The sequence below is a fragment of the Dromiciops gliroides genome, chromosome 5 (assembly GCF_019393635.1).
Source record: "Dromiciops gliroides isolate mDroGli1 chromosome 5, mDroGli1.pri, whole genome shotgun sequence".
In the NCBI taxonomy this organism is placed as follows: Eukaryota; Metazoa; Chordata; class Mammalia; order Microbiotheria; family Microbiotheriidae; genus Dromiciops; species Dromiciops gliroides.
In genome coordinates this window covers 40212522-40273469 of record NC_057865.1, presented here as the reverse complement: position 1 = coordinate 40273469, position 60948 = coordinate 40212522, and the positions used below count along the sequence as shown (strand labels likewise).

Here is a 60948-nt window from a genome sequence, read left to right as displayed (position 1 = left end):
GACAGACACTGTGGATGTTGTCTTATCCTATTCAACAGTATAGTATGGATCAGGTGCTCTATGTCAAACATTATATCAAATATGATTATCAAACTGCTTAAGTACCACCTATCACTGGAAGGAACTCTGGGTTAACTGTCAACTCTCACACTTAGAGAGCTGACTGTCCTTCTCCCTAAGGAAAGGATAGAAGACTTTCTTCTCTTTTTGCCCCCTTTTGGCTTGTTAATACTTATCTCCTTAGTCTAAGGCAATGGTGTCAAACTCAAATAGAAAGGGGGGATAGGCAATTAAACCAAACATAAGGATCCCTGCAGGTGAGTATTAATTTTGAAAACAACATGTTAACATTATCTATGTTTTATCATATTTTTATTTTGTTAAGCATTTTCTATATTTTAATCTGGTTCCAGGTGTGGTAAGATTATTGGAATTTGGCTGACTGATTGGGATGAGCCACACCTGGCCTGCCCTGAGTGATGTGTGCTGCTGATGTCAGCAGGAGAAACCACTCTCCACAGGCAGTTTTGAAGGGTCTCCCCTTTTGGGGGGAAGAAGAGTAAACGTTCTCTGAAGGGAGCTCAGTCTCTTCCAGAGTGACTTTCTTTCCGGTGGTGTGAGCTGCAGCAGGGAAGAGAAAGAGGTTCTTTCTTAGCAGTTTTTGTCCTGTGGGCCCTGGCCATTTTTCATTGAAGCTACGGATCCCAGGTGGTGAGTTAACATAGGAGCCCTGCTCTTTTGAATTAGCTGAACTGGAAGTGAGTTTGGGGATTGTATAGACTTAGATTAGAGTTAGGGGGATTATCAGTAGTTCTTTTTCCCTATTCCCTTGTCTTTGATTTTATTAATTTCACCTTTGCTGTTTATTTCATTCCCATTAATAAAACCGGATTCGTTTGTGGAAAAGAGGCTGTTAGGTTCCTTTCTTATTGGCCTGGGAGAAATATCTAAAAAGGCAGTTTGGAGGGGAGGGAGCTTTGGACCTAGAGGTCCCTCATTATTTCCAGGACCCCAATATTATGGTGAGCCACTCAATTAACTCTCCATATATTAAATTTGGCCCTCACACAAGGGCACTCTGAAATATTCTTCAGCGATTAGGCAGGCAGTGCTAGTCCTCTGGGAAGGTAAAGCAAGGAGAAGGCTAGTGGCCAGCAAGGACTTTTAGAATAGATTCCCATGTTTAAGCCTATGTAGTATTCTGAGGAAACACATCTCTCACTCAGCAGAAAACACACATATATACACATAATAAAAGAAACGTATCATTTTATTTCTTCAGTTCTGTAAACTAAAAGTGGCATTTTACATGTAACAAAATATTTTATTTAACAAAGTTTGTTTCTTTCCAAAAAGCAAACTCTGTCACAGACACTTTGATTCCATAGCACAAACACTTATTTATTCGGAGAGGCAGCAAGATGGGACTTGGAGTCAGGACGATCTGCCTCTGATACTAATGACATGGGGGTTGGGACATATTGAAGAATTAAGGGACTATTAAAGTTTAAACTGGTCAACTAGCTATCAGGACAGACACACCTAAGAAGCTAGGGGAGATTGAATTCTATAGCAGGAAAGTCAGTTGGGTGTGGCTACTACCTGAGCTAGGAGACAGAGTAACTCCAGAGGTCTGGACCATCATTCCAAAAGAAACATTCCACCCCTCACTCAAGCTTTCCCCACCCCCAAAGGGAACTTTCCATTGTCAGGTGGTCGCCCCATCCATCCCCCTCCCCCTCCTGTATAAAAGCTTTGGCCTCCCTTCAGGTTGGGGAGAAAGATGTCTCTAAGCCATCTCCTCCCCTCAAGGTGAAGTTTTTGACTTCCCTCTTGGTCACTTTCTCTAAGTGTCCAAATAAAAGACAATTTTCTTCTAATTGTATAGTGTGTGAGAGTTGTAATTCTTTAAAGAGGAATACCTAAGGACCCCCACCACCTATTTTCCCATGACACTTACTAGGCGCAGGACCCCAGAAAAGTCACTCACTCTCTCTGTGTCTCAGTTTCATCACCAGTAAAATGGAGACAGTAGCACCTGTCTCCCAAGGTAGTTGTGAGAATCAAAAATGAGATAGCATATGTAAATAACTTTGCAAACCTTAAATTGCTAAATATATTTAAGCTATTATTATTATTATTATTATTATTACTATGACTATGACTACGACTACGACTATTACTACTACTTGGAAACTTCCCTAAACAAAGAACAGAAGCAAAGCTGAGACTAGGAAAAAAAGACAAAGAGAGAACAGAAAGCTTGGAGATATGGGAATTGTTTTGTTTGACAATTTGTATTTGCTATGAATGTTTTCTTTTTTTCCAGTGGAGGGGAGAAATGAAGGAGAAAAAATACATGACAATTGAAAAAAACTTGTTTTTTTTTTTTTAGGAGAGGAAAGAAACAAGCATTTATTAAGCCCCTATGTTAAGAGCTTTTAAAAATATGTTCTCATTTGATCCTCAAGGCAAACCTGAGAGGTAGGTGTTTTTATTATCCGCATTTGACAGTTGAAAAAACTGAGACAGAGTGACCTGTTCTGTTTAGGGTCACATAGCTTGAAAGTGTCTGAAGCTGGATCTGAACTCAGGTCTATCCTGACTTTAGGTCCAGTGCTCCATCTACTGCACCACCTAGCTCCCTCTAAGAGAGAGAAGATGGAAGGTGCTAGCAAAAAGGGGAAGAAATGTAGGCTGTGTTAGAGCTAGAGTTCTGTGGGGCATGATAAGGTGTGAGAAAATTCTTTCTTAGGACACTGGAAATGTCCTAGTGCCCCCGAGGAAGCAACTGGTTCTTTCCCATCAGTAATCATTAGGTCTTGAATAGCATCCTTTCAGACTAGTTATCTAATGTACCCACTTAGTTCTTTTTCTCCCCAAGAGGACCCTAACATTTCTGCTTCAGGCAGTGTAGCCCCATATGTGGCCCCTGGCTTCTCCTTCACACTCTGGGTTCTAATATTATTCAATCACCTCTCTGGACTGCCCATAAAATGGGTAATTTTGCTTGCTGAAGTTCTGAGGATCCCATTCTAAGTAGTGTTTACTATGGTGGCAGAGATAGAAGACCAAGATCCCAAGAACTTTATCATCTTGGCCGCATCTGCAAAAAGTCATTTTATGAGTGCAGCCAATTTAGATAATCTGAGAGGACATCTTGAAGCCATGTGATCTGTTTGCCTTCAGACAAATGGTACAGCATGCATTTGTGCTCTCTGATTTCTTGTTATGGACCATTCGTCACCACTGGTTTTTCATTCTGCCATGAAATGTAAAAATAAGCATAGTTTTTGTCAGCATAGTAGCAACCAGGCAACGACTCAGGGCAGACCTAATTTTCATCTCTGGGAAACTAAATTGGATTGGGGTAGGAGTGGGGGGGATGGTAGATGGAATTTCTTTTTATTGTTGAAATAAGAGAGTTGAGAAAAAGAGGTCACCTCTCCCAAACTCCCAGTATCTACTCCAGCATTCTTTCATTTGATCCTCACAATAACCCTGGGAGGTAGGTGCTATTGTTATGTTCATTTTGCAGGGGAAGGAACTGAAATAGAAATTAAGTGACTTGCCCAAGGTCACTCGGGGTGTGTGTGTGTGTGTGTGTGTGTGTGTGTCTGTGGGGGGGTTTGTGGTGGTCCTTAGGTATTCCTCAATAAAGAATTACACTGTCACACACAGTCCAATTAGAATTAAAGTGGTCTTTTATTTGGCACTAGGGAAAGTGAGTGGGAAGTCAAAGACTTCACCCCTCGAAGAGGAGGGCTTAGAAATATTCTCCTCTTTGAACAGAAGGAAGACAAAAACTTTTTTAGGGATATATGGGGTGTCCACTTGAAAACTGCAAAGTTCCCTTTTGGGGTTGGGTGCAGGGGGAAAGCTTGGGTGCTTGTTATAAGCTGAGGAATTTGAGTACTTTCCTCTTGGGGTTTTGAAAATATTCTAGATAGAAGTGTGTTGCACAACTTACTATTTTTTCCTGACTTGAGTGTTCCTTTTTAAATGTGAATTTTTATTTCTTTTAATTATTTTAAAATATTTAAACCTTTTTCTTGATCTTAAAGATCGTGTAGATTGGGGTTGGGAGGGATGAGGGATGAGTGAGTTTGAGAATAATGAAATAATCAGTGACTGAAACCATTTTCCCATCATTCTTTGTTCTGAGCATGTTCTGTACACTTCTAAAATACCCACCTCTCTTTTTTTTTTCCTTTTTAAACCCCAATGTTTTTACTTGAAAGAGTCTATTGTGTAAAAAGTTCCACAGGTCAATAAATTTCGAGGGAAATGAGTATTTGGTCCCAAAAGGAAAAATAATCAAGATTTTAGGGCTTTTATTTTTTCTTTTGTAATTGTGTAAAAAATTTAAAAAAAAACATAAAAAGCAGAATTTTAATGTGAAGACTTTTTTTTTTTGCTATAATCATTAGTTTTAGAGGCATTGTTAGCTTAGAGTGTGTGCAAAGACCATTTCCCACATCTTTCCTCAAGTATCTTCTATTTTTATCATGAATTCCCTTTTAATCAACTGTAGGTTATTTAAAATAAATTCCTACAACTTAAAAAAAAAAAGATCATTTACAATCTCTTATTGGTCCTTATTTCTTGAAAACTCTCCTTTGACGTGGGTCTTCGACCTTTCCTCTTTATCTAGCTTCCTTTAACTTTACTCTCTGTCCAGCCACAAAATTTCTGCACTCTTTTGGGGGAAAAGATGATCTAAAGTTGGTTTCCTATTGTGCCCTACACTGACCACTCTGATCTCTTGGTGAGATGGCATAATAAGGTTACCCGTATGAGACATAACAATCCATTGTCAGGGAGCCACCTCCCTACCTAGCCAGATAAAATTGTCAGTCTCAATTCATGGCTCTGAGGTGACCAATGAATCCTAAGTATGTATGCCTTTAGGTGTCAATCTGGCAGCAGTTATTGAACTGCTGTGATTTCATTCCAAGCTCTAAACAGAATTGAACAGATTAGTCTAGACAGAAATCTCCCCACTCGAGGAATGCCATTTCTTTGACAGTTGCATCACAAAGAGATATGTCATACCAGGAATCTTGGATGACTCCTCTGTTCTTGCTTTTAAATAGACTCATAGGGGTTCCTCTTTCTGCAGGGTCCAAAATGGAAGAGGAGGAACAGCAACACCACCAAAACACCAGATGATAGGCACAAGGCAGTCAGGGCTATCCTTAGAGCTTAGAAAAATAGAAAAAAGGTAGATGTAAGCAGTTTTTATTAAGAAGATCCTGGAGCTATGCAACAGTGTTGGTTTTCTGCTCTCCCTTTGACTTTCAGATGCCTTGGAATGAATAGTTAGCCTTGAAAGCGACAATAACCCATGAATCCTAAGCATGAAAGAAATCATGAAGGGCCAGCCACAGACATGAGCCCCCAAATAAATGGAATCTATCCCATTTCTTCTGTCCATCTCTTTGGGTTGGGCGGGGCTTCAGGAGGTGGTCTTCATTTTTATGAGAATTTGTATTTCTGGAGAAACTCTTAATCCTCCTTATTATACAAAGGTAAGCAATTCCAGCCAAGTTGTATTTTATTTCTAATCTGTCCTCTCATTTCCACCTAGTCCATTGATAGCTGGGAAATCAAGAAATAGACATTAAGTAAGGGAACATCTTTCTTAACTGGTAATTACATTTTTTTTTTTGCCTATAAACCTTACAAAAATAAAGAAAAACACACATATAACTATTTATTCCTTTTCTAAATAGACATTCTTTTGGAGATAGAGGAGAATCATTTGTTATATGAAGAGTTTTAGACTCATAGCTCTGTCAAGTCTGGGTAATGTACTGGATCTGATATCAGAAGACCCGGGCTGGAGTCCTGTCTCTTCCTTGGTGACCTTAGACAGAGAAGGCAAGGCTTAACTGCAAAATGAGAGGTTGGGTTTCGATGGCCTGTAAAATCTTTTTCAGTTCTAATGCAGGAGTCTCCATCCTACTACCCTGGTATCTTACTAGGCCTTGGCTATCTCAACTGTGAAATAAGGAGGTTGTACTCTAAGAGGATCTCTCAGGTTTCTTTCAGTTCTATATCCCATGGTCCTAGAGAGAATCCAGTCCTCTCATAGTGCAGACAAGGAAACTGAGGCCAGGAAGGAAGAAATGGTTCTCTGTGGTCTCAGAATGAGTTAGTGATGGAACTAGGACCTACAAGCAGGTTTCCTTTAACTAGGCCAGAGTTTCATCCATTTTACTGTGCTGGCTCTGAGATACCATCTTAAGGTGAACAGTGGAATTATGGGAGAGGAAAACTGAAGGACAGTTGGCAATGGAAGATGCAGGGTGACCTAATTAAAATTTGGAAGCCTATACAGAATGGGGGGGGGAGGTAATAACTTTTAAAATCTATTTTAGTGTCTGGTTTATGATTTTTTTTGAATTTAGTTTCATTAGATATGTTTTTATGGTTGTTAAATGGAGTAATATAGGTATTAGTAAGATGAGACACATATTGCCACCACCATTAATGCTCCAACTAAAGGTTCAAGTTATAGCAACAGTCAAATTAGAATACTGTGTATAGATAGTCCATTTTGTAGACTATCAGTTTATGTCTTCCCCATTCCTGCCCAGCTAGGTGCCAGGCTTATGCATGAGAACTTCAGGGCTAGGCACTAAAGGACTATGAGAGCATTTGTCTTATTCATATGTCCAATGAGACATGAACTTGAACAGACTTTGGGAGATACTGGAGGACAGAAAGATATATTGTGCTATGGTCCATGGGTTCACAAAGATTTGCACACCGTTGAATGAATGAAAAACAACATGTCCAGTGGGCCTATAGTTTTTGTTGTTGTTTTTTTTTTGTAGGGCAATGAGGGTTAAGTGACTTGCCTAGGGTCACACAGCTAGTAAGTGTCAATTGTCTGAGGCCGGATTTGAACTCAGGTCCTCCTGAATCCAGGGCTGGTGCTTTATCTACTGTGCCACCTAGTTGCCCCAGGCCTATAGTTTTAGAACATGGCAAGCAAAAAATCTTCATGCAAACAGTAGATCCTCAAATTTGGAATAATTCAGGAACAAGAAGGAGGATAATGGGGAATACTACCAGAATTGGTGAAAAATTTGAATTATAGAATATTTTTAAAGGAATCAAGCTTTAGTGTTGTCAAATATTATGTCAATAAAATAGGCTTGCCATTTTATTCCCTGCTTTAATAAAAAAGATAAGAGCAGTTCATAATAAAAATACTAACCTAAAGTAGTATTAACTTATGCTTAGATGGCAGTTAGATTAAATATGTTGTATATTTAAAATACTTCAAAATAATTTGTCCTTGAGTAGTCTACATTTCCTTTCTAATATTACTTATACCATGCATTTGCCTAGCAAGTCTCTTCCCCTGCCTGTTTCCTTTTTTTTTTTTTGTAGATGATGCTAAAGTCAATTTAAACTCAGACCCTGTCAGAATGATCACAAATTATTAGTGAAATCCACATTAAATGCCTTTTCCTGGTAAAATGGGTCTTTTATTTTATTTTTAGTCAGTAGTATTTTATTTTTTCCAATTACATGTAAAGATAGTTTTCAACATTCATTTTTGTAATATTTTGAGTTCCTCCCCTTGTCATATTTGCTGTTTATCTGATAAGAGAGGGCTGAAGAGGTGTCATTTGGGAGGGGCTGTCCACTTCTCCTCATATCAAGCCATCTTAATTTGAAGAAGTTCTACTTGTGACTTCCCCTTCCAGGTGGAACCATCCCTTAGAATTCTCTCCCTTTTGCCTTCAGCAAATTTGTCTGCAGAATGATAGCCCCTAGGCATTTTTGCATCATTCACATGTCAAATCCACATCAGCTTTTATTCTTTGACTCCTGTGGGTAGACACTCACTCACTGGAACATCAATTTCTGTAGTTACTTCTTAGGTGCAAAAATCTGCCCACAGCAGCCATCTCCTCATTTCCCACCTGGCCTCTCCCCTAAACTTCATCAAGGTTTCCAGAAATTCATCCTGTGAGATCACATCTACTCCGAAACTCATACCTCCTCAGTCCCCGTGTCCCTGGGGCCTCTGCCTCCCATTGACCGGAAAGGTGGGGAGGGGTGGTGGATATCGGAAACTTTTCTCACCTCCATTTAAGCAGGGGGCTTAGAATAGCCATCTCTTCATTTCCCACCTGACTGCTCTCCTAGACTTCATCATGGTATCTGAATTAGGAGACACATGCAGGCAGTTCGGTCCCTATGATCTAGATTTCACAGCAGCCTGAGAAGTCACTGTTTATACTCCAAGGAGCTTTTATTTGGCGTATCCTTGGAAGGTTTTATCTTTCCTAACTTCCTCAAGTTCACCAGGTGTGATCATGCCTCATGGCATGATCTTTTTACATCCCTCAGGTCGGGGACTTTTAGAAAGAGTACTTGTGTTTCTCATCTCTTTCGTGCATATTTCCTGTGCCAGCACACAGGTTCCCACTTTCCTCACTTGACATCTCCTCTATAATGATCTGTCTGTCTATCCATCTATCTATACATATGACACACACACAATGTACTCTGACTTCTCAGGATCAACAAGAGAGAGAGGTTGCTTTTTCACTGGTTTTCAGGAGCCAAAGGGATCAAGGAAGTTTTTATTTTTTCAATTCTGCTAATCGGGATTAAAAAACAACAACCCACAAACCCACAACCAAATTCAAAACAAGACACAACCTGCTTCCCAGGATAGGACAACCCAAGTGAAGATTTAGTTTCGTCTCCCAGTTCTACTTCTGTTTGGTCAGCCCCATCCTTGCCTTTATGCTGCTCTTAGCCACTGTCCTTATATGAAGATTGCCCCTATCTGACTCACTTATTTCCTCAACTCTTCCTCGCCAAAACTACCGTCTTGGCCTTTTCTAGCATCTTGGCATTCTAGGGGTGGGCCACTATAGTACTCCTGCCTATTATTGTCAGGTTCTGTTTATTAGAAATCTATTCCATCACTGGCACCTGATCATTCATTCCCCTAGGACCCTTGGGGATTGCATTGAAGACATTCTTCTTCCTGATGTTTAAAGGGGTATCCACATCTAGTGCCATTAATCTGAATGCAAGGTGTTCTCAGAAAGTATGAAGACTGGTGAGGCCAATCAAGTACACACATGGCTTAGATGAACCCGATGAAACTAGGAAAACCTGTAACTTTCTTCCCAGTTTTATCCCCAATTAGATTTGGAACCTGCCTGACAGACATTATATCACCCTTGTATACAAGCTAAGGCAAGTTTGTTGTGAGTGAAGGTAGTAGTAGATGGAGAAGTCTAGGCTTCACAAGAGTGGGAGTTCCCTGAAACACATCACCAAAATCCATTTTCCTCTAGCCACTGAGAGTGAGGGCTAAGGCATGATCCCAAAGCTGTGAATGATTCCTAGGCCTTCTTGTTCTTGCTTCTTGAGTAGAAATTAGCTTCCTCCATATGTTTGATTAACTTCCTCAGTACCTTGGTCTTCAGTAAGCCTGAAACACTCCTTTGACCAGTCTTCTGTCATCACAGGGGAGACCAGCTCAACAAACTGCTTCAGCGGACAGCTGGGTGTGCAGCCTGGTAGAGTGAGGGGATGAGGATCCTGCTGTGTGTCATTCCGATAGTACATTTCAACGTTGTATTGCCTGGTTTGTGGGACATAAGAGAGAGCAATTTTAGTTCCTGTATAGCTCAAGTTTCTTTAAATCCCTCCCTAGATGGACTACAACACAGGAAGTGAAAGATGAGCATGTCTGAGGAAGCTTTGCCTACCTTGGTGTTGAGGGATAGGAGAAATCTGGGTTGGGGCCTTGATGGGAAGGACAGACCCAGGGAGAAAAGTGTTATAGGGAATGGGTGGAAGATATTGGCCATTAGTGGAGTGGGGAGGAATTAGGAATATTTCAATGGAATAAAAGTCTGTCCTTTGCAGGGGAGTGGGACAGGAGGGAGGAGTGATTGCTGGAGAGTCCTCATGATAGGAGGGGGAATCAGATCAAGGTTCTGGGAGCTGAATGTCAGGGTACAGAGGGTGAGGAGCTGGCCTTTCCCTATCCTCAGCCTCACATTTCACTCACTCCTTGTGACTTGTCCAAGGTCACATACCTAGCAGAGCTAGGATTTGCCCAGTTTCTCTGGCTCCAAATCTAGTTTTCTTTCCATTATACAACGCTGCTTCTTCGAAGTTGCTGTTAACCCCTAGGACTGAATGTAGACAGCAGTCCCTTACTTGTTTGCCTGCATATGTGTTGGACTGTGGTCCTCAGCATATGTGAACTAGAGCAAGACACTTAACCTCTGTGGATGCCAGCTTCTTCATTTATCACATGAGGAGGGTTAGACTTGATCGCTGTGGTCTCTTCCAGCTCGAAATGTATGAGCCTGTGACCAAATCACCTTGTTTCTGCTGTTTAATTCCCGGGATGTTTCTCCCTTCCCCTTCCTCTTTTCTGTTCCTTGGTTTTCTTTCCCTCCCTTAGATGTCTTTTTTCTTTTATCTGTCGCTTATATAGAACTTCACCAGAGTCCTAGGCTTCTGAGTTCTGGAAAGCTATTATTAGTTTAGGCTGGAGAGAGGATGACCTTCCTTCCCTCTCCCCTTTCCTTCTCTCTGGATCAAGGCATCCTGTGGTAGGCCATTTACTTACTTTGAACATGATGCTTCCCTCCAGGCCTGGGAGGCATTAACCTCTGTTTTAAATGATCATTTCTTAAGCCAATGTGATAAAACTTTTGATCATGAGCAGCGGGCACACACACATATACGCACAGATACGTATATTCATGTTAATAAGTAGAGAAACAGAGAGAGTACCACAAGAGTTGGTTCAGGTTGGCTTGCGAGATAATTTACAGCAGTGGGACAAAGCCAAGAGCCATACTGATTGTGGATTTGGGATTCAGATACTTCTATATCGGGAGCTGGTGAGGACAGCGAGCCGCTAGGGAGCAAGATGAGGACATCCACCCCTTCAATTCCTTTTGCATTTTCCTGGTCTGATTAGTTGTCCTTCTAGGCTTTGAAAAGCTAGATACATTTTGTGAAGGAAGGAATAATGAATTGCTGGGAAAGGGGAAACAAGCTGCATGAGATTTCTCAATAAGCTTGTGGGCTTCTGGGAGATGGCTGGCTTGGCAGCACCGGCTGCCTACCTCTGCTTAAAAAGATTTGTCATATATGTTACAGGTGCTCATGCTTAATATACACACAGATATGTGAATATATAATACGTGCAAATGATATGTTAATAGGGTCATAGCTGAGGGATGGGAAGGACCTTAGAGGCCTTCTAGAACAGCCTTGTCATTTTACAGATGAGGAAACTGAGGCTCCAAAGAGTTAAGTGACTTGCTCAAAGTCATGCAGGGAGCAGCGGTAAAACTAGGATTTGAACCTATGACCCTGGCTGTAATTCAGAACTTTCCCCACTCTAGTATATTGCTTTTGTCTCTTGTTCTTATGTCTGAGGTAGAAGAATTTAACTTCTTATGTTGATTTTCCTTTAACCCAAAACAAGCATAACAAAAAAAAAGTTTTTTCTCATGTTTGTGGTCCTTGGTTAACATTTTCCTTCAAGTCATTCTTTTTTTTTTTTCTTTTGTGGGGCAATGAGGGTTATAAATGACTTGCCCAGGGTCACACAGCTAGTAAGTGTCAAGTGTCTGAGCTCGGATTTGAACCCAGGTCCTCCTGAATCCAGGGCCAGTGCTTTATCCACTGGGCTACCTAGCTGCCCCCCCCCCCCGTCATTGCTTTTTAGTAGAAAAATGTTCCCTGTCCCTGGTTTTACCATTTATTCAGGGTATGGGAAGGGGAAAGGGAGGCAGCATGTCCCTGGAGAGTGGGAGTAAGGAGCAGAATGGGAAGGACGCTGAGACTGAGTCTTCAGTAGGCCGCAGTGAAGGGAAGGCCTTCTTGAATTCTCACTCCTAGTCTAAACTGGACACTCTGATTGCTCAGACCACCTCTAGTCCAACCCCTGATTTTAGAGATGAGGAACCTGATGCATAGAGGGGGGAAGAGAGTTGTCCAAGGTTCCATGACTGGGATTTGAAACCAAGCCTTCTCATGGAAAAATCCAATGTTCTTTCCAGTGCGTCCGTATGTAGAATGCCGTGTCACCATAACCCCCCATGTTGATGTAATCCAGTTCAACATTTATTAGTCCCCTGCTGTGTGAGATGTGCTTGAGTATTATCAGGCATCTCTGGGAATTTCACAGGCTTATAGAAATGGAAGGAGCCTCAGTGATTATAATAACTAATAACACCTAACATTTTTTTTTTTTAGTGAGGCAAATGGGGTTAAGTGACTTGCCCAGGGTCACACAGCTAGTAAGTGTTATGTGTCTGAGGCCGGATTTGAACTCAGGTCCTCCTGACTCCAGGGCCGGTGCTCTTATCCACTGTGCCACCTAGCTTCCCCAACACCTAACATTTATGGAGTTCCTACTATGTGCCAGGATTTGTACTAAATGCTTTACAATTATTATCTCATTTCATTCTTACAAGAGCCCTGGGAGGTAGGGGCTGTTATTCCCATTTTACAGATAATAATAATAGCTAGCATTTATATAGCATATACTATGTGCCATGCATTATGCTAAGCACTTTACAAATATTATCCCATTTGATCCTCACAACATCCCTGAGGGGCAGGTGCTATTATTATCCCTACTTTATGGATGAGGAAGCTGAGGCAAATAGAGGTTAAGGGACTTGCCCAGGATCACACAACCAGCAAATGTCTGAGTTCGGATTTGAACTCAGGTCTTCTGACTCCAAACCCAGTGCTTTATTTACTATACCACCTAGCCGAAGGGTCAGACTAGTTTGAGGAAAAGAGAATTGGCTTATGCCCATTAATTTTTTTTTGTTTGTTTTGTTTGTTTGTTTTTTGTGGGGCAGTGGTGGTTAAGTGACTTGCCCAGGGCCACACAGCCAGTAAGTATCAAGTGTCTGAGGCTGGATTTGAACTCAGGTCCTCCTGAATTCAGGGCCGGTGCTTTATCCACTGCGCCACCTAGCTGCCCCCTAATTTTTCTGAACCATTAGAAAACCAAAACAAAACATAACAAATACTAATAGTCCTGCAAAACAAATCCCCACATTGGCTATTTTCAAAAATGCATGTTGCATCTTACATTTTAAGTTCATTATCTCTCTGGCAGGAGGTGGGTGGGATGTTACCTCTTCAGTCCGACCCTTTCATTTTCCCTATGGAAAAATCGTGGCCTAAAGAGGTCAGACCACTTGAGAGACAGTGCTCTTTTTCTCTTTCAGCATATTGCCTCCTTTTCTATCAGACTTTTGTCTCTCACTCAGATAGAGTTTTCTTTTAGGATATTCAGAGGGAGCAGGATATTTAGGGATCAGAGAAGATGCTCATCTTTTGGGGAATGGCTGAACAAGTTGTAGTACATGAAGATAATGGAATATCACTGTGGTTTACGAAACACTGAATATTACAAATACGGAGAAGCATGGAAAGACTTCCATGAACTGATGCAGAGTGAAGTCAACAGAGCCAAGAAAATGATAAACACAGTGACTACAACAATGTAAGTGGAAAACACAACAATGATAAAAGAACTGAAAAGGAATGTTGTAAAATTACAAAGAAAAAGCATGACCCCAAAGAAGAGGTAGGAAAAGATATCTCCCCTCACTCATTTTTAGAGGTGAAGGTCCCCTGGTGTGTAACGCTGCATATGTTTTCAGACTTTTTTGATGTAGTGCTCAGTTTTGCTGTTTTTTCTCTTCTTTTTAATTTTTCTTTAAAAATATTCTTTGTTATATGGGATAGCTTTTAAGGTCGGGAGGAAGAGGGGTTCTGGGAAACATGTAAATGACATTAAAAAAATTTCAATAGGAATTTATTTTTGAAGAGATTTCCGGGGCCAGCTCTACATACTGAGTTATGTGCCAGTTTTGTACCGAATTGTATTTGCCTAGGGTTGCCATTGACTTTGTGACCTTATCACATGACTTCTCTGTCAAATGGGGTAGAAGATATTAAAGGTCCCTTCAGGTCCTAAGATTCTTTGATTTCATTGATAGTGTTTTATGCCTATTTATTTCTCATCCCATCTGGAAGAGTGCTTTACCCATGGTAGTTGAATAATTAATATTGATTAATTGATTTCTTGAACACTGGTGGGTACCATCCTTCCTGGATTGTTACTGACTGGCTACCTGCTTGATCAGGAGCAGGGGAACATCAAGGCTGGAGATGAGCTCCCTCCCTGGCCACCAGGTCCTCTTCACCCCAGTGGAAAATACCTAGTCAGAAGCACGTAGCTATGGTAGTATTATGAGAATGCTCAGGAATAAGGTGCTTCTTATTGCCCAGATACTTTTAGGGTTGACAAGGCAGATGTCTCACACAAATGACCTAACTTCCTTCTTTATGAAATGAGTTGGTTCTTCTTCTCTTTCTCGTCTTCCATCAATCCTATCTGTTATCCTTGGATCTCAGGAGATATCAAACCCCTGACTACATGACTGAATGTCTTTAGTATTGCTAAATGCACTGCCCCTTTTCTTCCATGATGAAGCCTAGCACCCTCCTGAGTGAGAGGCAGCTCCTGGAATGATCTTGGTGTCACTAGTGGGTTCAAGGTGCAGTTGGCAAAGCCTGAGAATGGCATCATAGCATCTCAGAAACCACTTGATCTTATATCCACTGGACTATCTCCTTTCTATGACATGTTTGACAAATGATTACCCAGCCAATGATTTGAAGGCTTCCAGTGAGGACAAACCAATCATCTCCCATGGTAGCATATTCTACTCTTGGACAGTTCTGTTATTATATTAAGAAAAAATATGCTTCTATTTACCCCTTGTTTCTAGTTCTGCTCTCAAGATCCAAACAGAATAAATTGAATCCTTCTACATGGCCATCCTTAAAATACTTGATATGTTTGGTCTCCAGACTCTTTTTTGATGCCCAGTCTCCAAATGCATCACGGCTGCATCAGCATCCTATTTTTTCTCCTATAATCTATAATCTGTAATCAGTCTGGTTGTTAATATGTTTCCTAGATGCCTAGAACTGAACACAGTACTGATTCCTAGTCACATGGGGTCTGACTAAGGCATAGGGTAACAGTGGAGGGTCAGACTAGTTTGAAGAAAGGGGAATTGGTTTGTATCTATTAATTTTTTTGAACAATTAAAAAAGTCTCCAAATAAAACTCCCATATATGCACAGTCCAGCAAAACAAATTCCCACATTGCCTATTTGCAAAAGTGTATGTTATAACATCCAGAATTATAAGTGCATTATCTCTCTGGCACGTTTTATCTTCAGTCTTCTGGACATGTGATTTATCATTTCTTTGATCAGAGTTCTAAAGTATTGTCTTTTGCTGTGTTGTTGTCTATCCGTTGTTCTCCTAGTTCTCCACACTTCACTCTGCCTTTCTTCCTCCAAAACTTTTTATTTTGTCATTTCTTATGGCACAATAGTATTCAAGTTACATTCCAATATTCCATACCACAGTTTCTTTAGCCAGTCCCTAATAGGGGACACTTCCTTAGTTTCCTGTTTTTGGACACTACAAAAAGAGTTGCTGAAAATATTCTTCTTTCTTTGATCTCTTTAGGCTATAAATCCAGTAGTGTTATAACCGAGTTAAAGAGCATGTTTGAATAGTACAGTAACTTTTTGGACACAGTTGAAATTTACTTTCCAAAATCATTGGACCAGTTCACAACTCCATCAATAGTGTATCAATATGCCTGTTTTCCTTTGGCTCTTCCAACTCTTGTTGTTTTCCTGTTTTGCAACTTTGCCAATCTGATGGATGCATAATAGAACTTCAGAGTTGCTTTAATTTTCATTTTTCTAATTATTAGTGATTTGGAGCATTTTTTTCACATGTTGTTGCCAGCTTGGATTTCTTCTTTTGAAAACTTCCTCTTCATATCCTTTGGCCATTTATTTATTTGGGAATGGCTCTTAGTCTTATGAATTTGAATCAGTTTCTTATATATTTTTGATATGAGATCTCTATCAGAAAAATTTTCTGCAAATACTTCCCCTCCAATTATAGGTTTCCTTTCCAATTTTTTCTGTGTTAGATTTGTGCAAAAAGTTTTCATTTATTTAATGAAAACTATTCACTTTATCATTTGTCACCCTCTCTATTGCTTCTCTAGGCATGAACTCTTTCCCGATTTTCTAGTTTTTCCAAGTGAGTTCTTGTGAAAGAGTGAGCCTATCAGTTTTCCAAGGTTTTTTCCAGCCCAACATTATATTCATCTCTGATTATCATCTTTGTTCCATTCTTTCTTCCCAAATGGTTAATGGGATCAAGTCATCATTTTCTAGATCACTACATAGGAGTGCTTTAAGAATCATGGCTGGTGGAAGCCATGGTTTCATACAGACTCCTCTTTTTGTTTTATACAGTATGTATGGAAATTCTCTCTCTCTCTCTCTCTCTCTCTCTCTCTGGCTTTTAAGTTCAGAACAAAAACAAAAAAAAATTTTAAAGGGTATGTATGGGCTAGTATGCCATTTTTTTCTTCTATAATCTTAGGTTACCATTGATTTTAGAAAATTATATATATATGTATGTGTATATATATGCATACATATATACACATATTCCAATTACATATAAAAATATTTAACATTCTTTTTTAAAATTTTGAGTTCTAAATTCTCTTCCTCCTTTCCTTCCCCCCCTCCTCCTTGAGAAGGCAAGCAATTTGCTATACATCATGATTTTGACTTTGAAAAGGATTCAGAAATACTCACCCATTTTCAAGGTACAGTTCCATTATGTTGCAGGCAGCATAAGGGGGGAATTTTCCATTAAAAACATCAAGTGCTGTCTGCAGGGCAGTAATAGTAGTGTCATGCTGAAAATAAGAAAAGAGACTTTCCAGGCTTACCTGTGATTTACCCTTTTTCATTAGCTTAATGAACAGTCATAAAGATTTGGGGCACCCATTGAAAGAGTAATGACAAAAATTTTGAATCATTTTGTGTCACCTGAGGCACGAATTTGGAGATAAAATTTCTTGAGAAATTTGGGGATAAAATTCCATGAGAATTAGAGAGGGTTACATACATAACTATGAAAGAGAAGAAGTATATTTCAGAGTGCTTAGAAGTTATCAGTTTGGCTTCATACGCTGCTGGGATTTAGGACAATATCCTATTTACTTTTTGAATGAACAAATGGAGAAACAGAGTGGGTGAGTGACCTAGTAAAGATCACACAGAAAAGTAGATTACATATTATAACCCCAAAGACCTAGTTTTATATTCCTGTGCTCACTGTCTTGTCATAACCTGATATTACCCCTTTCCCTGACTCCTTTTGGTCCATTGATTTCATTAGTATAGGGAACTCTGGGTGTGGAATCTCCCTCTACTCTTACAAATCTGGTAGCTCATCTTAGAAAGTTGCCTGGGTTACTTGAGAAGAAAAATGACTTTTCCATAATCGCACAATGTAAGAGATGGGACTTAAACCTAGGTCATCCTGACATCAAGGTCAGTCAGTCAGTCCTCTAGCTGCCATGTCTTTTCTCTCCATCCTAGGAAATGTTTTTGTAGCTACTTTTCTGCTTACGTGTTGTTTTCCTCTAACAGGAAAATGCATTTTTGCCTTTCTGTGCTCAGGGCCTGGACAAGTCAAGTTGATAAATATTTTAAAGTGCCTTCTATGTGGCAGATACACACTGCAGATTACAAAGGAAGGCAAAAAAGTTCCTGCTTTTTAGCCTCTCATGGTCTAAAAGGGGAGATAACGTACAAATAGCTGTTCAAACAAGACATGTGTATACATACACACACACGTACATATATAAACTAAATTGGAGGCAGTCAACAGAGGGAAGGTATTAGTATTAAGGGGAATTGGGAAAGGCTTCCAGTAGCGAAGGTGGGATTTTAGCTAACACTTGAAGCAAGTCAGCAGAGTGCTTGACACATAGGAGGTGATTAATTGTTGAAATGCTGAGTGAAATGAATGAATATTTCAGACTTTCTTTCACTAATAAACCAAAGCTCATAAAGTGTTGACAGAGCTTAAACAGTTTCAATCCCATTAGGGACGTCCATATAGTTAGACATCTGTACAGTCCATGCCTTTGGACTTTGCTTGCTATGGAAATGTTTCTATTAAGTTGTCTTCCTTTGTATCTTATTTTTGCTACCACTCAGAGAAAACCAACATACTTACCCCAGAATAGATGATGAGTTTTTTCTCACTAGATTGACTAGCTACATTCTTGAAATGATCGACAATGTTTTTCACCAGCACACCTTAAGGAAGAATTACAAAATGATGGGGATGAATCAAACACCTGGTTAGAGCTGAACACAGTTCACAGTTAGGTTATTGTGTGATGTCTCAAGTGGGAGGGGAAAGAGTTGTTTTAAAATCCAAATGAGGAGACTGTAGAAATGGAGACATCGTAAGAGGTTTTTAGGAGTTAGGTTTTTAGGGAGTGTTTTCAACGCCATTTTTTTTTCTGAAGCAAAGGCTTACAAAATGGGATGCTAGGTGTCTATCTGCCCATATCTCTCCGTACTTTATTCCTTTTTTCCATATTTGCATTTATTCATATTCTAAGAGCAGCCCTAGGGAATAAGCTGCTCTGGGATTCGGATGTAATGTAGACTTTTCAGATGATTTTTCAGGTCTTAGTTACTCCTCCTTACTGTAATTCTTATTATTCTCATGGTCCTTAATGGCATGGTAGAAAGAAGAAGGAAGAGCTCTTGGTTTGGGTTCTGATGCTATGACTACTTCACCAGGGTTCCTTGGGTAAGTGGTGGATTCTTGGGGCTATAGTTTTCTCTTCTGAAGAAGGAAGAATTTGGCCTAAGTGACCTCTAAGGTCCTTTCTGGGTCTGCAGGTTAGGGATTCTCATACCCAGGGGTATTAGAAATGGTTAATTTTGCAGGTTAAACTTAAAAGTGTGTCATGGCGTTTTGTTTTTGAGAGCCAGTTGTTAAACATCTGCCAGCAGTTACCACTGCAAATATGCCACCTAGCAGGAAAGCTCAATGTCACTGTGGGTAGAGTCTGGGTCTTAGAATCAGGAAGCCTTGAGTCAAATGCAGCTTCAGATACAAACTAGCTGTGTGATCCTGGGTAAGTCACTGTTTGCCTCAGTTTTCTCAACTATAAAATCGGAATAGTAATAGCACCTAACCTTATAGAGTTGTTGGGATGATCAGATGACAAAATACTTGTAAAGTGCTTAGTAGTCCAGGGCCTGGCACATAGTAGGTGCTTAATAAATGTTTATTCCCTCTTCCCCTCCCCAATATCCATCCAGTAGGAGAACACAGTGATCTAGCTCCTGTGTGAAAAGTTAGGTACCTCTTAGTCCTTTCCTCACCTGCGTCCCTGTGAGGAACTCTGTGTATTGTCAGCACAACTGTTGTTTTCAGGACCTGGTTTTTGGAGGGACAAGCACAGATACAAAAGGAAGCTACCCAAGCCATCACAGGCACTAGAAAGACTGACGGTGCCCGTCCCGAAGAGCTCTCACCCGACTTCCCCACTTCTCCCTCTGTCTGAGACAATGAACTCCACAGGCGCCGTGAGGAGCCAGTGGGGACTGCCAGCCCACAGTGCTGGCTCCTCTTTATTGGGATGTGGGGCTTACAGGCAGTCTCCGAATGAGAGGCAGAGGCTGGGGATGAATACAGTGGATTCCTGCATTGTATTCGATGTCCTCTAGAGTAATGAGTATATCTGCTGTGCTGCAATATGTCCCGAGGTTATAATTTATTGAATATCTATGTAGCAAAAATATCTGATGTCATAATAATGATAACTGACATTTCTGTGGCACTTTAAGGCTGCCAAGTACTCTGTGTACATTATTGCACAATCCTGCGAGGGGAGCCATCTAAATATTATTAGCCCCATTTTTACCCATGATTGTCAACTACTCTCATTTACCCAAATCTAAAACTATTGAACTTATCATCGGGATTGGACCAGGCAAATTCTCATTATTGTCAGGCTCTTTCCCAGAGTTTCTAGAGCAGCAGGCCACTTAAGTCAGTTTTCCCTGGAAAATGTGCAAAAAGTAAAAGTCATTCTGTAAACTACCAAGTCAATATTCAAGTGCCCTGTGGCTTAGTGCAATCTTGCTTACCTAGAACAGATGCTGAATTCATTGTTCAGAATTCTGGGATGATTGCAGTTTACAAGAGCATGACTAGGCTACATAAATAATAAAGCCTTATCTAATCTTACATATGTATACACACATACACACACACATATATAGGAGTGTATATGTGCATATGTATGTGTATATTCCATACACATACATATATATTGTTGATGATTCATTTTTTTCAGTCATGTCCAACTCTTTGTGACCCTATTTGGAGTTTTCTTGAGAAAGATACTGGACTGGTTTGCCATTTCTTTCTCCAGCTCATTTTACAGGTGAGGAATCTGAGGCAAACAGGGTTGAGTGACTTGCCCAGGGTCACACAGCTAGTAAGTGTCTGAAACTGGATTTGAACTCAGGTATTCCTTACTCCAGGCCTGGCACTCTACCCACTGTGCCACCTAACTGCCCTTGTATATTTATATGCATATGCATATACGTGTGTTTATATGTCTGTGTTTTAGCAACATACCTCCCTGAAGTCGAGCTTTCTCTTTCTGCTTATGTATTGCAAAGGTTGACAAAAGAGATAATCTAGACAGCTCTTCCAGCTTTGCCATGGTGTCTGCAGTGGCCCAGGGGGGTAGAGTAAAATTGTGAGTTCTCTGCAATGAAGTAGAAAACAGAAAATGAGTAGAGTTTTTTTTTTCCCCTTCTGGCTGGCCTGCTTTTTTGTTGTTGATCTATTTTCCCCTATCATATCAGAAATACTGCTTTGTTCAGACCTCATTGATCCTGGTGTACAAAATATAAGAAATGGGCTCTTTCTAGAAACAGTTCACCTTCTGATAAGCAGCTGTAAAAATCACACAATGAGTCACATCCTGTGGTTGATTTCTCTCCCCCTTTTTGTGTGACTAGGGCTTCTTACTTAAAAATTCTCAGTGGCAAATGGAAATTTTATATACAATGAAGTAGGGAATATTAGGACAAGAAACTACCCAACCTGGAGGAGGTTTATGAACCTCCTTCTGCATTTAATAGGAAAGCCAAATGTGTTGGCAGAGAAATTCCACTTGAAGAATATGAATTAAATGGCTTCAAAAATACCCAAAGCACTTTTGTGGCCCAAAAGGTGAGAAGGTAAAGGGAAGATACTTTGGCAATCTTCAAAAAAGCTTTTTGAAGCCTTTGGCAATATGTCCTTAAAAGGTTTCTTAAAATGAGTCCAGCTGGTTGCCAAGGGAAAAAGCTTCAGCCTCTAAAGTAAAGCAGGCAGAGACCCCATGCTAGAATTAGCTTCCAGTCGGAGAAGACAGACAGTTCCCCAAAAAGCAAAAGCACAATTGAATCGGTAAAAGTGGAGACTGAAACACAGTGAAAAGCAAAGACCTGCAACGCAATGTAAAAGAGACAGGTGAGAGATGGCCCAGCTATGTCCCCATGTGGCTTAATGGCCCCAGGAAAATGGAAATTAACAAGAAGATCTCCGTAGGGGTGGAGGAAATATAAGGAAAGTGATGGGAAAATAGGACAAATGAAAGTCTTCAACCTTTCCATGGGAGATTCTTTTACAGAAATAAGTGCTTGGATATATTTGGTGAAGCCAATGATAGTGATAAACAGAAATAGAAACTTAACACATCTGAGCCAATCAACTCCACCTAAGGAAGACAAACTGTCATTTGTTACAAGGGCAATAACCATGGTACCAATTTATGCTCCCAGATTATAGGATCTAGATCTGGGGACTTCAGTCAATCAATCAATCAATGAATATTTATTAAACATCAGGCACTATGCTAAGCACTGAGGATACAAAAAAAAGGCATAAGACAGTCCTTGCCTTCAAGGAGCTCACAAGCTAAAGGGGGACCAATATATACAAAGCAAACTATATACAGGATAAATTGGGAATAATCAACAGAGGGAAGGCACTGGAATTAGACGATCTAGTCTCACCTCCTCATTTTACAGATAAGGAGACTGAGGCCCCTGAGAGATCATGTAGCTTCTCCAGGGCTATTCCAGTAAGTAGGTACCAGAGCAGGAATTTGAACCCCAGGCTCTCTGACATCAAGCCTAGGGGCAATTCTTTTACCCCATCCCAGCTAGTGGTATTCCACACTTGTGATAATTTCTAAGTAAGAAGCAGTGATGAATAGTGGAGGGCAACATTTACCCAGGAGACTTTTCTTTTTTTGTTTTTGTTTTTGTTTGTTTTTCTGTGGAGCAATGAGGGTTAAGTGACTTGCCCAGGGTCACACAGCTAGTATCAAGTGTCTGAGGCTAGATTTGAACTTAGGTTCTCCTGACTCCAGAGCCAGTGCTCTAATCCACCGCACCATCAAGCTGCCCCCTCAAGAGACTTTTCAAAGATGTTTTCCAATTATAATGAATGTGTGTAAGCCTTCAGCCACAGCTTACCCATCATACCTCCTTTCAGACTGGACTCTCTCTCTAACTTGGTTTTGTAGAATCTCTAGCTTCCTTCAAAGTTTCTACACATATGTAGAAGCCTTTTCTGATCCCTCTAGAGCCAGTGACCCTTCTTCAAAATTACCTTGAATATATTTTGTATATATGTATAGGTTCTTTCCCCCAATAGATTGTAAGTTCCTCGAGGGAGGGACTTTTATTTTTATCTTTACATCTCCAGTACTTAGCACATTGCCTGACAAATAGGAAGAGTTTAAGAAATGCTCACTGATTGTCTCATTCATTAAATGAGCCTGATGGAAAACAGGCACTCATGTTATTATTCCTCCTCTCTTAGCTAAGAGAGAGAACACAGTGACTCAGAAATGATACACAAAAAGGCCGATGGGAATTCCCCCCAAATGAAGAAAATACCATCTTGAAAAACCAGTAATAATTTGTTGAATTACAATGAGTATTTGACCTTCATAGGAAAATATTTGGTGAGGCTCTTTGCTGAGAAGTCAATGCTGATACACATTGACTATATTTCTTGTTTCTTTATATCTATAAAATTCAAGTAATTTTTTCTCCAGGAGAAAGGCATTTCTTTTTAAATTAAAACACATACCAGGATCCCAGTATTCCCGAGTGAGTAAAAAATTACTAAGTGGCCAAAGATGGACAGAAAGCAATTTTGCCTGCAATTTTCTAAAGGATGAGAATATTAATAACAAGAGAAAAAAGGAAAGATGGGAGGATTTTCAAAGTTAATAATAAAAGGAGTCCTAAATGATGTTCTACTGTTAAAGGAAGTAAGAGTAATTCATCTAGAAAGGGAAAAGTGGAGACTGTATTTTAGAAGTCTAAGAAGGCGTACTTCAGAGAGTCAGACTGCAGGAAGTTAGTCTTTTTTTTCTTTTACCTCACAAAATAAAGGATCATAGATTTTAGTCCAGATTCCACTAAGGTCCTTGATGTGGAGTCCTGAAAGCTCTGGCAGAGTACTTATAAAATCCTGAAAAACATACAAATTGACAGAAAGAAATATGATGGTGAATTAGTTCCTTGCCAGGGAAGTACATTGGGTGATACTGACTTTGATAACTTTAATAAGATGAACCTAGAGAATTTCGCAGACAAGGTTGATTTTTGTAGCACAACAAAGTAGGTGTGCCTGCTGTAGTGGACAGAATGGTGGTCTCTGAATCAGGAAAACCTGGGTTCAAATCCTGCCTCAACTATTTATTAGCCATCTGAACTTGGGTCAAGCCATTTAATCTTGAAGTCCTGGGACCATGGGCTTTATAAGGAGAAGGGATCTTTGGGATCTTCTTCTAGTCCAACTACCTCATTTTGTGGCCCAGAGAGGTTGTGACTTGCCTAAGGTCGCACAGCTAGTTAGTAAAAATAATAATAATAACTGACTTTGAGGTTTATGAAGATCTTTATAAATGTATACAGTCTCATTTGGTCCTCACAGCCACCCTGAGAGGTGGGTGCTATTACTATCTCCACTTTATAGGTGAGGATACTGAGGCCTAAAGAGGTTAAGTGACTTGCCCAGGGTCACCCAGCTATTAAGTATGAGAGACTGGATTCAAACCAGGTCTTTCTGACTTTAGGTCAAGTGTTCTTTCCACTAAGCAACACTGCCTCCAAAGTAGCTGAGCCAGGCTTCAAAGCCACTTCATTTGCTTCCAAATCCTACGCTCTTTCCACTATACCAGGAGATACTGCAAGCAACCAGCCAGGAACTCTCTACTGGCACAGAGGAGGGAATTCCCATACTGGGAGTTACCTGTGTGGATGATCTCACAGTTTCTTTGCTTTTGGAACACTTCAAGTAAAAATGCAAAAATGTGTCTAGGGGAAAGCTGGTTCTTCCTCTTTGGCCTGTGTTACTGTTGGGTTTTTTGCAGTGCTAGAGGTATGGCGATTCCATGTTTGTTGTTGTTGTTTGTCTTTCATTCTCAGAGAGGACCATGACATGACGGTGGTTTGTATAACATGGGTTGGTGTACCCTGGGTCATCTTTAGTCCAGAATGAGAAAAAATCATTCCAGACACTGGGATGCCCAAAGGACAAAGAATCAGTCTTGATCCACTATCCAAGAGTGTGGGTTTTCTTATAGAAAATTATCACTCTAATACTGAGGGAAGGGAACAGAGGTGTGGCTGTTCTCATCTCAGAGGAGAACAGAATCAACTATGGCTTCCGAGGACAGTGAACGAGGGCAGAAGGGCAGAAACAGTGAGAGACAGGGAAGGGAGGGGCAGTGCTGTGGGAGCCTCAGCTCATGACCAAGAATCTTGAGTCAAACTTGGGAAAGTAGCATGGGGGGGGGGAATAGAAGGACAACATGGGTGTGTATTTTGTGTCTTATAAAGGAGAGAAGATGGGATAAGTGTGATCACATAATCCTGTGACTGGAATATAGAATCTTCGTTGTGGGTTTTTTTTGGGGGGTGGGGGGTGGGGCTGTGAGAGTTAAGTGACTTGCCCAGAGTCACACAGCCAGTAAGTGTCAAGTGTTTGAGTCTGGATTTGAACTCAGGTCCTCCTGAATCCAGGGCTGGTACTTTGCCCACTGTGCCACCTAGCTGTTCCCTGGAATATAGAATCTTTATCCAAGAAGTTGGCTTATTGAACTTTCCCCACAACCTGAACACAGGCTATCAAATTCATAGAGCTGAAAGATAATAATATTTATCTACTATAATATGATAGATAATATATTTATCATATAGATATCAAATAGACTATGTAGATAATATGCTTTATCTACAAAGGTAATAACATCTGCCCACTGTCCTCAATAAGGACTATGTCTTGGATTGTATTTTCTAGATCAAAGCTTCTCAAACTGTGGGTCGTGACCCCATATAGGGGCATGTGACTGAATGTGGGGGGGTCATGAAAAATTTGACAACAGTAAAAGGTTATGTATACCTATCTTATATACCTATATACCTGGGGTTGTATAAAAATTTCTTGGACGAAAGGGGTCGTGAGTGGGAAAAGTTTAAGAAGCCCTGCTCTAGATGAGATATATTTATATAGAATCATGTGCATATCTTTTTTTTTTTAAAAAACCACTCTTCTTCTTCTTCTTCTTCTTCTTTTTTTTTTTTTTGGTGAGGCAATTGGGGTTAAGTGACTTACCCAGGGTCACACAGCTAGTAAGTGTTAAGTGTCTGAGACCGGATTTGAACTCAGGTCCTCCTGAATCCAGGGCCGGTGGTCTATTCACTGCACCACCTAGCTGCCCCTGCATATCTTAATAATGACATCAGACAGATATTTATAGATCACCTTAAAGTTTTCAAAGCTCTTTAGGAGAATTGTCTCCTTTGCAAACCACTGCAGGTCCATTTTTAAGAAAGCAGATTAGGTTTGGGGATGCAGTCTATGGTTGTGTCATGGTATCAAGCTAGCTGGCAAGTTGTTTTAAGTCCCAAATGCTCACAGTCAAACCCGAAAGGTTGGGGTAGGGAGGGCCCTTTCTTATTACCAACCTGAGCCCATTATACAATAACATATAGAATAGTAATACCAAGTTCTGTTTTTTTTTTTTTAACCTTGTATGGAGACACCAAATTTTGATATTCCTTTGACATCAAAGTTTCTTCCTGAAGCTTTTCAAGTCGAGGGCATTTTATATCAGGAAGATACAGCAACTAAAAGAACAAGAACAAAAAAATACATTAGACGGAAATATTGGGACAAATTCCATTTCTAATTGATAATATTACATAGAAATATTAGAAAAGGTATAGTCACATTTCAAACTTTGGTTAGGGAAACTGACATGAAGAAAGAACCTTAAAATTTAATTGAATGGAACTTTTGAAATTAGATTTTTTTTTTTTAAAAAGGGATTAATATATTTGAGAGTCTTAAATAGGGAGATGGGGAGAGAATAAGGCCCAACCATATCTCATTCTTTTCAGGAAGAGATGACAGGCCTGTGATGAAAGACTGTCACTTCCTATTTCTTTAACTGAAATGTGACATAAAGCACTTTATCTCCTTCTCCCCTCTCATTTCCAACATAGCCAGTCTCTCCCACCCCCATATTTCAACAGAGCTCAGAAGTAATGGTATATGGCCCCTAGGTGGCGCCATAGTACAGAGTGCCAGGCCCAGAGTCAGGAAGACTCAATTTCCTGAGTTCAAATCTGGCCTCAGACACTAGTTTTGTGACTCAGGGCAAATCACTTATCCCCGTTTGCCTCAGTTTCCTCATCTGTAAAATGAGCTGGAGAAGGAAATGGCAAAGCCCTCTAGGATCTCTGCCAAGAAGGCCCCAAATGGGGTCATAAAGAGTCGGACATGACTGAAAACCACTGAACAACAGCAGTGACGCAGTACAAAGAACACTCATCTGGGTTCAAATCCCATCTCTGATATTTACCCTGATGTGACTTTGGGCAAGTCATTCAGCATCAGTAGCCCTCAGTGTCCTCCTCTGTGAAATGGAAGGGGTGGCCTAGATGACCTCTGAGGACCCCTTTCCTGCTCCTGATGTAGGAGCCTATGATCAGAAACCTTAAAAGAGGTTAACCAGGGGCGGCTAGGTGGCGCAGTGGATAGAGCACCGGCCCTGGATTCAGGAGGACCTGAGTTCAAATCCGGCCTCAGACACTTAACACTTACTAGCTGTGTGACCCTGGGCAAGTCACTTAACCCCAATTGCCTCACCAAAAAAAAAAAAAAAAAAAAAAAGAGGTTAACTAGTTGGTCCTCTCCTCTTTGGTCCAGACTTAACGCTTCCCTGGCAAATCATGGCTGGATGACTGAGCCGTGATGATAGATGAAAAGCACTTTTTGGAGAGTAATTGTTAGATGCTTCCCAGCTAATGGTATCTATGTCCTATGTGTCAGCCCCAAGTTATTTTCTGTCTGTTGCTTGGACATGTGCTGGAGCCAGACCTGCAGTTCCAAGGAATGAAACATTACTTTCTCCAGTGTGGCAGCTCCGCAGTAACACGTGGATGCTTTTCTCATAGGATTTTGGGATGGGATATTTCTTAATAGAGACAGAGGAGATTTTAGTTCCCGGAAATTCGGAGACTTCTATTCTCTTAATAACGTAAGTGCTTTCTCTCAAGCCCATCAATCACGATTTGCGGTAACAGCTTTGTGGCTACCAAAAGAGAAAAGTTTAAAGGTTTACAGCTCATTTGTACTCTGGTTCATTCTGTTATCACCTCTGTTTTGAAGATTTCCTGTATTGAAGTCTTTATCTGCAGTCCCGATTGCACTTCCATAACTTAGTTCTGTAAGTCTAGGCACTCCAAAACCTTAGCACTGGGATCAGAGAATCATAGAATTTCACAGTTGGGAGAGACCTCTAGGTCAGCCTGTTCCCAAAAGGGCCTTTACAGACTTGGGTGGAGGCTAGAACTGAGGCTCCACTTCGCTCCTGGGGTCAGAGCCATTGCTTGCTTCTGTGCCTGCTCCTTGTTCAGTACACAGCTGAGGGACCCCAACTGCTCCTTACCACCCCATTCCTAGGGGCAGGTCAACTCCTCAGTCTGCATCTGTGATTTGGAATGAGGTAATAAGAAACAGAGCTGCCAGTTGGCACCTGTTCCTCTTGCCTGAACAAAGTCAGGCACCTCCTTGTGGGTTTGGGACTTCTGCTGGGGCACAGTGATGGACAGACAGACCCTCATTCAGAACTAGCACTGAAGTCTCACCAAAGTGTTCTCCTCGCCAGACTCTGTCCCTGATGTCCAAAGATCTCACTGCCTGTCTCCCTAATGATGACCTGGCCTGGGAACATGACTTATAGTGACTTTTTCCATCAGATTTCCCAATCTGGACCTGGTCTGGGCATTTTTTAGGTCTGTATGGAGTTCTGGTGGAGAGCTCAGCTGTGCTTCTTCAGGCTTCTCCCCTACGTTGACTGTTCTGGTCTGGTATAATTTAAACAAGAGCACTCTGCCCAAATGATCTCTTACCATAGTTCCTGAAATTCTACTATTTAGAGCTTCAGTTGGATTAGGAAATCCTCTCCCCTCCCTTCCCATCTCTCTGCAAATACTTTTAGAAAGGCTAAGGCAATATCAGCCATTCACAACCAAGTGTGAATTAGTTAAACCCAATCACTTCCTTCCTAATATCTACTGAAAACCTCAAACTCAAACTATGGGAATTCTAATAGGAGACTAGGGAAGAAAAGAGAAGCAATTCTGAAGCATGGAATAACCAGAGAAAACGAGACTGAAGTAGAGAACATTTGGGCAGTCGGAGGTTAGGAAACATTGGGTAAAGGGAAAATATAGAAGAGAAAACTAGGAGGGAGGAAGAAAAGGCCAAGGAAAAGGTATATAAGTTGACTCCAAACAAAATTTGTCAGCTTCCTTATTGTCTAAGGTCAGCCTCATCTGGAAATTTATATCTTGGAACATCCTTTGCATGTTTGAACTGGGAGAGACCAGAGGCTGAGAGAAAAAAGATAACCTTGGAGTTCCCACAGATTGGAAGTCATGGGGGTCATTTTCTTTGCTGCGATGCTTCCGTTTCCCCCAGTTTCCAAGGTATTGTCTCTGAGTCACTTCTGCTTCTCACCCCTCATATGAAATCAGTTTCCAGGCTTTGTCAATGTCCCCTCTGCAGCATTTCAGAATTATAGATGTCCAGTGCTGGAAGAGACCTCAGAATCCCCTCTATAGTTTCTGTGACACATGGCCATCTAGCCTTTGCTTGAAGATCACATATGAGGAAGAACCTGTGACTTCTTGAGGTAGCCTACTCCCCTTTGGGCTGGTTCTGATTGTTAGGAGATCTTTCCTTATATTCAGCTTAAATGGACCTTTTTGTTCCTCGTTCTGCTCTCTTGGGCAATTCTTCTTCCACAAAGCAGAACTTCAGATACTTGAAGACAGTCATTATGACCTCCTTGAGCCTTCTCTTTTCTATACTAAAGACCCTCATTCCCTTCCTCATAGGACATGAACTCCAGTCCCTTTTATCATCCTAGTTCATCTCCCACTGGACATTCTCCATATTATCACAGTCTATCTTTTAACAGGCAGTGTCTAGAACTGGGCAGATGTGGTCAGACTAGGGTAGAGCCCAGTGGAACCATCACCTTCTTTTAAGATAATACACTTTTCTTACACTCATCATCTCTTGATTCATACCCTGTCTAGAACCCTACCAAGATGCTCATTACCACCTGCTTGGACTGTTACAATAGCTTCTGAATAGGACTTCCATTTTTACTCTTTACCTCTCCTTTCCTTCTTGGATACCACTGCCAGGCTAATCCTATTCCTACATAGACCTGGGGATATGCTCATAGACTTTCAGTGACTTCCCAATACCCATTAAGTAAAGTTCACACCCCTTTGCCGGGCCTTACAGAACCTTAATAATTGGCTACATCCACCTTTCCACACTTCTATAACCCATGCGCCATTACCAAGACTCAGCTCCCATGGATTAGGTTCAATCTTGGGCATTTCTGTCTAAAAACCTCCTTAGTTCTCACTGAGTCTTTCTCCCAGGAACACCAGGATTTATACCACATAAAAGGAACTGGGACCTCAATTCCAGTGCAATCATTCGGGCTAAGACGGCATTGAATATAGGTCAGGGTTTAGTTAAGTCCACAAAAAATGCAGGAGACTTGAACATACGCCATTAAATACATTCAGGACACCTCTCCTTTCTTCTCTGATGAATTCATGCCTTCCCTAAGGACTTATCTAGGGCTCCAGACTTACAGTGTGACCCTGGAGGAGGTGCCCTGCAAGAAGCAAGGCCTTGGGGACTGTTAGAAAGCTGTGAGCCACCCTCACAGTGAGGCCCAGGGTCTTATATAGTCACTCCAGAATCACAGCACAACCCAGTATGGTCATTAGAGAGCTGTGCCCCTACTCTGGACTTTACAATTCACACTGCTCAGAGTCCCAGGGAAGGCAAGGTCCAGGCCTGCTCTCCCTAGTTATGGCTCTTGGCTTTGTTGCTCCTTCCTTCCAGCTTTTTTTTTTTTGTTGTTGTTGTTTTTGGTGAGGCAATTGGGGTTAAGTGACTTGCCCAGGGTCACACAGCGAGTAAGTATCAAGTGTCTGAGACTGGATTTGAACTCAGGTCCTCCTGACTCCAGGGCTGGTGCTCTATCCACTGCGTCACCTACCTGCCCCTACCTTCTAGCTTTTTTAACTCTTGGTTTGCACTACTAGATCTTTGGTGTGGTCCAGGAATCCCTCTGCCTGGTCCAGGAACTTCTTCAGCTGATTCACAAACTACTCTCATCCTGCTGCTGACAAACAGTATTGCTGTGGCTTGTAGAGCTGCAGCTCCCATTTGGCCGGAGGCCTCTTCATAGGTCTACTACCGCTGCCTCTGGCCGCTGCCCTTTCTGGGGCCTGATGAGTTCCAGAGGGGGAGTCCACAACCATGCTGCTTTCTCTTCATTGCTCAGCCCTTTCCACTTTCCAGCTCTCCAGCCTGGAGGATTGCATGTGGCCCCCTTGTAAGAGTCAGACCCAAGGATGTAGTCCAGGTTATACGAATGTCATAACCAAAGTGGTGTTAGTGGAGCAACAGGTACCAACAACAGAGGAAATTCACTTCATTTCCAAGAATTGGCCTCATGCGAGTAATTTCATATTTTGTCTAGGAGAAAGTAGAGGGAGGAAGAATTCCCCTTGGGATATACCTGGTAACATTTGCTCTACTTTTCTCATAGCGTGCCCTAGCATGTGGGCCGCTAGGCGGCGCCACAGTGCATAGAGTGCTGGCGTCAAGAAGACATCCTCTGGAGTTCAAATCTGGCCTTTGGCACTTATTAGATGTGTGACCCTGTTTGCCTCAGTTTCCTCATCTATAAAATGAGCTGGAGAAGGAAATGGCAAACCACTCCAGGATCTTTTCCTAGAAAACCCCAAATGGGGTCACGAAGAGTCAGACACAACTGAACAACAACTCCCTATCATGTATTTTATCCTCTTTGGTATACCACCTGCTGAGCCCTGCACACAATCTGCTCTTTCCAACCTTCATTCCTTTACTTGGAATGTCCTCTTGCCCTCTTCAACTACTGAATTACTATTCTGCCTTGGAAGTCCAGCTTAGATGCTAACTCTTTCTTTTTGCGGGGCTATGGGGGGTTAAGTGACTTGCCCAGGGTCACACAGCTAGTAAGTGTCAAGTGTCAGAGTCTGGATTTGAACTCAGGTCCTCCTGAATCCAGGGTCGGTGCTTTATCCACTGCGCCACCTAGCTGTCCCCGATGCTAACTCTTTCATGAAGCCTTTGCTGATTCTCCCTATAAGGTAAAAGCCTTTCTCTTCTCCGACCTCACACACCACTCTGTGTATACGTCTCTGATCCAGGAACTTATCAGATATTATTCTGTACACACTAGACTGTAAACTTCATGAAGGTAGGGATTGTGGTTGACCTAAAATTAATTTCTTCTTCAGCACCTAGCATAGCTCTGAACACAGGAAGCACTTAGGAAAGGTTTTTGGTTTTTTTTACCCCTGAACTTGAAAGGGCTTGAATGAATCCTGGCTCCTTCCTCAGCTGAGAGATCCTTCTAGCTCTCCCATCACACTGACCTGATCTTGAGAAGTTGGTATTGTATGAACTGGAATGGGCTGCCAGAGGATTTGGGGGTTCCAAATACTCGAGCCTTCTGGTGGAAAGAGGGCAGCAAGATTGGTCATGGCACTCATCAGTGTCCGGTCAACATCTGTGCTTCGGACATAAACCTAAAAGAGAAAAGCAAAACACAAACGATGCCTTTCATTAGAACCAGTCATCAGTACAAGGTCTTTTCCTAAGGAGCCCGAGGACATGTAGTACCCAAGAAAGAACAAAGCAGATAGCAATTTATAGGAACTGTGGGTTTTCTGAGGAACTAACAGGGCCTTAGGAAAAAGGACAGACATGCCCACACAGGAAGTTTATGCAAGGGCAGGATATCCTTGGTTACTGGACTCATTTTGCTCTTTGACAGAAAGAGGCAATAATACAAATGGGCCTCACTTTATGACAATCTTATATAGAGAAATGTGAATTTATAGATAAATTAAGGGGTGATTACTTGGAATACAAAAGACCCTCCCCACAAGTTTTCATGAGTTTTTTCCTCTTCCTTTCTAGTCTCCTTACACTTTATTCCCCTCCATATTCTCCACACTGCAGCTCTGATGGAACGTGACCCTCCCCTGTCCTATTTTCCTGATGTAGCACAGGCTGACCCACGTGCTTGGGATGCTCTGCCCCTCCCCTCACTTGTTGGCTTCCCCAGCTCCCTTTAAGACCTCGCTCAAGTCTCTTCTTCTGCAGGAGACTTTTCCTGGGGCCCATCCAGCCACTGGTACCTTTTCCTTTGACACAACCTCCCGTCTGTTCTGTCTCTATTTTGTGTGTACCTGGCATTATTTACATGTTGTCAGCTTCTTGAGGGTGGGGTTGTCTTCCCCATTCTTTGTATCCCCAGGCCTTAGCACAGTGCTTGGCAGACATAAAGTAAACCCAGAATCAATGTTTGATGACTAGATGGACTTTTGATCCTGACTCAGGAACTCTTCCCATTGATGAAGTAAGCATTCACATAGTACCTGCTATGTGCTAGGCAGTGAAGGAAACAATTTTCATTGTTAAGGACTTTAAAATATGATTTTTCTTAAAAAATGTTGTTTACAGCTATTTTTTTCCTGAATAATCTCATGGAGTAAAGAGTCATTTTACCATCACTATTGAGATACTGTTGTTTTTGAATACAGTGACTCAGTGAAGAAAGTGGGAACTGACTTTGAAAAAGTACTTTTAGTAGTATAAATAATAGATCTCATAAATGCATTTGATTTCCTGTAAAGGAAAACAGTGGCACCACAGTATACAGCGTACAGGGCCTGGAGTCAAGAAGACTCATCTTTCTGAGTTCAAATCTGATCTCAGACACTTACTAGCTGTGTGACCCTGGACAAGTCATTGAACCCCGTTTGCCTCAGTTTCCTCATCTTTAAAATGAGCTGGAGAAGGAAGTAGCCAACTGCTCCAGTGTCTTTGTCAACATAACCCCAAATGGGGTCACAGAGAGTCAGACACAACTGAAATTATTAAAACAACAACCAAAAGAAGACAAGGACTTTTCCAGATGTAACATTAGCTTGATCTTCACCTTGGACAGGGGAATGTTTCCCTCTTCCCTCCCTCCAGGTGTCCCACTTGCCTTATTCCGGTGGTAAGTAGAATTCAAGAAACTGGAATATCTTTTCCTTAGATATGTTCCAAGCTCGTAGTGCTGTTCCATTCCACGCTGTGGGGACACAAGGTCAGAGGTCAAGGTAAATGGTCTAGATATGTCATCCAACTCTTTAGTCAATGACGGCGGTTCCGGTGTGATCCTATTCCACAGATTTCAACGACAGTGAGCAAGGAAGAAACCTGAGCTGTTGCTCTGAGTCAGCCCCTCAACGAGCATTTATTAAGCTCCTACTATGTGCCAAGCCCTGGGCTAAGCACTGAGGAAGAAAGAAAAGTCCCGAGGGAACTCCCCTTTTAGTAGGGGAGACAACATGGAAAAAATTGAATATTCATTATAAAAACAGTGTAAATGGGAGGGAATATCAGAGGGAGGTACCCGCAGTAGGATGCATTAGGAAAGGCTTCCTGTAGAAAGTGTTGGTTAAAATGAATCTTGAAGGCAGCCAAGGACACCAGGAGGTAGGGGTGATGGGGGAAGAGCATTCTAGGGGAGGAAGGCAGACCATTCAGAGGCACGGAGCCATGAGATGGAGCTCTCTGCTTGAGGAGCAGTCAGAAGGCCAGGATAGCTTAGGGAGTAAAGGGGAATAAGAGGTATAAGAAGACTGGAAAGAGAGGAAGAGATTATGATGGAAAGGGCTTTGAATGCCAAACAGAGGGTCTGACATTTGGTTCTGAAGGTGAAAGGGAGCCACTCAAACTTATTGAGTAGGGTGAGAGCTGACACCGCCAGGCTGGAAAATCTCTTTGGCAGTTGAACGGAAGATGGATTGGAGTGAAGAGACACTGGAGACAGGGAGACCAACCAGCAGGCTGTCGTAATGGCCTGGGCTCGAGCCAGTGATGGCTGGCCCCAGGGGGTGGCAGTGGGGATGGAGATATTGGAAGATAAAAAGGACAAGACTTGGAGACAGAGTGTCTAAGTGAGGAGTCAAGATGACACAGACGTGTAAAGCCTCCCATGGCACCTCATTGGTATCGAGAATAGCCCCTTCCACATGACAGGCATCCAGTCTGAATTTGCTGGTTTGGTTTAGTTCATCTGTGCTCATCATTTGGACAGAATGACACAAGAGGAAGTTGGCCGATTTGTAGATAAAGCATTGCAAATTGATTTGAAAACGGAGAAGGACTCTACTGAGGGCCAGGTGATGCTGGAAGTTATCCAGTATAGTCAAAGAACCAGAGGGGATATTGTCCTGGATATTGTACTTCATCTTCACCCCCACACTTACCTGCCTGCTCCCTGAGATGAGAAACTGAAAATTAATTCCATCAATGGAAATCTATAATTAGGAGTTAGTGAAAAGGGATGTGTGTTTTCCTGGATATGTATTTATGGTAGGACCACCTGGTGACTTGGTAAACTGGGGGAAGCAGGAACTAGAAGCTACTTTTTTTTTTTTTTTTGTGAGGCAATCGGGGTTAAATGACTTGCCCAGGGTCACACAACTAGTAAGTGTTAAGTGTCTGAGGCCGGATTTGAACTCAGGTCCTCCTGAATCCAGGTCTGGTGCTCTATCCACTGCGCCACCTAGCTGCCCCTAGAAGCTACTTTCTGATCAGTAGTGGAAAAGGTGCTGGATGTGGAGTTGGGAGATCTGGGTTCAAATCCAGGCTGTGGTAGTTACTTATTATGGGACCCAAGGATACAGGCAAGTCACCTAAACTCCCTGAGCCTGTTTCCTCATCTGTAAAATAGGGGTCATACTATTGGCTCTACCAACTGCTCATGGCGTTGTTTTGAGAGAAGCAATCAGTAATCCTTGAATTAACAGAGATAAATGTTAGTTGTGTTATGTCACTCTGAGACTGCTGCTTTTGATCATGGTGGCTTTTTATCTTAAGCTGTAGAACTGGTTGGGCTACCCTTTCTCTTTTGAAGTTTGAAGTAAGGGTGCATAGTCTAGGACAGGGAAATGAACTTGAGGGTCCTAGACCACATCAGAGTAACTCACAGGAGATGCTTCTGAGCTCAAAGAACTTGAAGAAGTCTTTTATTCGACTGGAAGGTGTAACAAGAGGAGTCAGGAACATGGAGGCTCTGGGGGGAGACACAGGTGTTAACAAATAAAGTTGAGGTTTTCTAACTTGAATCAAATAAAAAGGAAGAAATGCTACAGGAGGGGCAGCTAGGTGGTACAGTGGATGGAGCACCAGCCCTGGATTCAGGAGGACCTGAGTTCAAATCCGGCCTCAGACATTTGACACTTACTAGCTGTGTGACCCTGGGCAAATCATTTAACCCCAATTGCCTCACCCCAAAGAAAGAAAGAAAGAAATGCTATAGGAGAGCAGAATGAAACATATAAGAGATAATAAAAATAATGGTAACACGTAACATTTATTTATATAGCACTCTAAAGTCTGCAAAAGCCCTTCCTTAGATTATCTCACTCTAGAAGCCCCGTGAAAAAGGTACTATATAGGGGCAGCTAGATGGCGCAGTGGATAGAGCACTGGCCCTGGAGTCAGGAGTACCTGAGTTCAAATTCTGCCTCAGACACTTAACACTTACTAGCTGTGTGACCTTGGGCAAGTCATTTAACCCCAATTGCCTCACCAAAAAAAAAAAAGAAAGGTACTATATGTATTATTTTCATATTAAATATCAGGAGATTGAGGCTCAAGGAATCTCAGCCACATCACAGGGTCATAAACTGAGAGTTGGAAGGGACCAATGAGTTCAATCCCCTCATTTTACAGATAAGGAAACTGATGCTCAGAGAAGGTGAGCAACATCATAGGACTGTAGATCTTGGCCTGATGAGGACATCAGGCCATTGAACTCAGTTCTTTCATTTGACAGATGAAGAAACTGAGGCCCAAGGCAGGTAAACAGTTTGCCCACAATCACACAAATGGGGTTCTTTATGCCACAGTATGTTAGTACTGAGTATACGATCATGTATTTCCAGCCCAATTGACTCAGCTCATAAATTAGATGCTTAGTATTTAATTATTGGGAATCTAATAACTAGTCATGGACATTATTGTGCTGATATATATGTATATGTATATATACACATACATATACATACATGTAAATCTCTAATAACTCTGACTCACATTGCTGATATACAATCTTCCAATCTTAATGTACCCATCAGAGAAAAAAGGAAATCAGAACAATTAATGAACAATTCTTCTTGCACTTCATTATTATAGCTATCTGGAAAGCTAACCAACCTGGCTAAGTTGTCCAAATCCTTGAGGCCAAGCAGATTCTTGATAGGGATCATTAGGAAAGGTTTCAATGGGACTCCGGTCCCCATGCCGAAATACCTGGAAAAACAAGTGGGAAATGAATGCTGTTCATTTCTTTTGGTATTTCTCATTTACTTGTCTTGATATATTTCACTGTAAATCCAGTGGCTCCCTTGTCCTTTATGCAGTTTTTCAGGTAATATAGAAGATGGCTACATAGGACAATTGGTGTTTATGGATGGGTCGCTAGGACTAAAGTTTACACTCACGTCTCTCAGATTTAGTAAGTATCTCAACTAATAATATCCAGGAGTCCCCTCTACGTGAAGGTCTCTAGCAAGGAAAAAGTCTTTCCATCTTGGGGCAGCCCACTCAACTTTTGGACAGCTCTGAGTTTTAGAAAGTTTTTCTTCACATCAAGAGGATATCTGCCTCTCTGCAACCTCTGTCCATTGGTCCTAGACCAAGAGTCACTCATGCATGTCCCACCCCACCCCCTTTATCTTTGTCTTTCTTTGGGCTTAGCACAGTGACTGGCACATAGTAAGTGCTTAATCAATGCTAGTTGTGACTTCAGTTGATTTCAAAGCAAATAACTGTAGTTTCAATTTCCTTCATTCTCCAAAATCTTCTGTAACTTGTGATTGCACCTATTACATATCTGGCATTGGTTCTTTCATTTCTTTGAGTAGTCTAAGGTTTTTTGTCACAAGAAATTAAAAACACACAATATAACATAATAGATAGAAAGGTGGTGGAGTGGAGTTAGGAAGACCAGGGATTAAGACCTGCCTCTGATCAAGACCCTTGACAAATCACTTAATTTCTCAGTTTCCCCGGCAACTCGAAAGTTTCAGGTCAGCTCTGGCTCAGAAGTGGTGGTGGCATTTTCCATACAGAGTTCAATATTCTGATGAAATCACAGGTCTGGACTTTGCTCCCACCCCCACCTTAGAAAATGGATAAGTACCACAGAGAAGCAATCAACACTACTCTTGTGAGCTTTTGCCTCAGCCAAAGACACACTGCCTCAATAGTTTTTTTTTTTTCTTGAATGTAAACAAAGAACCATCCTGGATGGTTTCTGTCTTAGAGGAAAAGAGAGTTCAGCTCCACCCATTCCTTCTTTCTTGTGGTTTATTCATTCATTCAACAAACATCCATGGTCCCGGAGATGAATGAGGACTGGAGTTAAATTGTTGTATGATCCTGGCCCCTAATGGTACAGAACCTTCAGGGGACAGGTCTTCAGACTTCTAACACTACTGAGGGGCTGTGACTTTCCTAGAAGGATTTACCATTGCTGAATAATTAAAGAGATTATCACTTTGTTGAAAGCCTAAAATTATAGGAAATTGTTGTTTTATCTAGAATATGTTTTTATATATTTATACTGATCTGAACAACAGTGAATTTTATATATCATTTGCATTCTGGGTTTGTTTTGCATAGACATTCACCTCGGAGAACCACTGAGAATGAAATGTTTCATTTTCCCGTTTGCTAGCTTGCAATATCTGTTCATAGGTAATGGACCTTGCTATCATTAATAAAATGTTTCCAGGTTCACTACCTTTTAAGATGCATTGCCATGTACCTTGTGCTATTAGGCCTAGTAGCGGAATGCTTGGTTTCTTCCAGAGATGGAGCCTTAGGCATATTTATCATGTCAGAAAATCCTTTATGATAATAGAAAGAGTATTTTACATTTGTATAGAGCTTTGCATACCCTGTTGAGAATGGATGATGTGCTAGTAAGTTTTTTCCATGTCTCAGAGGATCCTGCTTCAAACCTGAATCTCCTAAATGTTTCCCATTGCATGATGTAGAAGTTGCTGTCAATCAATGAAGGTCTTCCCCCACCCCCCAAGTAAAATCACAAAGGGCTAGTCAGGTACTAAGGTTGGCAGAAGTTACAATAACAAATTGGTTCTTCTCTGCCCAAACTAGGCTTCACTGAAATGTTCTGTGTTTCAATGGAGTTTCCCTGCCAAAGTCTTTATAATTAGAAAACAATGAAGAAACCATATCCTATGTTCAAGTGCACAATACTCTGGAAGGAAAGAAGAAAATTTAGTTGTTGTTCAGCCATTCAGTTATGACCCCAAGGACATTGTCCATGGGGTTTTCTTGGCAAAGATACTGAAGTGGTTTGCCATTTCATTCTCGAGTGTGTCTCCATTTTACAGATGAGGAACTGAGGCAAAGAGAGGTTAAGTGACTTGCCCAGGATCAAGCATGGGCTAGATTTGAACTCAGATCTTTCTGACTCAAGACCTGGTGCTCTAGCCGAAACAATGGACCTCATCTCAGATGGCCTGAAAACCAGTGGATTCCAAGCTTGGTATGTCAACCCTTGTGACAGAACAGTTGAAAAAGCTGAGGTAAACTTTTTTTGGGGGGTGGCAGGAGTCTGGATCTGTGATTTCATTTGGTGTTTGATGTGACAGATTCCTTTCACCAATGCAGACCAACTCTTCTGATCTCAGAGTGTGGGCAAGGTCACCTGGAGGCTAAGTGACTGAGGTCACTTGGTTGGAATGTATCCTAGGCAGGATTTGAAACCAGGTCTTCTTGGCTCCAAAGGTATCCCTCTGTGTACCATGCCACATTGCCTCCCGTGTTTGCTGCTGCATTGTCACGGGATGACAGAGCTAGGTCTAGAAGGGATGGTAGGGAACATTGAGCTCATGGACTTCAGTTTGTAGATGAAGAAACCAAGGCACAGACTGGTTAAGTGACATGTCCAGAGTCTTCCTGGTTCCAGGCCCAATACTTGATTCCCTCTTTCACCCCTGACTCTCCTGCTCACTCCTGTATTAGTAAAGACCCAATACGTAGCAGGGATATCGTGTTCAGTTCTGGGTGTTGCCTTTTATAAGGACACTGAAAAGCTGGACCCTGTTCAGAGTAGAGCAACAAGGATGTTGAGGGAATTGGGCTCTGAGGATAACAAGGATGCTGAGGGGCCTCAGCATCATGAAGTGTCACAGGAACCGTGAGCAGTAGGTTAGAGACAACTGAGCTCATTAGGAGGCAGTAACACCTTTAAGTGTTCAAAAGGCCTTTGTGCAGAAGAGGGGTTGGCCTTGTATCGTTTGGCCCCATAAAGTGAACCAGGAGTTTGGGGGCTGGGGTAGAGAGAGGTAGAATTCAGCTCTTTAATTTCTCAAGGCTTTGACGGGTCTGTGGTCTCACTGATATTGGCACTCATGATGAGTGCTGATTCCAGCAGGAGCATCAGCGATTGAGAGTTGGGACTTCAGATGTCATCCAGTCCAACTCCCTCAATTTACGGATGGGGAAACTGAGGCCCAGAGAAATTAAGTAACTTGCCCAGAGTCTCATCGCCAGTATGTGTCAAAGGTAGCATTTTAGGCTTGTTAACTTGGAAATTTGTTTAGGGTTTTTGTAAACCCTAGGAAAAGGGAACACAAAATACTGCATTTAGTTAGTTCATTTCCCTTGTTCTCCCCTTTCACACCCTGCCCCAGTTATCTCTGATGCTATCTAATAAGAGACAGATGTTTGTAACCATGGGAATATACTGTGTCAGATTCTTCCCATATACTGGTTACATTGAGAGGTAGAGAGGCATAATGGTAACAGTGTTGGTCTTGGAAACCTGGATTCAAATCTCAACTCTGACACTTACTAACTCTGACCAGGGGCAAATCAATGAACATCTCTGATGAGCCTCCGATTTCTTATTTGTAAAATGGGAATAAGTCCTTGCAGTATCTATTCCACAGGGATGTTGTGAGGAAAACATTTTGGAAACCTTAAAGGATCATCTTATCGAAAATTATTATCATTCTGCAAATAAATCAGATGCTTGTTTGGGATCACATTTAGCTGTGACTGCAGGACCTTAGTGACCCCACCCCCTTAAAAGTCAGGGTGGAATGTTGCTCGCGGCTAACATTGTCAGGGGAGAGAATGATGTTTTGGGGGAGTATTTTGATCTTTCCATGCAGTCTTGTGCTTTTACACTCCCATCGTGTACTCCACAAAGGCTCACAGATGAGGCACAGAGATTTGATATGATCAAGGGTGAGGAAGGATAGAGGTAGGGGATGATTAGCTAAAGTCTGTACTGGTGAAAGGAAGCTTTTTATGCATTATCAAGGTCCACTTTCTCCCACTTGGGTTTTAACCATCTCTGATTGCTAGGTCAGGAAGCTAGGTGGTGCCATAGTGCACAGAGTGCTGGGCTTGGAATTAATATGACTCATCTTCCTGAGTTCAAATCTGGCCTTAGACACTTTATTAGCTGTGTGATCCTGGGCAAGTCATTTATACCTATCTTCCTCAGGTCCTCATATATAAAATGGGCTAGAGAAGGAAATGGCAAACAACTCCAGTATCTTTGCCAAGAAAACCCCAAATGGGGTCACAGAGTTGAACACAACTGAAACAACTGAGCCACCACCACAAATTGCTAAAAAGTTTGTCTTTATATAGAGTTTAAAACTATCTTGTGAACACTCCACCCATTGATAGTATTTTTGTTTTATGGGGTCAAACAAAACAGAGCCAAGCCTTCTTCCACAGTATAGTTTTTTAGATATTTACGTTCCCCCTATAACATTTTCTTCTCTAGGGCTTAGTATCCCACAGCTGACCCTCACTGGGGATTATTTCCAAGTCACTCCATAGTCTTTCCATCCTCTAGAAAGTGTCAACTTGTCAATGTCTCGCCTAAAAGTGGCACAGGATAGAATACAATCTTCCTACCATGGTGTGCACAGTGAGTGGACCGGGGCTTCCTCATTCTGTTCTCCATGGTATCAAGCTGGTGCTAAGTAAACTGCATTAGTATTAATATAGTCCAACTGCCTATTAGCCTTTTCTGACTCCTTTGTAACACAATTAGCCTATATAGAGCTTTCTATTCACTAACTCAGCCAGATCATTTCATATGAATCATCTTTCTTAAGAATGGTGGATGGAGTGCTGGCATGGGACCGGAAAGACTTGATCTTAAGTCCTAGTCCAGACACTTACTAGCTGTGTGATCCTAGGCAAGTCATTTAAATCCTGTCTGCTTGTTTCTTCATCTATAAAATGGGCATCTGCTACTGCACATACTTTTAGAATTTTTCAGTGTTTTGCTAATTTTTTCTCTTCTTTTTTTTTTAAATATTATATGGATGACTCCCTGGGAGGGAAGAGGAAAGGGATATTAAAAAACCCAAAATATATCAATAAAAATAATTTAAAAAGTAATACCACCTAGGGGGCAGTTAGGTGGCACAATGGATAGAGCACTGGCCCTGGATTCAGGAGGACCTGAGTTCAAATTCAGCCTCAGACACTTGACACTAGCTGTGTGACCCTGAGCAAGTCACTTAACCCACATTGCCCTGAAAAAAAAATAATACCACGTAGCTTACAGGATAGTTGTGAAAAACAAATGAGGTATCATATGTAAAACATTTTTGCAAATATCAGAGTGCTACATTATTGTTGTTGTTGTTATTATTATAGCCAAGCTTCCCCAGACCAGCACTTCTGCAGTTAATTACTGAAACCAAAGTGTAGGACTTCAAATTTATCCCTGTTGAGTTTCTTCTGATTAGATTTAGGCCATCCTTCCAGATCTTTCCTGATTCTGTCACCCGATGTGTTCTGAAAAGCCCACTTAGCTCTGTGCAATCTGCTAATTTGATAAACATGACATCTCTGGAGGCATCAGCAATCCTTGATTACAGTGTTGAATGGCATAAGGCCAAGGACAGATTCCCTTGGGAGCTCCACTAGAATCCCCCTCCAAGTTGCTATTGATTCATCCTCTCTCTGGCTCACAGTTTCCTCATCAGTAAAATGGAGATATTTACATCATTTACCTCATAGGATTGTTGTAAGCAAAGTTATTAATAAAAAGTTATTGGAAAGTGATATAGGTTTGGTGTGTGTGTGTGTGTGTGTGTGTGTGTGTGTGTAATACATTAGTTTAAATGACTATCAGTATGGAAATGCCCTTCCTTCATGTGGACCAGCAAGAGAGTAGCTTGGGGCTCTAAGTGGTCAAGTGACTTAGCTGGGGACACACAGCTAATATGTGTCAGAGACAGGACTTGAACCCAAATCTTATGGTCTCCACAACCAGCCCCCTAACCACTGCACCATGCAACCTCTCCTTGGCTTCACAGAATCATAGATTTAGCCTGGGGATGGACCTGAGGGGAAATTTCCTCCAGCCTCCTTATTTCATAGGTAAGGAAAATAAGGCCAAGCAAAGTGAAGTGAATTGATCAGGGTCACAAATGTCACTATTATCTTTAGTATTCTTTTTTTTGGGGGGGGACAGGGAAATGAGGGTTAAGTGACTTGCCCAGGTCACACAGTGGTGTCAAATGTCTGAGGCCAGATAGGTCCTCCTGAATCCAGGGTCAGTGCTCGATCCCCTGCACCATCTAGTTGTCCCTTAAATGTCACTATTATCATGAACAAAGCAATGTGGGTTTTCACCACTGTCATCTGGATGCTATGTTTCCCACGGCTACACAAGAGGGCTTCAAGGGCAATACAGGAGGCCTTAAATCTCTGCGCTAATTTCTCCTTTGTAAAATATTTATTTTTAATTTTTTAATTTTTTGGGGGGCGGGGCAATGGGGGTTAAGTGACTTGCCCAGGGTCACACAGCTAGTAAGTGTCAAGTGTCTGAGGCTGGATTTGAACTCAGGTACTCTTGAATCCAGAGCCAGCGCTTTAACCACTGCACCATCTAACTGCCCCTCTCCTTTGTAAAATAAAACTGGTGTTTGTTTGTTTTCCAAGTATTATGCAAAATTGACATCTCAGTAGAAAATTCAGTTAGATAGAAATCGCTGGCCTGGGATGAACCTTTTGAGGTGACCAAGGGGACTTAGTGAATGACATCATCATAAATGATCCCCTCCTGACCTGGAAGAGTGAACATGTGTTCTTCCCAAAACACTTACTTTTCCCAACAATTGAGGCATGGGACAGACTCTGCCACATTATTAGTTAGTTGATGACTAATATTTACATTGATGTAAATGGTTGGAAGTCTCCTTTCATTCCAGGGCATTTCCTATGATATTTTCCTGGATCCAACTATTGGACACACTGACACTGTTACACAGTTTTGGTAATAAAAAGATAGCTGCCATGTATGAGGAAAGAGGTTACAAGAGAAAATTTTAATAAAATAGCCTACATTAAATGTAGGATAGGAACACAATGTAATAGTACTGTGCAGTAAGAAACCATGCCTATGTGGAATCCCGATGGATTTATATGAACAGATGTAGAGTGAAGTAGGCACAACCAGAAGAATGTCATAATGGCTACAACAAAGTAAATGAAAAGATCCCTCTATGGAAAATGAACTCTGAGTAACTTAGAAAAAGGCAAGTAATAGTTCCAGAGAAAGGATAATGAAATGTATCTCCACCTTCATGGCAGAGGGCTGGGGGACTACCACAGCAAGATATATAGATTATCAGACATTATCACTGTATCAGGTATTTTTGCTTAATTGTTTTTCTTTGTCAAAAAGGCAGGATCCCATTTCAAAGGGAAGGGCTGGGAGAGGCTGGATATTTCCAGAAATGACTGGCCTAAAAACCAAAAGCATCGTTAAAACTTCTTTTAAGAAGGTATATCAAAATAAAATAGCGTATATTGTTTCTTAGTCATTTAAACAGAGTTGTGGTCCCTCTAGGCTAAACTATCACTTTTATAGTTCTACCATCAGTCCAGTTGGGGGAAAAGATTTAGGGGTTTCTTTACCAATTCTATTGAGACTTCTTCATCTGATGAAGACTCCTGTCTCTTTTATGCACTAGAAAAAACTCAACACCTTAGATGAGGATCAGGTTCCCAAGACAGATGGAAACACGTGCATAAGCAAAAACCCTGGTTTTATAATATATAGAAGTTCCTGGTAGGAAAAACACATATTTTCAGTTTAAAGAGCCAAGCAGCTAAGGCGGGCTAAGTTCCTGCCATTGAATTCTGATGAATCCGCCTCTCCCTGTCATTAGCAAGGCGGTGAGGTATGGTGAGAAGAGCATTGGCTTGGGAATCAGAAGGCTCAGCTGGATCATTTGAGTAATCTGACTTACTTTGAGGAGCCTCTACTTCCTCACCTATAAAGTGGGGATAATAATAGTTATCCTCCCTGTCTTCCAGGGTGATTGCACAAGATCCAGCGAGATAATATATGCTTGGCGCTTTGTCCATAGTCCATAAACATTTGTTCAGTTGTTTCATTTGTGTCCAACTTTCCGTGACCCCATTTTGGGGTATTTTTTGACAGAGATACTGGCATGGTTTGCCATATCCTTCTCCAGCTCATTTTACAGATGAAGAACTGGGGCAAACAGGGTTAAGTGACTTACTCAGGGTTACACAGCTAGTTAAGTGTCTGAGCCTGGATTTGAACTCAGGAAGATAAGTTTTCCTGACTTGATGCCTAGTGCTCTATCCACTGAACCGCCCAGCTGCCCCAATAAAGTGTCTACTATGTGTCAAGCACCATGTGAAGTTCTTTGTGAACAGTAAAGCATTATCCAGATATAAATTATAAAGCAATATACAAATGTATGGCTTCATACAGATGGAATCAGGCATAGATAATTATAAACTCTATAATTTGGTGAGCTGGAAAGATTTTAAGGGCAACTCTTAAACATGCTATGTAATTTTTAGAAAGTACTTAATGAACACAAACTGGGAGCCATTGGCTTTGTAAAGATTATAGGATCACAGATCTAGAGTTGGGAGGGCACTTAGAGTTCAATGTCCTCATTTTACAGATAGGGAAACTGAGGCCCAGAGGTTAAGTGGCTTAAGTAAAGTCACATAAGTAATAAGTAGAAGAGGCAGGATTTGAAATGGGGTCCCCAACTCCAAATTCAGTATTCATAGTTGTACAACTGAATGAAAATGCATTCGAGATTCCATTTGTGGCAGGACCAGAGTCACAAGGCCCTGTTTTCCCCACTGTTCCCATCCCAGTTTCAGAGCCAGCTGTCATATAATGGCACTTCAGGCATTACTTAGGCATATCGCCAGATAGCAGCTCTTAAGTCAACACCATTCTGAACTGGGCCAACCTTCTCCTTTTCCTTCTATCTCATTTCATAGACGAAGCTATTTTTATCCTGATTTAGGTGTTGGTTTTTTACCTTTCTCCATCTTCCCTCAACCCTACTCTTCATTTTGAAGTAGTGAGCAGTTCTAACTTTTCTTCTGCCCCAACCAGGGCCGAGCGTGGCTGAAACGGATGATGATGAAGTTAAATTTTGATTGTACATTTTACCAGTGTGATAATAACATTTACCTAGTGCTTTGAAGGTTTGTAAAGCTCTCTCTCTATGTCATTTCACTCGATCCTCACAACACCCTTGGGAGGGACTATTATTTGTTCTGTTTTACAGATGAGGACATCGAAGCACAGAAGGCTAAGTGACTTCCCTGAGATCACAGAGATAGAAAGTGGTGGGGGCAGCATTTGAACTCAGTCTTCCTGATTTCAAGTTTGTGTCTTTTTTTTTTTTTTTTTTTTAGTGAGGCAATTGGGGTTATGTGACTTGCCCAGGGTCACACAGCTAGTAAGTGTTAAGTGTCTGAGGCTGGATTTGAACTCAGGTACTCCTGACTCCAGGGCCGGTGCTCTATCCACTGCCTTCTAACTAGCATTTGCATAGTGCTTTAAGGTTTGATTGTAATGGGGGAAATCCCAGACTAAGTAAATTAGAGTCCATATTGGGTTTTTCTATTAATACCTCCTTGAACAAAGCGTTCAATCCCAAAGAATGTAGGTTATGCAACTCTGGGTTACTGGCCTCTCTTGCAGGCATGATACTACATACCCCAAGAGTCAGGGACTCTTGGTCACACATGACCTTGATACAATTGTCTCTGGGTCCTGTGAATCACTGCGATAAACCTTGCCTAAAATTTTCAAGGTGAGTGCCTCATGTGGCCACTTCGTGCACCTCTGAACTAGACAAAAGTCCTGAAGAGCCTGATGATGGTATGGGAGAATCACTGGATTTGCCTAAAGTCACAGTGGTATTGATTCCTCACTCATAATCCTTGGCTTTCTTTTCTGTTCCTTCCTTTAAACTGCCCTCTGTTATAATTGAGTTTATTATCAAAATAATCAAGAAGAATTGGTAACAATATAGATTTTATCTGAAAGCAGAGAAAGCTTCCATTTTTATTCCGAATGGTTCAATAGTTGTTCCAATTAACCAGGCAAGCCATCTTGGAAGCAATCTTGGGTTCTTTCTTGTCAGCTAATAAAATACGGAGAGACGAAGTAGGGATCAGAGATAGACCGGGCTACTCTTAAGGACTGTCACCAATGGGGGAGTTTGTGTTTTGTTTTGTTTCTTCTTGGAACAGGGAGACAATGGTGGGTATCCACTGCCACAGGAAACTGCTTCTTGGCCTGGGGTTTGCCCATATGGAAGCAAATTAAACCTGGTCAAAAGGTAGTGTGGATTTCTTGGATCCTGAGGGCATTATGGGCAAAGAGTGGCTTGAATGGAAATTCTGTACTAACAAGGTTGAAGAACTGAATAAATGATAGAATCTTGAAAGTTGCAAGGAACCTTAGACATTATCTGGTCTAACTCATCCCTAAAGTATAGATCTTAGTTTAGTAGCTCGATTTGTTGTCTTAAAACCACAATGGAATAATATGGAATTCTTTACATCTCCCTAGTAACATAAACTCTTCAAGGACAAGGACGCTTTATCTTTTGTCTCAGTATCCCAGCACCTAGCACAGTGTCTGGCACATAGTAGGCATTTAACAGATGTTTGCTGATTGTGTGATTGATTGGCCACTTGGCTCCCCACTTAGTCCTGGGAAAGAAAATGTTTTAAAGAGAATGTTAAGATGGGTCACAATATAAAACCAAGTGTGAAAAAGCTTCTCTATTCTTCCTACCAAGAGTAGGTACCTCTCTACAGGAAGAGGCATAGACTTATGTTTCTTGGCTCACCTCCATTTCCATTCTTTGGAGACTGTGGTGTTCCATGACTTGTAGTCGTACAACAGCCCAGGAAGAAATTAGTATCATAAAGGTGGGCCTTTGTTTTAGGGAATAGCGTGGCATCATTAAGAGAGTTTTGCAATTTCCCAAGAGCAATACAGGACATTCTCCTGCTCAATTCTACACCCAGTTCATTCTTTATTTTCAATGTCTAAAGTACTTTTATATGTCTCTTTGTATCTATGTTTTTATCCACATGTATGAGTAATATAGGCTGTCCATCCATCTAGGTGCATATCACAATCTATAACAACATTTTTCATTTACTTAGTCTTTCTTGTGTTTGATCAAGCTCTGTTGAATCATTATGGATCTCATCCAAGAGTCTCACAGATGTTTCAGGGAGTGATGTAATCAGCACCTCGTCACATACAAACAGGGGCATCTGTTTTGTTAGCATGTTCAAAAACTAAGAAGAGAAATCTACTCTCCTCTCACTCAGTGATTTTGCACAGATATTTATCTTTACCCAAAGGGCAATGGGATGGCATGGCATGGGCATAAACAGGTTGCAACACATTAAAGAAAAGGAATTTCTTTTTTTTTTTTTTTTTTTTTTGCAGGGCAATGAGGGTTAAGTGACTTGCCCAGGGTCACACAGCTAGTAAGTATCAAGTGTCTGAATCCGGATTTGAACACAGGTACTCCTGAATCCAGGGCTGGTGCTTTACCACTGCGCCATCTAGCTGTCCCCAGAAAAGGAATTTCTAAGGAGAAGTGGAGTCATAAAAAGAGGATCTCATTTTAGAAGACTAGAAAAGAAGAGAGGTTGGTCATATGGGAAGATTGAGAAAAACCTACTGGACATTCTTTGTGCTCCTTGGTAGTATCCTTCCCAGGTCAGGCCAACTCAAGGGAGTTCCTCTCTCCCCCCAGTATGTTGGATGGGGCTCTTGTGGCAAACTGAGGTGAGGCAATGAGTAAAAGTCATTTAGGATGTGTGATCGTCCATAGGTATCAGTCATTGTCATTGGAGGAAATATGCATCTCGAAGAGATCACAGATCCATTTGAATGTTTGTGTAACATTTACATCATTTTACATTTCTTGAACATGTATCAACATGGATAAGTGGGGGAAAGTACCTTAACCTAATTTAAAAGTAAGGAGGAAACCAGTCTGGGAAGACATTTACCACAAATAATTCACAGACTGGAGTATCCAGTTAACTGAGTCTACTGAGAGTCGACTATAACTCTCTCGGACAAATAGCAGATTCCATGCGTTTGGTGATGCCATCCTCTGAACAAAGCGTTTTTTAAAAGTGCCATATTGGTGCCAAACTGAGGATGTACTATAATTAAAGAACTAAGAGACTCTAAATAAAGAGTTCAACTTGCATACATTACATCCCATAAAAGGTAGTCGGCATTAGAGAGTTTTACAGAGTGGAAGCCTGGCAGTTGCTTTTCAGTATAAATCATGTTTGAACACTTGAACTTTGGCCTCTGTCTACATTGGTAACTCATGGACTGGTGAAGGCTTACTGGAATAGGCAGCAAGATTTGCATAAATAGTTATTGTACCAAATAGAAGGAAGGGAACCACGGATCAACTGAGGTGAGAAAATGGGAGCTTCATTGGAAGTAAAATGAAATCTTTGGGCTCCTTTCAATGAGAAAACTCAATTAAGGGGAGCATTTACAGGAAGAAAGACTGTCATGTATTAATCCAGGGGACACAGGGAACGGCCAGGTAAAGGGAGGAGGGGAAGTGAAAACAAGAGAGGGGAGTTAAAGACAGAAGAAAGTAAAGGAATGGAGTGAAGAGGGAAAGGAAGAAGAGAAGAAAGAAGATTGGAGAGGGAGAAAGAGAGAGAAGGAAGTATATAAAACCAGGGAGTCAGAGGAGATAGCCACAGAAGTTCTTTCCAGGTCTGTTTTATGTGCTTCTGAGAGAGGATGATAGAAGAGAATCCAGGGAGACAGGAGAGGAGAGGAAAAGAAAGGATAGGAATAAAGGAGAAAGAAGAGAAAGAAGAAAAATGGAAGGGAGAGGGTGTGAGAGGGGGATGAGAAAGCAAAAGGAGAAAAAAGATTAGGATAGCTAGGGAAGGAGAAGAAGAAAGAAGAGATTAGGATTCATATGTAAACAAAGATTTCCAAAAATACCCCCAAAAAACAAAAACCAAAAAAACAAGGGGCAGCTAGGTGGTGCAGTGGATAAAGCACCGGCCCTGGATTCAGGAGTACCTGAGTTCAAATCCGGATTCAGAAACTTTACACTTACTAGCTGTGTGACCCTGGGCAAGTCACTTAACCCTCATTGCCCCGCACCCCCCCCCCCCAAAACCCAAAAACAAAAACCAAAGATTTCCCCAGTACTTGTCACTTCCCTCTCCATTTAAATTTCTATCTTCAGTGATATTCTTTCTTTCTTTCTTTCTTTCTTTCTTTCTTTCTTTCTTTCTTTCTTTCTTTCTTTCTTTCTTTCTTTCTTTCTTTCTCTCTCTCTCTCTCTCTCTCTCTCTCTCTCTCTCTCTTTCTTTCTTTCTTTCTGGGGCGAGGGGGGGGGCAGAGCAATAAGAGTTAAGTGACTTGCCAGGAGTCACACAGCTAGTTAAGTGTCCAGTGTCTGAGGCTGGATTTGAACTCAGGTCCTCCTGAAGCCAGGGCCGGTGTTTTATCCACTTCGCCACCTAGCTGCCCCCGTAATACACTTTCTATACCTTTTCATTCCATGACTCATTTTCTTTATATTTTCACATCCATCACAAAGGCAAATAAGTGAATTATTCCAAAGGCAAAGGAATCCTAACGTTTTGAAAGGCCCCCTTGAACCATTGAATTTCACTTTCTAGGCTTCAAGGTGAATTCCAAATGGGTCTTTGGTTTATGGGCCCTCCCCCTTCTACCTAATTCAGTCCTCTAGGGCTTCCAAAGGGGCAGTACCTAGGCTCCAGTCCCTACTCTGATGTTAGGTTGCTGTTTTCCAGCCTCCCCACCAGGTTGCTTCTCAGACCCAGTCAAAGGTGACCAGCCAAGAGGCCCTGGACGGGATGCAGTGGGCAGGTGGGGAATAAAGAGGGGGCTAACTTGGGGGAGGGGAGGGAAAGAAACTTTTCACTTTGATGCTGGGTCCGGACTTGTTTTGGCCTTCACGCAGAAAAATTTGCGAAACTCGCTTATTCACTTTGGCGGTAAATTGGGAGTGCAGTGTGGGCAGTTGGGGCGTCCCAGGAGTAGCTCCGGAGAGATGAAACCCTACACCGCGCCCCACCTGCCCTCCCTCCCTCCCTCCCGAAGGGAACAAAGGGGTAAGAGAAAGCAGCGGGGAGGAAAGTCTACTTACTAATAAGACGAACTTGAGCTCCTTGGCTGCCGCGGCTTGGCTGGGCCAGAGAAGGAGAAAGAACGCGAAGACAACCAGCGAAGAGGAGGAGCCCAGCTCGGACGTCCTCATCCTGGAGAGCACCTGCGAGCTTGCAGCGAGCACCGCGCTGGGCGCCTCGGCTGGGGAGCAGTTTAATCCAAGGATGACGAGGGGCGGGGCCGGGGTCATGGATATTAAAAAAAGGGGAGGAGCTGGGCCCCCGCGGCCCTTGGTTTGAATTCTTTCAATTTCATATCCTTGAATTCAGTTGGAGGCCGCTTACCTTGAATTGGAACGTCATCGACATCTCCGTCTCGCCCCTCTTTTCTCCCCACGGGTGGGGGGGGGAGGGGAGGGGGGCAGTCATTTGAATTAATTCTTGAATTAGACCTTGGCCGAGGATTCCTAAGCATTCTGGAATTTGTGAGAGGTACAGTTTCCTAGAATCCCGTAATTTCAGAGTTGGAAAAGACAATGAATGAATGAATGAACATTTATTTTCCATCCATCCATCCATCCATCCATCCATCCATCCATCCATCCATCCATCCATCCATCATATTTTCATTCGTTCATTCATTTATCTATTTATTTGTCCATCTAGCTATCTATTAATTAATTCATTTATCCACCCACCCATTTATTCATCCATCCATCTATCTATCTATCTATCTATCTATCTATCTATCTATCTATCTATCTATCTACCTACCTACCTACCTACCTACCTATCTACCTACCTATCTAGGCAATGGGGGTTAAGTGACTTGTCCAGGGTCACACAGCTAGTAAGTGTCAAGTGTCTGAGCTCAAATTTGAACTCAGGTCCTCCTGAATCCAGGGCCAGTGCTTTATCCACTCCACAACCTAGCTGCCCCCATCAATCAACATTTATTAATCACATACTCAACCGGTAGGTGAGGGAGACATGATTGTTATTGGTTTAATTTCAGACAGAAAGTCATATCCATCATCCAGTTAACAAATTTTAATTAAGTGCTAGGCAGCAATCCCTGCCCTCAAGGGGCTTTTATACTATGGGTCAATAAATCAATAAGATTTATTAAGAGTCTACCGTGCCTCAGGCACTGTGCTAAACACTAGGGATTAAAAAAAAAAGGAGGAGAACAAAAGATGGTTCCTACCCTCAAAGAGTTTATAAACTAATGGAAGAGACTACAAACAAAATTGTACAGATGAGCTATATACAGGATAAATTGGGGGTGGGATTAGCAGAGAGAAGTCACTAGAATTAAGAGGGGTTTGGAAAAACTTCCTTTAGAAGGAGAAAACCCGTGAGTATAATTAAGCATACTTAAAAGGTGTCCAAAATAAATAGATGGTACATTTTTTTTAATTGAGAAGGCTCAGGAAGATGGGGGTGGAGCAGATCTAGGAAAGGCTTTCCATAGAAGATAGAGCTTGTGCAGAGTTCTTTCTGAAGGAAAGGAAGGATTGTAAGAGGTGGTGGTGAGGAAGAGTGCATTCTGGGAAGAGGGGGCAGCTAAGTGCATGGGCATGATGACAATGGCATGTGGGGGGCTGAGAGGATTAGCAAAGAAGCCAATTTGGCTGGACCTGGAGTGTGGGGGAATCGAGTAATATCAAAAGGTCTGAAAGTTAAGTACAGGCCAGGTTATGAAGGGCTTTAAAAACTAACTAGAGAAGCTATTTGATCCTAACCCCAATAGGGACCTGGCTAGTTTTGGGGGAGGGGGGAGCTGTAACTAGCCTAGGGTGAACAAGGCTTGGCCCTGGGGCACCAACATGGTCTGGGGCCATAGGATCATAGATTTAGAAATGCAAAGGACCTTGGCAGTCATTGAATTGAAGCCTCTTATTTTATAGTTAAGCAAATGGAGATACAAAAAATTAAACCTAGTATCATATGGAAGACCCGATGTTTCAACCTCAGTGTCCTGACTCTAGATCCATTTCTCATTCCATTGTATCACTGTTTTAGAAAGTCAAATCCCCTACTGGATCACAACTTCTTCAAGGGCAAATACCATGTCTTACATTGTTTTTATTCTCCACAGTTCCCAGAACAATACTTTGAATATAGTAGGAAATCAGCTAGATAGTTGTTGAATAAACAATTGAATGGTACCAGAAGTTACCAATTTACAGAGAAGCATAAAGGTACACCATATCTGGAATTAGAGGTTATTGTTGTTGTTGTTGTTGTTTAGTCTTTTCAGTGATGTCCAACCCTCCATGACTCCCATTTGGGGTTTTCTTGGCAAAGATACTAGAGTGGTCTGCCATTTCCTTCTCTAGCTCATTTGACAGGTGAGGAAACTGAGGCAAACAGGGTTAAGTGACTTGCTCAGGGTCACATAGCTAGTAGATGTGTGAGGCTGGATTTCCATTCAGTAAGGTGAGTCTTCCTGACTCCAGACCCAGCACTCTATCTACTCTGCCACATAGCTGCCCCAACTGGAGAACCCCCAGTTCAAATCCTGACTCTCCTACTTACTTCATGCATGACATCAGGCTGGTCATGCAACCTTTCTGGATCTTTCTTTCTTTCTTTTTTTTTTTGGCAGGACAATGAGGGTTAAGTGACCTGCCCAAGCTCACACAACTAGTAAGTGTCAAGTGTCTGAGGCCAGATTTGAACTCAGGTCCTCCTGAATGCAGGGCCAGTGCTTTATCCACTGCCCCACTTAGCTGCCTCCTGGATCTTACTTTCTTCATCTATAAAATGTGGAGACTGGACTAGATAACTGCTAAGGACCCTTCCAGCTCTAAATTTATGATCCTATGAAGTCCTTCATTAAACAAAGATTATGTATTAAGTGGTCCAGAAAGGAAATTTAGACTATCACCAGCCCCTCAAGCATCAGAAATATTTTTGATGGGTGCAGTTAGGTGATGCAGTGGATAAAGCACCTGCCCTGGATTCAGGAGGACCTGAGTTCAAATCTGGACTCAGACATTTGACACTTACTAGCTGTGTGACCCTGGGCAAGTCACCTCATTGCCTGGCTATATATATATAGTGTATGTGTGTGTTGTGTATTTGGTTCAAGGGTAAGGACAGATATATGAGTCACCAGAAGTTAGTGGCTGGGGTGGGGTGGGTACACCACTTGAGTGAATAACAGTGGTGGGTCCCTAGGCCTCACTCTTCTGCTATTCTATTATGCTTTCAGTTTGATATCTAGTGGAGAACTAGGGAAAATGGGAAAGTAGTGATTGCAGGCTTGGATGAATGAAATGATGGCTGGCTACAGTAGGTGCCCTGGTGGGGTGCTCTCCAGCACCAACATCCAGGCTTGTAAGCCTCTAGGCTACTATGCAATAAACAGGTTCATAGTCTTTTTTTTAATCATAAAAGTATTTTATTATTTTCTAATTACATGTAGAGATAGTAGTTTTCAACATTTGTTTTTATAAGATTTTGAGTTTCAAATTTTTCTCCCTCCCTCCCTCCCCTCCCCCTTCCCCAAGACAGCAAGCAATTTGATATAGGTTATATATGTACAATCACATTAAACATATTTCTGCATTAGTCTTGTTGTGAAAGAAGAATCTGAACAAAAGAGAAAAAAGAAAAAAAAAGTAGAAACAGTATGGTTCAATCTGCATCCAGATTCCACAGTTCTTTTTTTTTATGTGGAGCGCATTTTCCATCATGAGTCCTTTGGAATTGTTTTGGATCATTGTATTGCTGAGAAGAGTTGAGTCTATAACAGCTGATCATCACATGATGTTGCTGTACTGTGTACAATGTTCTCCTGGTTCTGCTCACTTCACTTAGCATCAGTCCACTTAAGTCTTTCCAGGATTTTCTGAAATCTGCCTGCTCATCATTTCTTACAGCACAATAGTATTCCATCACATTCATATACCACAGCTTGTTCAGCCATTCTCCAATTAATGGGCATCTCCTCAATTTCTAATTCTTTGTCGGCACAAAGAGAGCAGCTATAAATATTTTTGTACATGTAGGTCCTTTTCCCTCTATTATGATTTTTTTTTTTTAGTGAGGCAATTGGAGTTAAGTGACTTGCCCAGGGTCACACAGCTAGTAAGTGTTAAGTGTCTGAGGTTAGATTTGAACTCAGGTACTCCTGACTCCAGGGCCGGTGCTCTATACCTAGTGGCCCTATTATGATTTTTTAAAACAGGTCCATAGTCTTGATGGGCTAGGACCTTCTTCCTAGTTCCTGTCTGCATGGGACTAACCCTCCCATGGGACCATTCTGCCTGTTCTCCCTAGGCAGACACAATCAGGGATAGATTTCTTTGTTCCAAAGCAACTGCTTCTTTAGTCCTCCCTACTTCATCATCAAAGAATTTACTCCAGGGGTTGGGATTCCTATTTATGGATCTGTGTATTGATTTATTTTGTAATACAAATGAATTTCAGTTACTTTGATCTTAAGAGTTTTGTGACATCCTTAGTCCAGAAGTTCTTAGCCATTTTTGTATCATGGACCCTTTTAGCAGTCTCATGAAATCTACAAAGCCCTTCTTAGGGTCATATTTTTAAATGTGTAGAATAAAATACATAGGATTACAAAGGAAAGCAAGTATCTTGAAATAGCAAACTATTTTTAAAAAATAAGGTCACATAGATAAGATTGCTTGTTGTCTTGGGGAGGGGGAAAGGAAGAGGGGGAAGGAGAAAAATTTGGAACTCAAAATATTACAAAAATGTTGAATGTTGAAACAAATCTTTACATGTAACTGGAAAAAAATTTTAAAAATTTAAAAAATAAGGTTTACATAATTTCATATGTATAACCCACAACTGATTACTTACCACTTCAGGGAGGGTGGGAGGGATAAAATTTGAAACTCAAAACTATAAATAAAAATGTTTATTATTTTTTTTAAATAAGGTTACAGACCCCAGGTTAATAACTTTGGCTCTGGAGAGAATGGGGATGTCCCCTCAACTGTAAAAAGGCAGATCAGGAGCCATATTCCTTCAATGAAATGGTTTTTGGAGAGGCTGAAACCACCAAAGTTTTAGCCTATCAAATGATAAATTCTCACATTCTCAGTGGGTCAGGTTCCCCTTCCCTAGCCATGATCTCAGAAGAGAGAGGGTCTGAGAGAGGAGACCAGAATAATGAAACTTGGCCCTCGAGGTTTATTTTTACTGTTTTTAAGAGACTAAAACATGCTTCCTTAGCCTGAGAGGCAAGGATGTTAGCAGAATGTTTGTGCACATCTTCCTGGAGGTGAGGCTATGTGAAGACAAAAGCTTTGATCCCAAGCTTTGATGCTTGAGTAAGCAGAGAGAGATGAAGGATCACCTATTGGCCAGCTCATTGTGTGATGATGGGACACCATGGAATGTGGTATTTGCTGTAGGTGTTGCTTCTCTCTGGCGGTGTGGAAGGGGAGGGAAGAATTACTCTACATGATATCAGGCGTTAAATAGAATTTATTGTTCTCCATGTTTATGAGTCTGTCTCCCTCTCCATACTACTGCCCATTTCATGTAAGGAGAAAGAAATCAGAGACTCTCAAAGAAACAAGAGAAATTATGTGGATTTGCTATGGACAATGGATGGTTTATAAGTCTGAGCTCTCTCTCTGTTACCAGGGGTAATATGAATGTGGGCAGAAGGATCATGAAATTCTTCTTATGATAATGAAAACCCAATATAATCTGAAGCTCATTTTGAAAGATACTTAGACCAGTTTGGGGATGAATGAGTGGAAAGCATTTATTAAGTACTTACTATGTGCCTACTATTGTGCTGGGAATACAAAGATAAAAGTGAGTCACTCTCTGCCCTCAAGAAGCTTACATTTCAATGGGAGGCAGGTTGGGGGACCACATATAGGGCAGTGGCCAGGGAAGGATGTTCCGTTCTGGAAAATGTACAGGGATAGAATAGGATGTAGAAGAATTCATTGACACACCCTTTCCCAGAGGTATGGATAGTGTTGTTTGACTTATAGGTGCTCCAAGAGAAAGAGAGCATTCTGAGAACCAAGAAGAACAGGGTTCAAACTCCACTTCTGTGTGACCTCAGATAAGTCACAACCTCTTCAGTGATCTCAAAACCTCTGAGGCAATAAATTGGAGTAGGGGGTACTCCCCCTCCCAGGTCTAGTCCCTATGCCTGCTAAACAATAATAAAAAGAAAAACCTCCACATTAGCCATCACACCCACATGGGAAGAAATCCCACTGGGTAACAGAACACATTCACACTGACTCAGACCCCAGACAGTCTGACCTTTGATGAACTTAAAAAAGACTAGTTTAGGGGATTGCGCTGATCTGCTTCTCTCCAGTACAAAATGTACCAGGACAGGATCTCCCCTGTGAACCTTGAATTAAGCACTAGCCTTTTTTTTCCCTTTTAAACAGCTTAACACAGGGCTTCACCACTCTGAGGGTAAGTTAGCAGATAAAGGTTCACTGAGTGTGAATCATATTTGTTCACAGCTGGGGGCTCTTGGATAACTGTAATTCCCACTGTCCCATTTCTGCCCTTGAATAATTAAATTAAAAGGCAATGGAGAGCCCTCAAGCCACTTTGAGATTCAGCATTTAGAAGTTTCTTGGTTTGATATGAATAGAGAACAAGGTATAAGCCCAAAATTTATATTCTAAAATGTTTGAAAGAGTTTGGGGCGGGGTGGGGGGGGAGCAGCTAGGTGCAGCAGTGGATAAAGCACTGGCCCTGGGTTCAGGAGGACCTGAGTTCAAATCCAACCTCAGACACTTGACACTTACTAGTTGTGTGACCCTGGGTAAGCCCTGCAAAAGAAAAAAAAAGAAAAAGAAAAAAAAAGAAAAAAAGGAAAAGAGAGAGCTTGGAAATTTTTTTATTAACCCTAGGGATGTTTACCAGCCCTGGTAATGATATACCTAATATCATATCATTCAGTATTGAGGATCTGAAAAAAAAGCCTGCTGTGGTTCATATTTTCCAGTCTTACTTAAGGTGGAGAAAGGTATCTTTCCTGCTACAAGAAGGCCTGAGTTCAAACCTTGCTCTCACACATACTGGCTGTGTGACCCTGGGAAAGTTACTTAACCTTTCAGTGCCCCAGAAGACTCTCCAGAGACTCTCCAACTTTTTGGTTTGGGGATATTATCAAGGAATTCTTGTTGTTGTCCATCATTCTCAAAGAGGACCATGATTTCAGGATGATTTAATGACTTGCACTGGATTGGATGTGAGAAAGGACTTTGCAAGGTCACCAACCTCACTTTCTCTTTCAGAGCCATCTGGGTCCAGTAGCAAGATATACACCAGGATGACTGGAGATGGCCCTGGATGCTTAAGGCATTTTGGGTTAAGTGACTTGCCCTGGGGTCACACAGTTAGTAAGTGTCTGAGGTGAAATTTGAACTCAGGTCCTCCCAACTTCAGGGCTAATGCTCTGTCCTTTGTGCTACTTAGCTTCTCCTGGGAATCCTTTTCAATCTTGTGTGTGTGTGTGTGTGTGTGTGTGTGTGTGTGGCAATTGGGGTTAAATGACTTGCCCAGGGTCACACAGCTAGCAAGTGTCAAGTGTCTGAGACTGGATTTGAACTCAGGTCCTCCTGACTCTAGGGCCAGTGCTCTCTCCACTGCGCCACCTAGCTGCCCCAGTCCTTTTTCGATCTTAAAAATTATTGAGGACCCCAGAGAGTTTTTGTTTATGTGGGTTATATCTACTAATATTCATCATATTAGAAATGAAAATGGATCACATTTTGAAATATCTACTCATTATTTAGAATAATAAACACATTAAATGTTAGCATAAATAATATGCTTTTAAAATAAAAATAGCTATATTTTCCAAAATAAATAATTCAGCAAGAAGTATGACATTGTTTTGTTTGTTGTTTTATAACTAGGGGCAATAGGAAGGAAGGAAATTTATGATTAATAAAAGGAAAAACTTCCTAACAAGGATGTTCAAGTGTTCAGTCATATCTACCTCTCTGTGTCCCCATTTGGGGTTTTCTTGGTAAAGATTCTAGAGTGGTTTGCCATTTTCTTCTCCATCTCATTTTACAGATGAGAAAATAGGGTTAAGTGATTTGCCCACGGTCATATAGCTAGTAAGTGTGTGGGGTCAGATTTGAACTCAGGAAGGTAAGTCTTCTTGACTCCAGGTCCTGGACTCTAGCTGCCCCCTCCTAACAAGGATAGCTATTCCCAAATGGAATCGGCTGCTTTGGCAGGAAGTGGCTGCTCTCGATGTCTGCATGCAAAGGATGGATGACATTTTTTGGGGGGGCAGGGCAATGAGGGTTAAGTGACTTGCCCAGGGTCACAACAGCTAGTAAGTGTCAAGTGTCTGAGGCCGGATTTGAACTCAGGTCCTCCTGAATCCAGGGCCAGTGCTCTATCTACTGCGCCACCTAGCTGCCCCCCATGGATGACTTTTTGTAAGTCAATTAATCAGTCAACCCATATTTATTAAATGCTTACTATGTAGCAGACACCTTGCTAAGTACTGGGCATATAAAGAAAGGCAAAAACCTGGTCCCAGTCTGAGGAATTCCATTCCAGAGATTGTGGCTTCTGAGATCCCTTCCAACTCAAAATTATGTGACTCTGTGATTCAGTGGGAAAGGATGTGATGGGATTCCAGGTCAATGGAGCCAATCCAGGCTCTTCCTCCATAATGTTCCTTAGCAAGACTGAGAACGATGCTGAAGATTTATTTCCAACAATACTAAATAGCGAATGACTGTGAGACATTGGGTCATACTTTGAAACATTGTGGTATAGAGGTGACTCTAGTTTCTTGAAGACTACATAAGCAGAGTTCTACCATGATAGGAAGGTTTTGAGAGATATAAGAGGGACAGACTGCTTCCCGAGGTCCAAACTAAGTGCTCATCATCAGTAGGCTGGCCACTTGGGGATACATCTTAGGCTATGGTACCCCATAAAAGAAAGTATAATGGGGGTTTGGTGCATGGGCAGACTTTTCAACTTCATTGGCTGATGCGACCTTTCCCCATGGAGGACCCTGGGGAACTTGCTTCAGGGAGATTCATAATGGTATATAAGCAAAGTGCTATGGAGGGACTGTTGGACCCTAGTCCAACTTTGGGGTAAAGGGGGAACTCTTTGATGAGCGCTGAAGGCATCAAAAAGGCTAGTCAGCATCAGCCCCCCCCCCACCTTTAACCTTAGTTACTGGTGGGATATTGGGAGAGTCTTTCACCTATAATGTCCAGTGACAGACCAATGCAGTAAAAGAGAAAGGCCTTCATACTTGCTCTCCTCTGTGGCCATGAGGCCCCAACCAGACCCAGGTTTTTAACCTTTTCTTTTCCTTTTCTGATCAAGGTGAAGGGAGTGAAAGACTCTTGGGCCTTCCTTTGTGAATCTGTGTTTGTTCTTAACCTGGGGGGGGGTGTATGCAAACTTTAATATTTTGATAACAAGTGACTTGCCCAGGGTCACACAGCCAGTAAGTGTCAAGTGTCTGAGGCCAGATCTGAACTGAGGTCCTTTTGACTCCAGGGCCAGTGCTCTATCCACTGTACCACCTAGTCACCCCTTGATAACTACATTTCAATAGAATTGATCTTCTTTCTCATCCTACATATTGAGTTTCCTGCATTTAGAAACACTCTTCTGAAGAGGACTCCCTAGGCTTCGCCAGAGAGGATCCATGATACATGAAAAAAGTGTAAGAATCTCTTAAGTGG

General features: G+C 41.6%; 1 protein-coding gene across 5 annotated transcripts; it reads right to left on the bottom strand.

The window, feature by feature from the left end:
• Positions 1-488: 488 nt before the first annotated feature.
• ACP3 (acid phosphatase 3) lies at positions 489-51422 on the bottom strand. 5 transcript variants are annotated; one of them, XM_043968479.1, is made up of 12 exons: positions 51286-51422; positions 36935-37030; positions 33711-33797; positions 32089-32241; positions 26089-26187; positions 23432-23524; positions 20621-20753; positions 18188-18270; positions 16753-16856; positions 9459-9628; positions 5056-5204; positions 489-621 (listed from the first exon to the last, which is right to left on the bottom strand). In XM_043968479.1, exons 1-11 carry the CDS (start codon positions 51394-51396, stop codon positions 5089-5091), a joined length of 1245 nt encoding a protein of 414 aa, XP_043824414.1. In that variant the 5' UTR covers positions 51397-51422; the 3' UTR covers positions 489-621; positions 5056-5088. The 5 variants fall into 5 exon arrangements, with proteins under 5 accessions (XP_043824414.1, XP_043824416.1, XP_043824413.1 ...); XM_043968478.1 differs by lacking the exon at positions 489-621 and adding an exon at positions 2586-3262; XM_043968481.1 differs by lacking the exons at positions 489-621; positions 9459-9628 and adding an exon at positions 2584-3262.
• Positions 51423-60948: the final 9526 nt, after the last annotated feature.

Excerpts from the sequence above, each read along its gene's own strand:
- ACP3 (XM_043968479.1), bottom strand. The coding sequence starts at position 51,396 with ATGAGGACGTCCGAGCTGGGCTCCTCCTCTTCGCTGGTTGTCTTCGCG. Across the intron at positions 32,242-33,710 it reads CTACTTACCACCGGAATAAG|GTTTATGTCCGAAGCACAGA; the intron begins GCAAGTGGGACA and ends TTTCTCTTTTAG. Across the intron at positions 23,525-26,088 it reads ATTTGGTGTCTCCATACAAG|GATTTTATAAGTACTCTGCC; the intron begins GTTAAAAAAAAA and ends TATGTTTTTCAG.